At 42.9% G+C, this 70,583-nt stretch overlaps 5 protein-coding genes across 14 annotated transcripts in view; 3 read left to right on the top strand and 2 right to left on the bottom strand.

Annotated features, from left to right (window-relative positions):
- Positions 1-4,976, top strand: part of slc16a2 (solute carrier family 16 member 2) — a 19,030-nt gene extending 14,054 nt beyond the window's left edge. The window contains exons 5-7 of the mRNA XM_012833909.3: positions 123-351; positions 2,287-2,533; positions 3,024-4,976. Of these exons, the coding sequence (XP_012689363.1) occupies positions 123-351; positions 2,287-2,510 (453 nt within the window). The 3' untranslated portion in view covers positions 2,511-2,533; positions 3,024-4,976. The remainder of the gene's footprint in view (positions 1-122; positions 352-2,286; positions 2,534-3,023) is intronic.
- A 7,028-nt stretch (positions 4,977-12,004) lies between these two features.
- On the bottom strand, positions 12,005-27,462 carry f8 (coagulation factor VIII, procoagulant component). Its single transcript, XM_031587190.2, has 25 exons — positions 27,183-27,462; positions 26,533-26,621; positions 26,083-26,205; positions 25,540-25,752; positions 25,103-25,279; positions 24,635-24,859; positions 23,887-24,136; positions 23,504-23,675; positions 23,318-23,399; positions 22,862-23,079; positions 22,518-22,668; positions 22,186-22,395; positions 20,611-21,760; positions 20,330-20,495; positions 19,757-20,002; positions 19,082-19,310; positions 17,950-18,132; positions 17,512-17,628; positions 17,281-17,352; positions 16,607-16,692; positions 16,083-16,244; positions 15,794-15,935; positions 14,683-14,828; positions 12,964-13,146; positions 12,005-12,525 (listed from the first exon to the last, which is right to left on the bottom strand). Exons 1-25 carry the CDS (start codon positions 27,440-27,442, stop codon positions 12,370-12,372), a joined length of 5,208 nt encoding a protein of 1,735 aa, XP_031443050.1. The 5' UTR covers positions 27,443-27,462; the 3' UTR covers positions 12,005-12,369.
- Positions 27,463-28,625: 1,163 nt separating this feature from the next.
- Positions 28,626-40,767, top strand: slc30a9 (solute carrier family 30 member 9). 2 transcript variants are annotated; one of them, XM_012833926.3, is made up of 20 exons: positions 28,626-28,914; positions 29,956-30,102; positions 30,325-30,531; positions 30,623-30,646; positions 30,729-30,776; positions 30,926-31,025; positions 31,264-31,356; positions 31,530-31,612; positions 31,909-31,967; positions 32,418-32,485; positions 36,026-36,128; positions 36,279-36,334; positions 36,663-36,798; positions 36,913-36,952; positions 37,080-37,151; positions 37,353-37,460; positions 37,785-37,950; positions 38,416-38,545; positions 39,112-39,225; positions 40,318-40,767. In XM_012833926.3, exons 2-20 carry the CDS (start codon positions 29,994-29,996, stop codon positions 40,360-40,362), a joined length of 1,761 nt encoding a protein of 586 aa, XP_012689380.2. In that variant the 5' UTR covers positions 28,626-28,914; positions 29,956-29,993; the 3' UTR covers positions 40,363-40,767. The 2 variants fall into 2 exon arrangements, with proteins under 2 accessions (XP_012689380.2, XP_012689378.2); XM_012833924.3 differs by having other exon boundaries at positions 28,627-28,914; positions 29,953-30,102.
- Positions 40,768-44,716: 3,949 nt separating this feature from the next.
- grxcr1a (glutaredoxin and cysteine rich domain containing 1 a) lies at positions 44,717-49,233 on the bottom strand. Its single transcript, XM_012833892.2, has 4 exons — positions 48,829-49,233; positions 47,016-47,255; positions 46,867-46,932; positions 44,717-45,665 (listed from the first exon to the last, which is right to left on the bottom strand). Exons 1-4 carry the CDS (start codon positions 49,231-49,233, stop codon positions 45,486-45,488), a joined length of 891 nt encoding a protein of 296 aa, XP_012689346.2. The 3' UTR covers positions 44,717-45,485.
- Positions 49,234-55,379: 6,146 nt separating this feature from the next.
- Positions 55,380-70,583, top strand: part of atp8a1 (ATPase phospholipid transporting 8A1) — a 137,013-nt gene continuing 121,809 nt past the window's right edge. For 8 of the 9 annotated variants that reach the window (XM_031587284.2, XM_031587287.1, XM_031587282.1 and 5 more), the window contains exon 1: positions 68,376-68,525. In XM_031587284.2, coding sequence (XP_031443144.1) covers positions 68,468-68,525 — 58 coding nt within the window. In that variant the 5' untranslated portion in view covers positions 68,376-68,467. Of the gene's footprint in view, positions 55,724-68,375; positions 68,526-70,583 lie in introns of those variants that run through there. The other variant, XM_012833919.3, reaches the window with a different exon arrangement.

Genomic DNA, 70,583 nt, shown 5'->3' with positions numbered 1-70,583 from the left:
ATTTTTCAAATGATGTGTTTGTAGAATTGAATTTGCTAGGATAGCTGCTAATAGCTGTAGGTGTTGACATGTCAATAAGCCTAAATCATTTACCTATTTCATTCATATCATGTGGCCTCTAGGTGGCGTCCTTCATGGTGCTGGGCCTGATGTCCATGATGATCCCTCAGTGCCGTGTGTTCGAGGGGCTGGTGGTCGTGTGTGTTTTCCTGGGGCTCTGCGACGGATGCTTCATCACAATCATGGCGCCCATCGCCTTCGAGCTGGTCGGCCCCATGCAGGCCTCGCAGGCCATTGGCTATCTGCTTGGTCTCATGGCCCTGCCTATGACTGCTGGTCCTCCCATAGCTGGTGAGTACTGACTAGCGACATGAATAGTGCTGTTTGGGATACATAAGTGTAATTTTCCCCCAGGTAGCTACTTTCCATTGCAGTTGCTGGAGCAGTATAAAAAATAGGCCAGTTGGTGATGGCAGGTGTATTATTCAATTGAAATATTCCAATGCAACCCATTTTAGAAGTACCGAGCAGTAACTCAGCTGCCTACTTAAACTGATGTTAGAGTCTTTTGATACAGTCATTTTTCTTCAGTCGTGCAAACATCTGGGCCCTATATGTCTCGATTCTTTAAACCAGGGCACACACACACACACACACACACACACACCCACACACACACCCACACCCACACCCACACCCACACCCACACCCACACCCACACCCACACACACACACACACACACACACACACACACACACACACACACACACACACACACACACACACACACACACACACACACACACACACCCACACCCACAGCCGTCTCCCAGCAAATAGTTTCACATGCGGATTGTTGACACTATAGAAGCCACTCAAGTCTATCCCCTTTGCCATGCAACGCGTTCAAGGACACCACTAATAACACCATAGCCCATTGCACAAAGGAGCTTTTCACTCGGCCTCTTGTCGCTGGCCTAATTTGTGCAATGAACTACCTTGTCGTGACTGAAAAGATGTTAATGTTCGAAATGGAGACCTTTGTGAAGTCATAGGGGTCTGTTGAACAGCTGAGCTTCTCATAATAATAAAAAAGGCCGATCAGGGCCTTAATAGCTATGTCTATAGCATTTTGGGAGCTTTGGAGATCAGTAAAAAGTCAGCGACAGATCTGAGTTAGGCAGTGGGATTGGCACAAATGGCAGTAGATTAGGGGTTACCCACATTTCACTGCTCTCTTTCACAATACCTGCACAAAGACCTGTATAGAGATAGATGCAATATCATTCTCCTGCCAGTGTGGTGCATGCATAACCATAATTGTAATTAGGGCTGTCAATCGATTAAAAAAAATGAACTAATTAATCGCACATTTTGAAATGAATTAATCGCGATTAATCGCGATTAAAAGTTTTTTTTTTCTTCTTAAGACTAAATCTTATAAATAAACAAGTAATCACTTCCGACAGCGTGTATTTTAGACACTGTTGTTTAATTGTATTTTTTTTTACACAATGGTGCCCCTCGCCGGTAAATCGTAAGAATTTCCCCTGAAGCAATTTGAATCACTTCAATCAGCCCACTGTCCTCAACTATGTTGATGGGCCGACAGTCACCCCAAATGGTAACCTTTTCATGGACTGGTCGTGGAGTATAGGTTGGCGATCATCTAACCTGGGACTGCTTTCTGTCGGGTGCTTTGCATTAAGGTGATAACTAAATTCAGCTTGACAAATGCTACATACAACTTTAATTTTGTCGATTGTTCCGTCATTTTGGCTCTTAAACAGAGACTTTCCGCCCAACAATCCCTCAGCTCTCTCCATCTTCAACTACCGTGGTTCTCAAACTTTTTCTGTCATTCCCCACTTTGAACAAGGGGGGCTATTCAAGCCCCACCTGTCCCTCATCGCTCCCATAAAATGGTAGGCCAAGCCCCCTACTTACGGGCTACATTGCCCGAGGGGACACAGGTTCAAGTCTGGCCTGATGTAATTTCCCAATGCTCTCCCCACCTCTTCTCCGCCTCGCTTCCTGTCATAACTTCATGTCCTATCCAAATAAAGGCAATGGCAAAATGTTTTTTTTTTTTTTAAAATTGCGTTAAAATATTTTATCGCGTTAATCGCGGCCGCATTAATCGCATAGATTAACGCGTTAACGCTGACAGCCCTAATTGTAATACATCTTGTCTGTTAGGTGAACGTGGGTCAGTGCCTCCAGCATTTACCCAACCAGCCTCTCGGAAAGTATTGCATACCAACAAATCTCCACCTCTTGTTCAGGTCTCCTGCATGATTATTTCGGCAACTACCAAGTGGCATTCTACCTGGCCGGCGTGCCGCCCATCGTGGGCGGACTGGTGCTGTTCTGCGTGCCCATAGTGCACTGGCGCATGGCGAGGGACCAGAAGAGGGAGGCAGTGGACCCCAGCACTGACAAGATGCTGAAGAACAGCTCCAACGGAGACATGCTGCCCGGCTTCACGGACATGGAGACTCACATCTGAGTGCGCCTACCTGCCATGCAAAGGTACACACCTTCACTGTAGCATCTGCTTGTCTTTATGTCTCTAGATCTAGGGGGAAAAGCCTTCTATACAACATCTTTCATGTTGGTTGTGGTCACACGCAGGGACGTGATTTGTTCAGAAGCACTCTTTGGCAGTACACCCACACTTTGCTCCCTGCCCAGCCTGGCATGGTGCATGGACTGCTGGGCCTGAGACCCCTTGCATACTGAGAACCAGGGGTTGGGAGGTTTTGGGGACTTAATCTGTAGTAGTTCAAGTCAGGGGCAGTGCATCCTCGTGTCTTAGTGGCAATAGTCTATGTTAGGAAAAAAATGAAAAGAAAAATATTGAATATTTCACTGCTGAGTTGATTACTGAAGATTTAACTATGAACTGATATTCAATATTGTTATGTATTGTATTATGCGTTATGCTTTGTTTTTGGTTGTTGCCCATTACCATAACCATAACCATGATGCCCTTCCTCTGTTTGACTTTTGTCCCTTTCAGTCCAGAGGGATTCTGTCCACCAGCACTTACTCAACTATGACTTGTGAGAGTCTCGGAACCAAGGCAACTATGCTTTCATCAATTCATCTTCATCACAGAACTGTCAGCCAAGTTACTACGATCAAAGGCCATATTCATAGGAGAGGACACCCTCTCCCTTCAGACCTTGAGTATGCCTCCACACACCACACTTGAACCCCTGTGTTCCATACGGTGTGACATATTAACTCAAAGAGGAAGTTATAGGCAGAATATATGGGCAGGAATTCAGGAGGAGTCGGCAAATGCTGCCATGGCGGTGCTCAGCCACACCTGGACCTGTGTTTTTTTTTTTTTTTTTTTTTTTTTTTTTTTATAACTCGTAGCATAGAATCTCCCCAGTCAATGAACAAATGGTTGTCTGTTGAAATACTGAGGGGATAGTCAGAGTTGTCTAGAGTGGACCGGAGTAGATACCTTTAAACAGGAACTGGGTTGTGTTTCAGCATATAGGCTAGCTCTGCAGGTATTTCCTTTTGTTATATGCAAGGGGATTTGTCGTGGGTAACATTTAGCTGACATTTGTTGAAAAAGGACTATTCCAGAACCAATTACTTCCTTTAAAAAAAAGGAAGGCTTTAAAATGGTGTTTTCACTTTAAGGTTATTTTTTATCTGTTATCTACCAAGTTAAATTTGTAAAATGCATGACATTTATTTTGTATAACAACAATATTTTGGTGACAAATCAAGAAAAGCAACACATATGTTTTTATATATGCTTATGTTAGTTTTAATACATATTTAATTACTTACCGGTCTCAAATCTTACGTATGTATCTATGCATACACCAATATGCAGCAGTCTGTGCCATTGGCTACATGACCATTGGACTACTATGTTGGAGAAAATACATAGTGTCAGTGGCATATGTAGAGCCTTAATCCCCTCTTTGTAAGTACTACATTGCCACGCTCACTATACTGTATGCATTTGGCAGTGTCTGATGTAAAGCATCTCACCTCATATCATTTTCATAACGATTCTGGCTTCCGATTTTTATTATATGCCTGATAGACATAGGGCACTGACTCGTAGAAATGTGATTTTTATGATTTTATTTTCCTCATTCTGTGTGAAAAAACAGCCCCAAGGTCTTGTGTGTGAATCATGGCAGGTAATGCTAATGAGATGGACTGAGAGCAGATTTGTCTGCTAGTCAGATAGTGGGTGGTTGTGTGAAGATATCCCTTTTAAAACAGTTAGTTAGTTAGGTAGTTTGTCTGTTTTATTTGGTTGTATTTTCTTCATTTGGCAAGACAATCAGTGCACTGCTTGTTATCTTATGGTTGAAGAAAGATGGTTGACCATCAGTTATTGAACACTAATCATTGGCTTGACTTAAAATGACAAACAGTGTAGCTTTTGAAGGATAATGGTAAATATGCATAACACTGGCCTTGTCAGCACTATAATATATTATGTAGCCAATGGATATTTTGTGTTTTAAATGGGAAACCCTTTTGAAATCTGCATTTCAGTTATTTCTCTTTTGTTTGGTTTATTTTTATTTTTGCTTGCAATTTGCGATTTCTGTAGCTGTGGTGTTTATTTTTTCACTTAATTTTTGAGCTGAAAGTCATCTTAGGATCGTCACTGTATTTCTGTCATTTCCGTCAGTGAAAACAACAGCATAGCAACACTTTGGCTAGTTCCCGAAAACTAAGCTCGTGCCAGTGAGCTGTGAACAAATTTCTTCTATACATCTTCATGACATTGGGCATGCTTTTTCTTCGGAATCAAGTTACAGCCTAAACAACATGGCCTCACATGAGCCTGTGCCCTAGGAATTCCAGAGATGCAGTACTGTTCTCTTTCCGTGTGGGCCAGTTACCTCTCCTAATAACTGGTTTCATTTACTGTCAGTCTTTTGTGATGGCACCTTGAATAGGCTGGAAGGAGTGAGTTCAGAAATTCCAGGTCAGGACATACCTCAATTGCCCCGTTCTCCAGGTGAAGATAACGTTTAATTTTTCCCCCCCTTTTTTTTTGTATCAAATCCTTTGGGGCAGGATGCAAGTTTAAGTCAGACTCATACTTTTAAGAGGAGTGCATTTGAAATTCAGATTATTGTTCGTCTCACCGTTTAGAATGTCTCAAGAACTCAGGGACTGCTTGTTGGATAGTTCCCCATGCTCAGTTACCTCTCTTAAGTCACGTACCGCAGTATTTTCCTCTCTTCTCTGGAGTCACAGAACAAGTACACGTTGTGAAGCAGAGCACACTGCTATCTTGCGGTTTTGCTGTAGAAAGACTATACAATCCAGAACCCCAAAGTGAACTGTATGCTACTTTATCTGTGCTTTTTAGACGGGCTTATTGAAAACAGCATACATGTGCCATTAATTGAGTTCAGCTGTCCACATTCTTGGCTTTGTTTAGCTTGAGCATATTTCTTCCGCAAGTTGGTGGTGGACGGTCTTCCATGACATGGTTTATGTTTTAACCAAATGTAACTCTTCAAGCTCTGTCTGTGTGTGTGTGTGTGTGTGTGTGTGTGTGTGTGTGTGTGTGTGTGTGTGTGTGTGTGTGTGTGTGTGTGTGTGTGTGTGTGTGTGTCTCTGTGTGTCTCTGTGTGTGTCTGTGTGTGTCTGTGTCTGTGTGTGTGTGCGTGTGCACTGTAAAGTGTAAAGAGGGAGGAGGGGGGAGAGAACAGGAAGAGAGCATTTCTGAGCCCTGTTGAGTTTATGTTCCAGTTCCCCAGAAGCCTTTCTAGGCCTCTGTCTGTTTTTGCAGTTTTTACCGTCTGCAACTCAAAAATGTGTATGACAAGACTGGGATTTTTGTCACTGTTACTGTCAGTTTATATGGATAACACAAAGTCATCTCACAGCTATTACCTCAGAAACTGTTGAAATTCCTCTCTATATCTGTGGGGAGTTGCCATGGCATTACCTTGGAATAGAACCCAATGCATAAATGACTCAGCAGTTTAATTCCACATAATGCATATATTATATCTGATTGACTGACTGGCAGTAGCATACAGTTTAATGATGTTCTGTGTGCAGTTTTTTCTTTTTGTTTTACCTCACTTACATGTTAAATCTGTCGAATTAGGAAATTCTTTTATTTTTTATTTTTTTTATCACTGTCAGATTTTATTCTGACTAATTTGTACACTTTTTTTTTAACTACTGTCAAGAAATTAACCCTTTCATGACATTGCAGTGCCTGCATATAAATATATGCTGTGTCAATTCTACAGAGGATATATGTTTTTTGTTACATTCAAACTATCATATAACCGTTTACATAACCCCTATAAAATCCTTGTTGGAGTACAGCTCATGTATGCATCATATATAAATCTAATGCTTTCTTTAAATATGTACATTGTAACCACCTCCCAGAGGCTGTTGCTGTAAGTCTCGGATAAAAAAAAAATTTACATGCAGATGTAAAATGACGTGTTTTTTACCAAGCCTATCTCGATAGTCTGAGTTTTGACTAAGATGAGCTGTGTTGGGGGGGGGGGGGGGGGGTCTCTCTGTGAACCTCAATGATGAAGTTTCATTTTGTTAGGTGTTTCTTTCTGACCCGATGCTACCGTTGTGTATTGTCTTTGTGCAACTTGGGCACCTCCTCTTCAAACCTCAAACTTTTGATATAATTTCTGTGTTACTGTACCCCCCCCCCCCCCTACATTCAAAACAAGGCTGGATTATAGACTAGGCCAAAAGGGCGCCCAGAAAAAGTCTATCTATCTTGACTGATTACAACACTTAAGGCTGAGTGCACCGTGAACAGCATATTGAATTATCTGTAAAACCTCTGGCTGCCCCCCGTCCCCATGGTCTAGTGGCTTACTGACTCTGTGTAAATCTTGGATTGAAAGGGGGAGGTAATCTCTCACCATACAGGCTATGTTTGCATGTTTTTGTCCGTTACTAGTGGTTACACATGACAACACAACTTTTCACCATTCTTGCAAAAGCTGAAGTGCTATGTAGCTGTGCTAATGTTATGCTACTATCCCACTGTGTTCACCAAACACTGACACAAACCGCTGCAAAAGATCATTACAGTAGACCAAAATGATTTAATATGGCCCACATTGGATAGTTCATGTGAAAACGATAAAAGCCAAGATGAAAAGCACTCACAAAAATGGTCAATCTTTAATGCAAGTCTATTGGTGGTTTGGGGGGGGGAGTGCGGCAATTTCTGCTGTTCTGTTGTTGTGGTTATGTTACAAAGGTGGACTGCAATCTGGTGCCCCTGGGCCTCACCTGACTGTAATCTGGCTCTGATTCAATGACATTATGCTGCTAGGTATGAGTAATTTGTGTTCATGTGAATTGTTTTTGATCCTCTGTAGTATGCTTCCTTTTCTAATAAACCTACAATAAGCATCTAATGTTGTGTGGCTTAACATTACTTATTTTGTTTGTTTTAAAGGTAAGTATCTGCACGGGGCACTGCATGCAAAACATGAAGTACAGCACATGAGAAAAGCACACCACATGAAACGTGCAAAAGTCACCTTTTTCACCGTTCACGAAAGACACTTACAAATCATTTTTGATGTACAGTACCGTGCACTTGTGAAAAAATGCTGTAGGATGAGGATGTGAGGATGCTTTCAAAAATAATGACTTGAATAGTTTTTCCTTTAATCAAATAACAACAAACAAAGTGCAGTAAACTAGAAAAAAGGCAAACTAGAAAACCGAAGCAATGTTTGGTACACTTGTTTGGTTTTTTTAAGGTATTTGGCAGGTAGGTCTAAGCATTTCAGAGAACACAGGTCTTCAGTGGATTTAGACGGCCTTGATTCTCTGTCTCTTCATGTAATGTCAAGTTAGACTGGTTTCTGCCCGTGCTGAGCTGATGGCCTTTGGTTTTTCAATCTGCACTGTGGTCTATTGCTTTGTTACTTTCTTTCTTTTACTGGCATATAAATGGAATACTTCACTTCCAAAAGTGTTTTAAAATGTAAAATATGATATTTCCTATTGACACACTAATACTGATAAGGATGGAAAATAACTGTCTGAGAGAAATGTTTTGTGGGAAAACTAAAGTGCATAAAACAACACAGTAGGTACATATTCTTCTAAAGGCAAACGCCAGCCACGTAGGAACAAAGCTGTGTCTTCAAAAGGACACAGAATCATCTTGTTGTCCACATGCTTGCCTGCTCCCAACACACTGCACACAAATGTGTGCGTGGTGAACGCATGCTTCTCCCTGGCCGTCGGACAGACGGTTTGCAGCCGAGACCTCAGTCACCAGCTGTGGAGGCTGTCAGGTCAGTTTAGCCCTTGGTGCACTGAGTGTGATTACGTCGTTTGACCTACTTCTTACGGCGCACAAACCCAATGTATGCTTAGAGAGGAGTGACCCAGAAAAAGAGAGAAAAAAAAAATGAAATGCCATATTGTAAAACAACACTGTTCTGTCAGCACGCCGCTTTCCGTACTGTACCACATCTTCGTCTGGAGGTTTGTTCTCCCTCCTAGCAGGGCAGTGGGGCTATGAGCATGTTGTGTTGGCATAGACAGCACTTTAATATCACAAATTGGAACCATTTCAGCATGTTTGTATGTTGGTTTGTATTTTTTCTAGCACTCTTGAGACCTATTACACTGGCAAAATCAAGACCATTGTTAAAGAGCTCATTGTATGGTTAAACTTAAGTTATGTCTCTCTCTCTCTCCTTTCTCTCTCTCCTTTCTCTCTCTCTCTCGCCCCTCCTCTCTCCCCAACCCACCCCTCTTGCACACATAAAATAGCCACACATGCACCTATACACACAGAGGGCACAGTATATGCAACATGAAAATCAATGATATCTGGGTCCTAAGCAATGAATCATGAGCTTGGCGACTTTCACTAACAATGGCACGTGCCGTGTATGGAGAAGTCCGTAGGAAACAGGAAATGGAGACTTTCTCCAAGATTTATGGAGGGTTTCTGTCAGTTCTTTTTTTTGCTCTTTTCCAAAAGGCCAGCCCTGGCTTGAGACAGAAGCATAAAAAAGACTTCATAATGACAAGACGATGCTAATGTATATTGGCAACCCGCCAAACCATCCCATTGTTTTCCCCAAAGTTGACATCACAATGAGGCCACTGCCCAGTGTGCTGTGAAAGTGCATTCGACTAAGCCAGGGGGTTGTGTAGGGGCAGGGCACGTTCAATAGATGGAGCCAGATCTCCAGCTCTAGTTCTCCCTCTACCCCTCCCTTGCTCAGATGGCCAGGAGTTATATAAACTGTCTGTCTGGGTCTGATGACACGGCCACAACACAGCCACGAGAGCCAATCAGAGCCTGGCATTGGGTTTTTGCCATTTGTCCGCCAAGGGCTCAGACCTTGGTCTCTTGGCATGTTGTACATGTCAGTAACTGAGAAAAAACGTATCATGCATAATAACTCCCCTGAGTTGAACAGGTTTAAATCCCCTAACACCTGCCATGAAAGCATGCTTTAGGCAAACTACATTTTGTATGAAATCGCCCTATGCATTCTTTATGAGATTAGGAGATGGTGATATTGAGAGATGTCTTGCATGTAGCACTGGTCACATGCCACTTGTAGAAGAGAAGGACTGGTTCTCTCCTTGTCATGATACTATGTGATCATGTACGGTGTGGTGAAGTCTGTTTGGGTCAAAAAATGCAACACTTACACTGACCTTTGCCATGTAAAACCAGTGGCTTGCAGTGCCTTGAACAGAATCACTTGGGAACAGGCAGATCTGATTCATGCACTACCCCCATTACCACACACATACACACACAGCCTGTGGTTAGACGTGAGTGGGTGAAATTGGTCTGAGCTTGGAAATGTTCTGTGGAACCGCGCTGAATCACAGTCCGCAGGAAGGGCTCCCGTGAATGATCTTATGTGAAGCCTGAGTCATCACCATAAGGGTTTTTACAGACTTTGGGAGGTAAGGCCAGTTAATGCTTGCAGAATAGTCAGCTTGTTGGAATTATTACCAAACCGCTAGATTTGCATTCCTAAAATAGACACAGGTTTAAGAGGCTTGTTCTGACAGGTTTTTCCAATTGCATATCCAGAATTCCTAAGTTTCCTTAGTCAGCCCTGATGCCTTTGAGTTTTATTTGTCGTCTCATGTACTGCGTGACTTTTCCCCCCCTCAAGACCCTATCACACGTGTTTTTCACAAAGTCCACGGTTAGTCACTGTAGACATTCCAGTCTCAGGTGTGCCTGTTAGGTGCATGAACAGTGAAGCCTGGGATGGAAAGTACAAGAAACGTACACATTTGAGTAACGCAGTCCATGAATCAGTGTAGGAATCAGTTAGGAATCATGCATCATTTTCCTCTATAACGACAGAGTCATTGACCTGCACACATTTTTAAACGCTTGCTTCTTTTTTAGCAACCTTTTTCCTACTTTCCAGAATGCAGTATGTTTAAGCGACAGTGCCGTGCCAATGCTTTTGTAGGCACATGTTGTGGCACATGTGTTTATGACCAAACCGTTTCATTCTATCCATCTAAGCTAAGCTAATCTAAACAACCCACACCCCCTCCAGTGTCCAGTCATAATGCTGCGGTCCCATTGTTTGCGTGTCCACAATCCTGGCCGTTCTCCTGAAAGTGATGCAATGCCGTGATAAGACTGGACAGCAGAGACGCCTGTTATGGGGAGGTTACACCTATTTCCTTCCTTTGAGGACTCCTCCAGCAATAATACCACTGGGTCTTTGGACCTGTGATGAGAGCCATCCATACAGCAGCTGTCACCCTGAAGCCAATCGCCTCTCCTGCGATAGCCCGTCTAAACAAATGTCAAATGTTCACTTCACATCAACGTCATAGTCGAAAGGACGATCGAACTTCCCTGAAAGGCTCACTCAATTGTGACACTGATGTATGTGCATGTTGGGCATGAGTCAGTTACAGGAAAAGTCGACGCAGTGCGAAAAAACCTAAATGAAGACACACAAAAATCCACCATACATTGATGTCTTCACTGGAAATGTCTCAAGAAGCTTGAGAAATATGAATTATGAATGAATAAGCAGTAAAGTCATACGTGGATGGAACTCATCACACACTGATCACACTCAAATCATCTACTGTGTGTGTCCCTGTATGTCGTACACAAACATGTGAAATGTTAAGACATGAAAGAGTAAAAACTGCTTAAAAGTTATGTGTTTACAAGAATCTTGTTGTGAGCCTGGCCTGCTTTTCGCCAGTGTTTTTCTCAGGGTGAGATACCACGGTTCAAATCCAAGTTAAACAGCTCCGAGGGAAACTTCCTCTGCAAGCGGAACTGATAGTTCAGTTCCCTTTCGATCTCAAGAACATGTAAACGTTATCATCCGTCTCCCCTTTCCTTTCCGTTTCCACACACATCCTCTTTCACACCATTTTATAAACGTCTTCATGTGTGTCTTTTACATTTATCTTGCTCTCTCTCTCTCTCTCTCTCTCTCTCTCTCTCTTCCCCTCTCTCTCTTTCTCTTTCTCTCTGTATGTTCCCTACTGTGATAACAGTATTTGTTCAATTCATTCTAACCACAGCCGTATTTCAAACCATCAGTTTGCACCAGTCATTTCTTTCACACATTTTTCCATGGTAGCCTAACACAGAGCATACCCTGCTGATATGACGTTCGAACAAACACGGCAAGACTGAGAGCACTGACGCTGGCCAGATAAAGGGCCCCTGGTGTGTGGATACTGGCGAAGGTGCTCGCCTTCTCAGAGGAAAGTGTGGAGAAAAAGCAACAGAAATAAAGAGAGAGGAATAACAACTGGATAGCACTGCCTCCGCTACAGTGTCTCTTGGGGATGGCAAACAAATGGCGAGGAAACAAACGCCATTCTTCCCACGTCCAGTGGAAAAGATCCAGACCCTTGAACTGGGTGTGAGTCTGTTTGGACCACTAGAGCAGAGGTCAGTGACAAGGGAAGAGGACAGTTTCTGGTTTACTGACGAGACAGGACATTTGATATTTAAAATATAAGTTTAATTTTCCCCCATAAAATCCCCCAGGTAAAATAGTCTTTCTTCTCTCTTCACAGTGCAAACACAATATATCACACAAGTGTGACATACCAATACTTTTGATATACAAAATAAATACAGCATGATTTACATGATATTTACAGAGATTTCAAATTAAACAGAGGTTGTGTGGATATATTAGTGGAATGTGGAATCTAACCTTCTTCACCATGTGACTTTTGTGTGTATCAATGTGTAACACCCAGCACTGACAGAAAAAACATGGATAGTCATGAGTTATACAAAAGAGTCTTTCAGAAGCAAGCGCTCAATATTATTTTTCGGCTTCCATCCTCCTCATGTGGCGCATTTAGATCCTCTGTTGTGTTTCGCACCCGAGGAACTCCATTCGAAGCGCGATGTCATTAATCCAGCCTTTGGGATGTACGCGGATGTAGCGGGTAAAGATAGGAGGATCAAAGAGGTTCATCTTCTCTTCATGGTGTTCCATGTTTCCTTCAAAGATCTGAAATTAAAGAATACACAGGCTCTGTGAATTTCAACCTCTAGTTCTGTAGCTTATAAAAATAATTGTCCTCAAAGCCTCTTTGGCATCAGTCATGTAGTATGAAGATAGTAATTGACAGCTTATTACAGATCTATCCAGTAGCCGCATACACTTTAGCAGACTTACAAACCTCCGCAAGACAATCAGTAATAGACCATCTGTGGTTCTTTTGATTGCTCCATTGTGAAACTAGTGCTTGGTATTAAGAACAACCTGACTGTGTGTGTGTGTGTGTGTGTGTGTGTGTGTGTGTGTGTGAGTGTGAGTGTGAGTGTGAGTGTGAGTGTGTGTGTGTGTGTGTGTGTGTGTGTGTGTGTGTGTGTGTGTGTGTGTGTGTGTGTGTGTGTGTGTGTGTGAGTGAGTGTGTGAGGTCCCTGTGTGATAAACAACACGCACCTTCACACTCTGTGTCCTGTCCTCCATCACCATGGTCCAGGAGTGGCCGTTGTCGCTGGTGGACACTGCAAACTCGGTGACCATCATGGGCTGGAGCATGGCCCGTGCCCCCTGCGTGATGATGCCCGTCACTCTCTTCTGCTTGCCGAAGTCCACCTGGATCCACTGGTGGGGGTCATTGCTCTGGAAAGAGAGTGCCAGTGGCAAAGCTAGAGTCAAATCTGTGGTAATATAGCCGTGTTGTTTGCAATGGGGGATGGTTTGATGGATAGTTGTTTCCACTTAGACAGGCGGATAGCCTGCCTCCACCATAGACACTGTAAGTTCACTCAGTTGAGGTGAGAGAAGACGTCGTTTCGCTGGTTTTTAGAGGTGGTTGCTTTCTTTATGTGTTTATGTTTAGGTCATTTTCGGGTGTTTTTCTTGGAGGGTTAAATGACATGGATGGACACAACTGACAAAGTCACGATTTCCTGAAGACACCGAAGTCTGAGATGAAGCAACATTTCTCACGGATCTGCCTCAGGGTGTCATTTTTCAAAAACTAAACACAATGCGTCCACTACAAAAACAGCACTAAATCCATGTCAGCATGTTCTAGAGTGAGTCCACTAAAAATAACAAAAGGTCTTGAACCCCCTTATCACAGACAAAGACGCATTCAGTGTGGTGGCAGAGGGAAGTCGTCAGAAGCTGACATAAGTGGTCAATTTTTCAACCCGGGTAAATACATGAAGAGAGACAATGGTGTTGAACTTGGGCGTTTCCTTGGCTTCACTTTATTCCTACTGCCTGGGAGCAATGTGGCAGCACTGCTGGAACATTCTATGCTTAATCACCCACCCACCTAGAAAGACACTCCTTCCAGGGAGATTGATTTCCTTTAATAGTGGGATATTTACCCATGGCTGAAGCCTTGGCCTAGATGGAGAAAAGGTAGCTGGGGCAATTTTTAGCCCTAATTTTAAAGTCATTTTAAAAACCCTACCGAAAAAGCTTAAATAAACATTTTGTGTATATACGTAGGTATTCAGTATGGCTCTCATGCCTTTTGAATGACTGTGATTCTCTCTTCACTAAAACATTTGATCTCTTGTCATTGAAGGAAAATGTGTTCCCCCCTCTCCAGAATGAAGATATTCATGTGTATTGTTATTATTTTAATATCAAGAAACTTCCCCTCTTTGGGGTGTTAATTCATGTATTTATTTATTATAATAAATTGTTAATTCATTAATTAATTTATAAATTAATTAATTCCAGGCAACACGCTTTACAAAAAAAGTACATTAAATGCAGAATCTTGCTATTCCAGGGGCAACTAGAAATGCAACATTAAAGAGTCTTTTTGTTGGTCATTACCATGGACTTTTGAATCAGTGCCTATGAGAGCCCATGAGCCTGTATCAGCTAGCCGTTCAAATCAGTTCCATTCTGGTGATGTCACTCTTGTCTTCTGCCTTGACAGACCCTCATATCACCACAGGGCCAGGACGGTACTCCTGAAGCCCAACTCGTAGAGGAACTAGAGGAGCAAGGTACTAAAAACACCAAGCTCATGGATAACCCAGGGATGAGAAGCTGTATAACTGTACTATAAGTATAGTCGTTTTGTTTTTTCTTTGTGTATATATTGTTTTTAAATAAAAGCCTCTGCTAAATGAATATATGTTAAAGAGTGCGATGACTCAGTCCCTCAGGACCTCTCGGAGCCCTTACCTTCGGCCTCCAGGCGTTGGCCCGGCCCTCCTTATGGAGCCTTGCCAGGGCAGGGGCCCAAGCCAGCAGCCACTTGTGCAGGTAGGTGGAGGCTGTGATGCTGTTGTCAGGAATGGCCTTCTGCATTCCCAGAGGCATCAAACAGCCTGGTGTCAAAGACAGAACAGCGTCACAGAGACAGATTACTCACAGTGTTGGTTTATGAATCAAGGAAGAAAGGGGAATAGAGAGGCAAGCGTTTTTTAATGCTTATCTCGGTGGGATTAAACAACCCAAGGACATACAGGCTGTTAAACCTTTGAAGCTGTGAGGTTTGGTTTTGAAGCTGACGGACATAACTTTAAAACAGTCAACACTTAAAGAGCTTGGAGAAAGATAGTAACTCTTTCACCGTGCACACAAAGATAACTCTTAGTTCATCCTTAGTTCTCGGTGTCTTAGTGTCTCTGTGTCTCAGTGTGCATGCTAACATATTCCTCCAAGTATGAAAAGGCATTTTAACATCTGACAGACATATATGACTTCAATACAGCCAAGCAAAGCATTGATCAACACTCTCCCATTCTACCGTTGAGGATGATGTTTTGCCAAGATAAAAGAGAATTGAACAAGAAAGAGAACTCTCAGATTACAAAACATGAAACGGGAAGCTGGAAGTAAGGAGAAACAAAAAAGAAGAAAAAAGAAAATAAATTGAGGGGCTTTTCCACATTATATTTACATAAGCGCCCATTACTGATATGTATGGCTAACTGTGTGACAGGGCCTCACAGTGAAGCCAGTCTTGTGGGAGGCATTGTCAGTCAGTGAAGCTCACAAACACACCATGGAGCTCACAGCCAAGATATTTTTCCCCTTTCATGTTAAGTGTGGTGCTGTTGTCAACATGCTACTTTAAAAAAAAAGTCAAATGAAAAAAGCTTTGATTTAAACTATTATTCACTTCTTTTGAAACGCTCATTAAGCTGAATACAGAGAATGCACACATGTATTGTTCAATACCCTCTGGCTCTTCACTGAAGAGAAGATCACAGCGAGCAATAGAAATGTTCAAAAGCAGCGCATGTCCTTGCAGAGGTGAATTGCATTTCGGCAAACAAAAGACACTCACTATTTACATCACACCCCAGCAGCTCCAAGCGAAAAGTGGGACGGCCCTTAAATTCGGTTGGATTCACTCTGATGTACTGGCCAAGGACGGGTGGGGACAGGAGATTCTCCTTTATGCTCGAGCCATCCTGGTTGCCTCGAAACTGTTCAACAAAACCACATTTTCAACCAAAAAAATAGTAATGACATCCGACTTCATCATGCAAATATAATACAATGATGTAAACATTAACTATAAAATGTAAACTATAAAACCCCATTCGAAGCCCAAACACATGAGAGATACTCACTCTGGATGGATCGGAGCTATTCCCTCGGTAGATATTCCAATGCTCGTTGTCCATGCTGTACGATAGGGTGTAGAACATGGTGAAAGTCTCTGAGAGGCCCATAGTGGTTCGCGCTCCCTGGGTCTGGATTCCGTGTATTAGCATAGGCTTCCGTAGGTCCACCTGTTTACAGAGGCAACATAGCTGTCTGCATACATTGTAATGGGTTCCGGCCGCTCTAATGTAACACTTTATGCTTTTTACATTGTTGAGAGCAGTTAACAGAAACGGCTGCGCGTCATGGTTCGTCCTGTTCGTCCCTATACATTATCCCTTATATAAAGGGACACCTTGGCGGCCGTTATGCCATACCTAACATTTAGTGTGTCACGAGGTAGGCCTATACTCAAGATGTAACAAGATGTAGGTAAAATGAAGTGTTTGTTGCCTTGACAAGTTTAACTAATGAACAATACATGTGATTATGATACTGTTGCAATGAAGTGAGATCTTGTAGGTGTGCTATGTCTATCTATCTACCTTACCTGTAGCCATGATATTTTTGTGTTGCCAATCCAGGCGTTAACTGACCCAGATAGTTCCAACCTGGCCAAGCTTGGATCCCAGTTGCCTGGTCAAAGGAACAGAGAGAGAAAAAAGGCAACCTATTAATTACTGTCAAAGCTACTTTAAAAAAAAAGTGTGCTTTATGCAGCACTGGAAGGAGAATAATGGAATGGATATATGCACTGTGCATTTTCCAATCACAGGTCAGGTAGATTGAAATGGTTCTGTCACATTCATTTAGTTGTGGCAGTTCCAATCAGCTCTTGAAGCCTTAGCTGGGCTGAAATGACCCTGCAGAATTCCGGGAACATGAATGCACAGAAAGGATGCTTATATAGCTGCATAGGCAAAAGCTTAGGAACGATGAGTCTCTTTTTGTTTGCGTCTTCTATGACTGGAACACATTTTGTGTTATTTTCTCTGCATTCGATCCCCCACCACTTTTGTATTCGTGTTTAGAGGACCATTTGGGAGGTGTCCATAGGAATCTCTAACTCAATTATTTAAAAGTATCTAAAGTCTCCTCATCGGTGCTCTCTCAGAACCCCAATCCATACTCACATGAACGCAATGAATAATGAAATAAAACACATTGAAACACTGTGCAAGAACCTTAAACTGACAGCAAGTTCTTTACTGCTTGAGAAATTACCATAGTAGTCCGAAGCTGAGATTTGCTCATCGTCAATCATTCCTGACTGCATCCCAAGTGGCTGAATGCACTCTGTAAAAAAAAAAAAAAAAAAAGGGCAAAGACAATGATTGTTCACATACTTATGGTGGATTGCTAGCCTCTGATAATGTCAAATTCCAAAACATGAACCTTAATCTAAAATTCAAATTCAGAATTTGACGATGGGTGCGAGACTGACTGGGCACCTACTTGGGTTATAGACCAGCAGCTTGGCTCTCATGCCGGAGAGCTGGTGCTCCCCTATGGTGCACTCCACCAACCAGGTACCCAGCATAGGCGGCCACATCTCCACCGTACCAAACACACCTGCAGACACAGCCAGAGGGACTAACTGTCAGAAACAGATGTTTGGAGAGAGTTGTGTACATATACCCCATTGGGGGGGGGGGGAACTCCCAGGGGACTCCCAGGCAAGCCATATAAACTCGCAAAGTAAACTTGCAATATGCTAGTTTAAAAATCTGTAAGATCTGATAATAACAAAGTATTTTTATTATGTTAAATATTTCATTAAAGTACTCATTCATTAAATTCCTATATTCATTCAAATATGTTAACTCAGTGCTATGAATGGACACGTGAAAGTGTGGGTGGATGACTTGACCAGTAGGTGAGCTGCATGCGTACCTGGATAGAGGTTGAACACACCCATCCTGTGCTCCTCGCCGTTCTTGACGCTGAATGGGAGTCCGTGGAAGTGGACAGCATGGAACTCGCCCCCGCTCCCCACGTTCATGAGGTGCCAGCGGGCCTGCTGGTACTGCTCAATAGCCAGCCCAGGAAGGGTCTCCGCCACAAATCCATTGATGGCTGGAGAGGATTTCTGAAGTTAGAAAGTTTCTCTCTCTCTCTCTCTCTCTCTCTCTCTCTCTCTCTCTCTCTCTCTCTCTCTCTCTGTCTCTCTCTTTCTCTCTCTCTCTGTCTCTCTCTTTTTCTTTCTTTCTCTCTCTCTCTCTCTCTCTCTCTCTCTCTCTCTGTCTCTCTCTCTCTCTCTCTGTGTCTCTCTCTTTCTCTCTCTCTCTGTCTCTCTCTCTCTCTCTCTCTCTCGCACTCTCTCTCTCTCTCTTTGTCACACATACACAAACACGCAATTATTTTCGTCATTACATGAACCGAAGCACCATCCCTAACGATCCAATGTGCCAACTTACACACAGTACACTGAGTGCTGTAATTATGTATTTTTCTTCCCGCTTTTATCCTCTTCAGATCTCAACATAACAACACCTGCCTCTACAGCCGTGTGTTGCTCGGGTGGATAGGTTTGTTATGGTCAGTGCTCCTTTTCAGCACTATGTTATGCCTCTGATAATGAGGCCTCATGTTCTAGAACTATAATGTTCAGTGAGGTGTCTAAAGTAGAGTGCAATGCAGTCCAAGTAACACTACACAGTATATGATGATATATCCGCCATCAGTGTATGAATGGGTAGATGTCTGATTAATGTGCACAGCACTCTGTGAGTAGAAAAGCGCTATATAAATGCAGTCTATTTACCATTTACCATTTATCATTATGCTATTTCATTCGAGAACACAGCGGTGGAAGTGCTGTGGCATGCATCATCACCCCACCCGGAATGGGTGCCTGTGGGGACCTGTGTGTGACTCTGACTTGTGGTCAATTCTTATTTCCCACTCTCATATCCTGTCTTGCTATACTGTTGCATAAAGGCTAGAAAAAGGACCAAAAATAAACTTAAAGAACACTGTGACATGTGAGGCCATCTATAAACAGTGGAGGACTGTTTTCAGTTACCTGAAAATTTGTTGCTCATCTCAAACCAGGGGTCATTCTTATTGGCTTTGCAAGGGGGAGTGCAGAATGTATTGATATTGTCCTCCATGTACCAGCTCTTCCTCTCATCGAAGATGGTGAAGAGGAGGAAGAGATCCCGTACCCCTGGTTGCTGAAGTGTGGGGGGTTTGAGAGTCCCTGGCTTACAGATCAACAGGGGGCCAATCAGTCCAGAGTTTATGTCCTTCTCCTGGTGAAGAAACATACCAGAGAAAAAAGGAAATCATTTCTCAGTTCATAGCGGCATTAAACTAGGAATTTGGATTCAAAATGCAGGTAGACTATTAGCATATAAAATGTGATTGGGGGGGGGTTGGGGTTGGATGGATGGGTAGTGTATAGCACAGTGGCGTAAGGTAGTTACGACAGGCCCTGGTGCATGCTATTATCAAGGGCCCTAGTTCACGTTTAACTATAATGTAATTCATCCGACGAGGCAAAATCCCGGACGATTTTGGAATCCCTGACGGACACATTTTTTAGGTCTCAAAAAGAGGACATGTCCGGGCAAAAGAGGACGTCTGGTCACCCTACCTTTGTAGATGTGTAGACGGTTGGGATCAGGGGATAGGGTTTGGGGGCCCATGCTAAGACTTTGAACCCTAATGTAGATAAGAAAAAAATAGAAAGCCTTGCCTTGTTAACGTTGGAGTAATAGGCGCCAGTCTTGCAGTCAAAATCTTTGGCGGCAGGTCCCTGACGTTTAGAGATTCTCCAGTTGTAGACCCTCTCCTCCCCAGGAGGCACAGGCTCTCCGGGGGCCTCATCTGGCCTGAAGTCCTGCCCAGGGATCCCGCTGGGAGACGTCTGCCCCTGGAACTTGTCATAAACCCCCTGAAGGTGCAGAGAGTAGGGCCTGGAGGCTTTGTTCCTGAAGACCACCTGATTGGAGGTTAGGAGCAAACCAGGAAAAAGCATTAATACGTTCAGTACCTTTGACCTGTTGTGGGATTCATCTACATGTAAGCACTGGTCGATGTAAATGGAGAGTAAAGTTATGGTTTTTAACTACTGAAAAGAAGTTAAAATGTTGAAAAAGTTCATTTCTGGCAAGAGCTTAAGAAGGAACCAACATGCTATGATAAATTGAAACTGAAATCTCCAAAATCTCTGTGTTTGAAGATAAGGCATTAGCATGCTAAATCATGGCCCGCTGTACAGGTCTATACCCCAGCAACATTACAACCCCTCAGCATGAAACAAACTCACTGTCAGCACATCATTGACTTCTGCTTTCAGCACTGGTCCCATTATTCCAAGGTGTTTATCAAGTTCTCCTTGATTGACAGGCACCTGGAAGTCTCGATTCTGGTAAGCACGGAAAACTACTTTCTTGTACTCTGGGAAGTACTTCCTGTATCCACGTCGCATTTCTCTGTGGGGTGACAAAACACATTATTGTGAAAAGTGACATTTTTACTTTTTTCTCTTTACCACTGTTTAGTCATGCAGTAGGTGTATTTGTGTGCAATGAAAGAAAACAACTCTACTTTGGCTTAATGAGTTGATGGGGTTTCTTGATTCCGTAATCCCACATGATTTCCTCAGCTGCAATGTAATAGCTGCGGAAGTTTACTTTGACAGCTCTTGCATTCAAAAGCTCCTCATGAGGGATATCATTCATGGAGAAGTTCTTTTCATCACTGTAGTCGTCATATTCAAATGAAAATGTCTGTCTTGTGTCTGTCGTATTGTCTGTGGAGTTGGACAAATCCTCCAGGACGCCAAGGTCTACCATTAACTTATCTGGGTCTTTGTCAGCAAAGTACAGTGAGTTTAGACTGTCCAATGTGTTATCTTCAATCAGAGCTGGTTCTCTAAGGATGTCGTTACCGCTATGCAGGTCCATCAAACTATCCTCCTCTGTGTGCTTTATAAGGTCAAGTGCTTGTCGTCTCTGTAGCTTGCTCCTGTTTTGTCGGTCAGAATCATTCTCCACGCTATTGTTCACCTCCTCCCAGGTCTCGTTCAGTGTCTGGATAGGGTCATTCAAAGAATGTTGGACCAGTCTTCGGAGGATGTTTCCAAAGAAGTCATTTAAGGTTTTGTTCTTCTCTGAAGAGCTTTCATCAACATCTACCTCAGTGGTGTTCTCCACTGTCGTCAGCTGGGCTTCTCCCAGACCTACCAAATCAATATGGTCTGGAAAATCAGGCAAAGCTCCACCACTGACCTCCAGGTCTTCTTCCGCTGATGTGTCTCCCTCAGTGTTTTCCACTATTAGTGACCTCTTCTGTCGCTTTTCTAGGTCCCCTTTCAACTCTTTATCCAGTTCCTCCAGAATGTCCTCGGGTATCCCACCATTTGAGAGAACATCATTGTCCGCCTCGTCCTCCACACTGATGTACTTCACCTCACACACCATCTTTCTCTTGCTTTCCGTTCCTTCCATGGGGAGAGTGTTTTCCAGCTGTGTGTCATTTCCTTGCGACTTCCGGCACACTTGGATGGCTACGGTCCGGTTTCCCTGGCCTCCTCTGGCACCCCTCACCATGGGTAGTGGGAAATAATCTTCAAAATCATCATAATCATCCTCAGTGTCCACCAGGGGTAACCCCTTTTCACAGTGGAACACTGAATACTGGGCACTCATCCCTTTGGCTTTCAGGTTAGGGTCAAAAGCACTGATCTCCCACTCACCTGTAAAGACAAAGTGGAAGATTCTCACATAATTGAGTTATACTGGTTGGTTCTGAAATCCTGGTTGTTTAACGGGTACTGAAATTGTTCTAGAGAGTTATGTACTTGTATTGAAAACCTTCAGATATTTGATTTTCTTTGGAACGGAAACCCTAGGTTGTTGAAGGGTAACAGTTCTTGAGAAAGAGTCGTGTAGTTGTTGTAAAATCCTTCAAATGTTTAAAAAAGAGGGTGATGAAATGCAGGACTCATCACACCTGTCCTGTTTGTGCATACCCACCTTTCCTCTTCCACCATGGCATTCAGCCTATGGCATGCACACTTAAATAGATCAATCACTTAAGTGTATTTCTACATGTATTTTATGTACCACAGTCTTTTTGCACATAGCACATCAGAAAAACTCTCTTATCCCTGATGCTTACCAAGTGTCTCCATCTCTGTTGCAACTGTTTCCCCGCTCATGGGGAAGAGTGTGAGGACTGTGTCGTACACTTTGTCTTTCTCAAAAGGATTTCCAGTGAAGTAAATTGACAGAAAGTCGCTCTGTGTCCCCACGTTTGCCAGATGCCAGAAGGTGACGTCGCCCAGGCAACTCTTAAATTGGAGGTTGCTGTACATCAGTCCATTTACAGCTGTGAAGACAGAGCACGGGTGGTCTAAGTCATCAAGACATCTGATGTCTAAAACTAGAACAGCAGGCTAACAGAAAGCAGTAAGTATGGACAAAATAGACAACATGGACAAGTATACTTACTATTCATAACATTAGAGTTGTAGAAATCTGGATCCTGAGTATTTATTGCAGAAGGGTCGTCACTGTACTTATTAATGTTTTCTTTGAGGTACCAGCTTTTGTTTTCATCAAATATGGCAAACATCAAATGCTTCTCCTTATCTGAAGTTACCTGCAAACATTATAGCATACCACACCAACGCACTTTCATCAGAAAGTCATATTATATTGTGACGTCCAAATAGAAGTTGGACTATACTGTCCATGCATGCATACATTACAAGCTAGTTTAAAACTAATATACGTACATGGTCAATCATACATTTCACAAAGTGTCCTTAGAAAACGTTTAGAGTTGTGCTCACCACTCTGCCTGACCGGTCCAGTGAGCCTTGTTTACAGATGATGAAGGGTCCCACTAGCCCAGAGGCTAAGTCCATCTCAGGGTTGAGAGTGCTCTGGTACAGGCGGGTGAGGCATCGTGGGTCGGCGTCCGTGGGACCGTCCTCAGATGTCAGTTTCCAGAGGTATGTAAAGGACTCGCCTGGTTGTATTGCAAGTGTGCTCATGTCCTTATGGGTTGCTGGCAAAAAGTGGAAAAGTTGAAATGTATTTAAGTTAATCAATTTATGTACTGTACGATTTATAAATTTACATCCAAATTTACAAATATGTATCCTTTTGATTTGAGTTTTCAAAACATATGTATGCAACTAAGGTTTTATTTAGCAAGTCTATAAATTCATTACACTTCTCTCTCTCTCCCTCTTTCTCTCTCACTGTGTGTGTGTGTGCATTTGAAAAAAATAAATTGGTCTTACCTTGTCGATGTAGTGACAAAATGCTTGTCAAGCCATTGGGATAGATGTTGTATGGCCGATTAGCCAGATTCTTGAGAACAATCTGTGAAGAGATTTTAAAAAGGTCATACATTTTGTGATCAACATGGCAACAAAATCATCTACATGTGTTTGACGTTAACAATAGATCCCACATGGTGCGTTTACCTGGAATTTGTCTCCAACCTCTCCCGTCAGGACGGGCCCCATCAGTCCCTTGCCTGGGCTTCTCTCCTTTCTCTTAGTGAAACTCTTGTCCGTGTACTCCACATACATCACCTTCTTATACTCCTTCCCCAAGCGCTGCGGATCACGTCTCAAGTTCTCAGAGGAAAAAAGCCTTAAATAACCACAGCAATAGGACAAGATAGCATAAGATTACCAAGTGATGGATAAAAACGAATAAATGTAGTTTTCGTGCTGAGTTCCCAAAATAATGGAAGTAACTGATGTTCTATTTATGAATGAACTAACGACAAAATAATGACGGATCCATCTGAAGTTCTCTCTCTCTCACGCTCTCTCTTTTCCCCCTCTCTCTTGTCTCTTACCTGTCACCCTCGTTAACATTTGGAGCATAGTCCCAGGTCACTTCCTCTGTGGCGATGTAGTGGACCCACACTTTGGGTCGTCCCTTACTCCCCGACCTCAGGACGGACGCAATGCCTCCACGCTGAAAGACAACAGTGGACATGAGGTCCTCGAGCGAGAACCCGAAGTCCTCCTCATCATTGGCATTGCGCCTGTCTGGGCCCGTGGCATCTGCGCATGTCTCCACCGAGAAGATGGCACTCATGCCGGCTACAGGAAGAGACAGTGCAAACTATTTAGAGTATATGGAATAGCTTAGGCAAGACAAGGCCAGGGAAGTTACTTTATATAGCAGAATTCATACAAATTGGTAATTCAAAGTGCTTTTAAATGAGCAATGAACAAAACAACACGAACACAAAAAAGGCACAGTGCATTATTGAAAGAACATAGAAAAATAAGAGATGAAAAAGGTAAATTGCAGTATAACAGTTAAAAGAGCATAGAAAAATAAAAGATTAAAAGGAAGCTTAAAGAACGTAGAAAACAAAAGTAAATCAATAAAAAGTAGAGTGCATTTGATCAGTTAACAAAAAGCATCTGAGAACAGTTGGGTCTTAAGGTTTGCGGAGGTTGAAGTGTAACCCTACCTTGCTTGTGGGAAAACGCATATTACACATTTCAAGAATGAAATGCCATGACATGGTGATAATTAGACTGACTGACACTGAAAAGATCTGAGGTGTGATATCTGATCTCTCCCCCTACCTTGCTTATGGGAGTGGATCCGGCAGGAGATCTGGAACCTCCCCTCCGAGAGCGGCTTCATCAGTGCCGTAGTGAAGGTCATGGGGGTCATCTCCAAGGACACCTTTCTGTGTTTCATGACCACCAGCGAGTACTCCTGAAACTGGATGGAGTGGATCTCAGGAGAGGTGCCCACACCGATCAGGTGCCAGGATACATCCTCATAGCCCTGACACAGAGTCAGACCTGCAAAACAGCACACAATTGTCCCGTCAATCAACAGCTATGAGAGGGGGAAATTCTTTCAAGTGAAAAGTGTGAATTCATTACATGTTCAGGATTTTTTTTTTCTACCATCGTTTTTTTCTCTTTTTTCCCATTTCCATAGTAACTATTCTGTATTATTTTCTCTCTGTAAAGAGGACTCTATTTTTTCTGTCTCATAGTCACACCACCATGTCTCTGAAGCACACTCCACGTCCAACATACCAGGTAAAGATGAGTTGAAATGTCCGTTGATGGTATGGTATTCTCTGGCCATTTCAGGCTTTTTGAATTTGTCCAGGGACCTTTCCAGGTTCCTGTACCAGCTCTTGTTTTCATCAAACACAGCAAAAAGCAAGATGAACTCTGGAACCTTCTGCCTGCCCTCATCTGTCAGAACACCTGTGGGGTGACAGGGTGATGATGAATGCATGAATTCAGAAAAAGAAAGCCGTCTTCTAAATAACACCCAATGACTACATCACTCCAGAGAGTCATCTGGAGTGATGTAGTCATTGTGTGTTATTAAGAAGATGGCCTTATTTTTCTGAAATCATGCAGTTGCCTTTCACAGTAATAGAAATTCAAACTGCCATTAACAAGGTCAGTTGAGGTGGATTTTAGTTAGACATTGATGGAAGCATGGTAATGTTTTTCCAAACCTGCTTTGCAGATTAATAATGGTCCGATGAGCCCCGAGTTGAAGTCCCTGACTATGTCGACTCGGGAAGAGTAGGAATACGTGAGGCAGTCTGGGTCTGTGGACGTCGGGGCGCTCTGGGTGTGAATGTCCCACACGTATGTGTAGTAGCCGCCAGGAGCAACAGCGTCATCCTCCTGCTCCTGAGCGGTGGTTGAATCTTCATATCCCGCACCTAGAGGGAATCAGAAACATCGGTTAGGATCATCTTTACAGTAAGTATCGAGAAGAGCATTTGTTATTGTGCATTTTAAATGTCCAGGTGGATGAGTTGGTCTCTGAAAATCCTGATACAGAATTTATATATATAAAAAAATCCAATATATATTTTTTTATTCATCTAATTAATATTTTCATCCAGTCAGTGAGATTGTTTTTATGTATCTCAATTTTTCAGAAAGGTAGTATTTTAACACAATATATTTTACAAACAATTCAGCACCTATATAGTATACTGAAATAAAGTAATGAATAATTCAGATTCCATAGAGTGAGAGGGGCTAACCTTCTGATTGTTTCCAGTAGGGAATCCCAATGGGAGAAATACTAAAATGTTGTGACGCAAAGTTTTTGAAATGGACCACAACTTTATCGGTCACCTGGGCTCGGATGGTTGGACCTTGGATACCTGGCACACAAAACAACATCCATGAGAGTGTGGAAACAATGCCCATGTCACGGTGAACCCGTGTTATTATGTGGTCTTCTAGAAAAAAAGTATAATGATCTAGGTTTAATTGTCTAAGTCATTACATACTAAGACTACAACATACTTCACACATTAGTACAAATTTCAAGCAACTAAACAAAGCACTAACACCACTTTAATCTTATGAAGGCATGCTTAAAAATAAAACTCAATTAGGGTTATTTAAGAAAAAACAAGCGTGTACTATTTTTGGCTACTTGACATCAACTAATCAGTCGGTACAGTTTTATGTAATGTCATACTGACCGGCCCATGGCGGCTTTGATTTCTGGGTTGTAAATGTGGAGTCTTTGTATTCAACATAAATGGCCTTGGTATATTTTGGGATGTCAGGTCTGGAAGAAGAAAACATGATAAGAGATTAAAACGAGAGGGAAACCACTCATTATTTCTCTGTGACTGGCACAGAATGACTCTTACCTGGCATTTTTCTGAATGATGACATAATTATAGATGCAGAATTTAGGTTCAAATATAGACAAATCTTTAATGAAAACCATTATGTGCCCTTCACACATACATACATACATACATACATACATATATACATGCACTACTGTGCAAAAGTTTTAGGCATTTGTCTTAACACAGCTATTTTCAGTCCTTTGAATTAGTGTGTTAATCTGAAATATCATATTTAGATTTCCAAACATTCTTGCTGCCCTTTGTTCGTTGTTTATTGACAAGAGAAAACACATTTTAAGATTATTGCTGTATTACTTACGTCCCAAAACAAACCACATGCTCTAGTCAGTGGGAGAGACATACATAGGTATACCACATGTATATACCAACATTAACAAACTAAATTATAAAAACTGCCATGAGTAACACCCCATTTTTGTATGGGATGAAAGGCTACTGACACATAAGAACACATCCCTTGCTGCTGTTACCTTTGACTGGAGGCCAAGTCTATGTCCCCTGAATCAAGGTAGTTCCAGGTCGTCTCCACGGCGCCGATGTAGTACTCCAAAGTCCTGGTTTTGGCCCAGGACTGTCTCACTGCTCCTAGGAAGAGTATGACAGACACCAGCAGCAGCATCTTCTTCTTCTTCTTCTTCTTCACAGCTCTTTGATCAGTCTCCTCAGACTCACTCTGTCTGCTCTGAGCTGAGGTCACTGAGGCAGGAATATAAAGGCTTTGCCACCACATGGCAAAGGGTGGGCGGGGTAGTGGGTGTTCATCGCGAGTCGGAGGTGGTGGTGTTGGATGATAATGAGTGAGAGAGAGAGAGAGAGAGAGAGAGAGAGAGAGAGAAGAACAGAGAAAGAAGTTACAAGAGAGAGAAAGCAGAACAGACAGGGGGAGCTGACGTGAGGAAGGAGGGACAAATCAAGTGAGAAATGGAACGAAAGTAAAGGGAGGAGGGCAGGCAGCGATGATGAATTGGGTAAGCGAGTTTGGGCCAAGAAAGTAAGAGGAAGGAAGAGGGGGATGAAGGGAGGATATAGTTTTATCAGCACACACATTCCACAATTGTAGAAGTTTTACCCCAGAGAGTACTTTCCAAGATGTAAACACATCCGGTTCCCCTTGTAGTTCTCAGAAACGCTAAATTCAAGAGAATTGAACGGAAATGCAAAATCCACTCAGAATCAATTACTAATGGGACTGATCGCTGCATATTTAGGCAACATACACCCTAGGACAATATCCCTATATTATCCCCATTCCTGTTTGCTCACAATGTTGTGTCTCCACACTTGTGTTTTTCTGCTCCCCTGTGGAAGTAGTAAGCAATTACACATATCCGCAGTCCTTCTCTATTGATGTCTGTCTATGAAGAAATCGTAGACTTCTTTTCACGAAGCAAACAATAAGTTAAAATGAGTTAAGCCATTGCATGATTCATTTAGTACTGTGAATGTAAATGTGTCATTACACTTAGAAATGAACAATATGCATGAGGATCACACTGAATGATTCGATACAAATCATTGGAGTCTAGCAGTGAAAATAACAGCGGTCCTGTTCACTGGCTCACTGTGCAACACAACAAGAATATGTATCAACCTGTCACATTGTGAACGGCAAAAAATAATAACGTGACAACACAAAAGACGCTATTCTGTAAACTGCCAGGTAATAAAGTTTATTAGACTTTCTCATTATTAAGATAATGATGAATTACTTCAAATTGCTCCATACAGCTGGCTTGAATCCAGCACTAAACTGTGTGGTGCATGAAACTGTGACAAAGGGACGTACTGAAATGGGGTTCCTGCTTCTGAACTTCACTAGAAGTGTATTTAACTCTTTGGTTTGGTTGTTTCCCATTTACAGAGCCAAATCACCAGCGATTTTTGAGCGCAGACACAGAACGCTCAGCTAGAGGACCGTAAGGAGCACTTCGCTGAATTTGACTGGACTAGAACCGCTGACTGCTTTGATAGCCTACATCCCAAATACGAACGACTGGGAGATATACAACGGCGCAAACTCCACGTTCTTGAACACACCCTAAAGTGGACATTTTCTCGCGAGATTTTCGTCGTTGTTATACTTTCAATGTTTTTGTATGGCTGATGCTGATATGGCTGCAGTGGTTAGCTAGTTAGCGGTTAGCATGGTGTCAAAAAGTAGAAATGGACTGAGATATGCCGAATAAAAATCAACACAAAAAGGTAAGTCTGTCATATCGGGTGGTTGTTTATACCTATATGTAAACTTGCAACAATCCTATACGTATATATAAATTAATGTCAATGTATCTATTCCGGGAGTTTCAGTTATGCAGCTAGCTAGCTACCAAGCTGGCTAACTTCGCTAAAGTCAGTAGCATCTTATAACCTGATTATTTTATTCTTGAACACCAGCTAAACTCTAGATTCCGAGCTTTTTACCTACCCTTGCCAACATTAACAACTTAAACGATGTAGGTATCTTACGCATGCTATGGGGTTTTGTAAGGACTACTGTAAGCTAATGTTACATGTGGACTAAATACCGATTAAGAAATTCCTTGAAGTACCAGTGTAGCTACATAAGTGGACGAACTCGCTACTTTAGGTCCAGTGAGTCTTAAAGCTCGAGGTGGCGTTTGCTAACCATCCAAAAGTACTAGCCAACGTGATTTAAAATGCGTTGTCATTTGTAAAGACTGCCTTGTGATTTGCCGGTAAGGTAATGTCAGTCAACTCATTTCCTGTAGTCATGGATTGCATTGCAGTTTGCTGAGTAAGTCCTTGTAATAATCAAAACTTTGCTAGCTAAATAACCACATAGTTTGTACTAGCGAACGCTTATATCCATAATTTCACAAAATAAACAGCACACCGCTTGGAAAGACTAATAGGACATATGTACACCATCTTGTTTCCACTAACGTTATGACCTCAAACGGCTTGTATGTAGATAAAAGATGAGTGCAGGCCTGTTGAGGTAGCTAGCATATCCCAATGAAAGACATTAGCCTAGCCTAGCATTGCTATCAAGAAGAATTCCTCTGTTAAGGATGTGCACATGACATGCAGGCATGACATGCATGATGCTTTCACTGTCGCTTCTCATATTGTAGTTCCCTGGTTATGTCTGTAGCAGGATAGTTGATAGTTCCATTGTTTTAGCGTTTACATTAGGCCTTCGTTTGGAACAAATGCATGGATATTTATTCGGTCGCGAATAGACGCAGTTATCTTCACTACTGTTGTGTGCTAACGCAGCAGGTTCCAACGTTGCTTTCCCGCGCCTTGCCAAAGCCAGGATGTTTCCCGGCCTAGCCCATAGACCATGGCAGGTCTTCTGCAGGGTTTACCTGCACCAACGAGCCCCCCTGTCACAATGGCCCCCTAGAGTGGCCCGTCCTTGCTATGGTGAGCATATTTTGGATTCATTGTGTTATTTTCATAACCAATATTGCATGACTTAGATCCATATCATGTTTTATCTTAGTTATTGTGTTATGAGTAATAAGGGTTGGCTGTGTTTGCACTTAACCTGCATATTTAGCTTCTTAAATTTTAGGCCTATTCAGGTAGTGTTCAAGAATTCAGATAAAAAACGAAACGGTGGTGTCTGACTTTCACTGGGTCCAGGTTGGCAGAATGGCGCCAGGGTGCAAAACGTGTGGCTCAGCTTCCCCGACTGTCGAGTGCCGTCGTTTGCCTGGGCGCAGGTTCAGTACTACTCGACCTCAGGTGGTAGTAAAGATGGGCCTCCTGCATCATCAACTGACCCCCCTGTCACCGCAGAAAAGGTGTTGGCAGCAGCAGCAGCAGGAGCAGCTCAGCCTTCCCCTGAAGGTAATGCGTTTGCTTGTGTTATTGCTATATGCATGTAGCTAGCAAAGTGCGTGTGTGTGCGTAAATGTTTACCTGTTTATGTTTTCCTCAGGTACATCTGTAAAAGATGGTGCTGGTAAGTTTTGTCTATTTATTCCTTTGTCACCGTTTGTTCACATTGTTCAAAACCATAATCATTAACCCACTCATCTTTTCAGACCCTAAGCCCCAAGGACTGACCAAAACAGAGGCTATCCAAGTAAAAGGTAAAACAGAGGTCATACTCTATAACGTGTGTCTGTGTGAGAGATTACTTGCGCATTCTAGTGTATGTAGATGGGTTAATGAGTGTGCATATTTTAAATGTGGACCTGTAGAGACTAAAAAAAGTGATATGACCCTGATGTGCCCTCAGTGCGAGCCGTCCTAAAGAAGAGAGAATATGGGATAAAGTACACCCAGAACAACTTCATCACTGCTGTCAGAGCCATGAATGAGTTCTGTCTGAAGCCCAGGTAAATGCAGAACATCTAATGGAGGCAATGATTCATATGCTCATTTGGCTCTGGAAATATGTGTTTATTTAGTCACGAACGGTGATGTGTATTTGTAATGTCAACAGTGTGTTTGTTATGTGACTGGAGTAATTTAGTTCTGTAGTAGAAGTTCTCTGTGCTGTGTCCTGACTAGAGGTTTATTACTCTGTAATGTCTGGCTGTGAACTCAAGACTGTGACCTCTTGTGCTTCTCTAGTGACCTGGAACAGCTACGGAAGATCCGTCGCCGGAGTCCACACGATGACACAGAGGCTTTTACCGTCTTTTTGCGGTCTGACGTCGAAGCCAAGTACATACTTTATACCGCTTTAATTTGCTAATGCAGACCAGTAATGTCTTTAAGTCTTACAAAGGAGCCGCCTACAGCGGTCTGCTTCCTCATCATCTCACAAGTAGCATCTACATATAATATGTATGTGAATGTCCTGATCTCTGAACAGTGTTTTGTGTCCATTCTGTCAGAGCTCTGGATGTGTGGGGCAGTCACGAAGCTCTTGCTAGAGAGAGAACTCTTCGAAAGGTGGTCGAACAAGAGTATGAAGAGAGTATGTACCTGAACTACCTCTCCTTTCCACCTTCATTTTAGTTTAATAAGCTGAATCCATTTAATGAGTATCTACCTTTAATGTATGGAGCACAGTAACTATGCTGAATCCATTTAATTATTATCTCCCTTTAATGTATGGCGCATAGTAACTATACTGAATCCAAACAATGGACCTTAACCCAAGAAGCAGGATTGAAGTCATCAGTTTCTTGTTATCAGTGTTAATAACTGACCCTTGTCACTTGTCACTAAAAGCCTTGGATTTTATCGCTCATTTTGTCACACTTGTTCCAGATATCTTCAGAAATCAACAGCTATTAAAAGAATATAAGGACTTCTGGGGAAACACTAAGGTATGTCTGTGACTAATATAAAGACATGTGATGATGGTGACAGGTGATTTTGTATAAGATTGCATATGTACAGGATTTCATTGATGACCTTCTGATGGCCAGGTATTTTTTCATGCAGAGGTGCATTATAATATGTGAGATGATAAAGGTTGTCACAAAATTACAAGTTATGCATTAGTCTTATTTTAATTGCTGTATAGTTATTCTACTGTATTAGAATGCATTGCATGCAATATAGTTAAGTTGTCTACAGAACATTATTGAGCAGGTTATTTTGTGTTTGTGAGTGACATTAACATCGTTATCATGATGAGCCTCAATATAATATAAATAAACTATAGGGACATCTTGACAGGTTTGCTTGACAAACAGAAAAAAAGATCATATAATGGAATGCATTCATGTTTTCTTTTCACATAATATTTGCCTGAAATCGCTTTTCTTTTCTAGCCTCGATCAGGCAAGAGGGCCACATTTTCACAAGGGCCGGGGAAGGTGGTAATGGTAGCTATATGCATGTAAGTCTCTAATTCAATTTCTGGATTCACTGGTTGACTGGGCTAGATTCTGTTTTCCTTCATGTGTCTTCAATATGTTTTTCTATTGTGTATATCAGTTAGCCAGACTAGAGTCACGTCCCTAAAATATGAACCAGACACACACCTCACGGTGCGTGTGTGTGTGTGTGTGTGTGTGTGTGTGTGTGTGTGTGTGTGTGTGTGTGTGTGTGTGTGTGCCGGTGTGCCGGTGTGCCGGTGTGAAGTCAGCCAGTGAGTGGTTTGTGGTGGCACGGGACGTCATGCCTATGGGGGCCTACTGGCTATTAGATTAAAGTGATTGAGTTTAGTAGGCATGTGTGCGGTCACATGAGGGACAGCCTGTCCTCCGCATCATGTCCATTCACACTTGGCTGCTAATGGGCCACAAGGGAGTTAAAACGTTACAGACAGACAGAGAGACTTAGTGTATATAATATTCTCATTGCATTTATAGGATGGATCCATTCTGCATGCTGTCGTGATGTACTAACATAGCATACTTACATGAATGTAATATGCTGGGTGATGCCATACTACCACTAACTAGTACTGTTAGTAGCAAAACCGAGCTCAGCGCATAGTACTGGTGCAGCAGCCATGCCTGTATCGCTACAGATTTTATTCCCCTTGTTGAGGATCTTTCTTAAGCCTTTAACATTATGTGATCTCGGGTCACATGCTTGTACTGATCATGGCCTCCTGTTGAGGCCACGGCTATCCTATGGCTGCTATGGCCACTGTTAATGGCGTGCACCTTTCATCGTGACCTCTGAAATGTATGATTACCTGCTGGAACCTTCTGTTTTGTTCCCTGCCTTTGTTATCCAGCATAGAGAAGGAGAGTGCACAGAAATTTCACATCTTCTGGGTGCACTGGTTGACCAAGCTAGATTCTATTTTCCATCATGTGCTTATATGGACCAAACACACGTCTACTTATGCAGTTTGCTCTGGTGTGAAATAGTTACGACATCAAATGTTTTCCTCTTGATGTGATTTTATTTATTTATTTATTTGAGACTTGGTGCACTTGTTAGCCAAACTAGAGAGTGGTAGGTTTACTAGACATGCTTCAGAGTGCCGAGTGTTACTTTGTGGTCTCTCCCTTCTATCTTGGCAATGTCTTGCGATGTGACCCTCTTCTCCACATGCATAGCAAACAAAGTCTTCATACCTTCCCCCACTACCTGGGCAGTGTCTCGCAATGTGCCCATCCTCTCCACATGTATAGCATATGATAACGGCCACTGGATTGCTTCTCCTGAAGCTTTTCCATCTTTTGCTAATAAGAACTAGAGGATTTCTACCCTCTTTGTTTCCTGTTTTTTGGAAAAGCTTACTCACTATAGCTGCAGCTGGGTGGGACTCCTTAAAAGAGGTCTGATTTCTTTTTAGCATTTTAGTCATTTTAGCAATAATTTCCTCATTGTCACAAGCACAGATGAGTCACAAGCATTTCTATGGTAGAGCGAGTCAGGGGATAACTTTCGTTGATCAAATCAAACTTCCAACATTGCCAACATCCTGTCACAATGTCAGGGGATCCACTGTATGTCTTAAAAGCTTCCAGTAGCTTATCTGCAAAGGCTGTTAATCTATATACGTTCACGCAGGTCTCCAGACTGGTGAGGATATCTAGAGGGTCGTGTTTACCAGGTTCAAACATTCCCACACTCTTTACCACTGCTTCTAACTCTGTGGGGGTAAGGCATTTGATGGTGTGTGACATCACCTCATCTCCGTTAGCTCCATTACGCACGGTGGTGGAGTGAATCCGTGCCATTGGGTGTTTAACCGTGGCACTTGAACTTTGGCGACTATCCTGTGAATCTGAGTGTTTAACCCAACAATCCTCATTTCCGGCGTTACTGCTACCAATGTCAGAATATTCAGTTGGAGACCTGGGTATCCATATATAAGCTGTTTTTCATCAAGTAATTATATACAGACCTGGCCTCTTCTAACTCGCTCGACAACACTTCCACTGTTGACATGTTGATATTAGCCTTGACAATTCCCATTTCTTTCTGCAACTGCACTTTCTCAATTTTCAAAATTGTGTCATTGACCTGAAAGCTTTTCACGTGTACCGCTCTGTCATTAAGAGTTAACTACCTGTACCTCGTCTAATCTTTTCTTGGTCACTTTATATGTGGCAAGAAGTCCTTAAAGGGCATTGGCAACTTTCCCTCCCTTGTTTTTTTGTCATGTTGGAATAATTCTCAAACAGGGACCCGGCCCACTCGGAGGGCTTATCCTTGGTGTTCTCTATTCCGTCGAACATCCCCTAGGAACCGTGTTTTGTGATGTATTTAACAATCCAATCTTTCATTCTAATGTTCTAAAAACACCACCAACAACAAGCTGGCTTTATTTGTCAGTCTGGCTTGATGTTAGTCCACTTACGCAACTCACTAGAAAGCTATGCTCTAACTGTCTTTCAGCAATGAAATGTCCACTTCTAATAGCCAACCACATCCACAACCTAAATTTAAATTGTAACTTCATCACGTCATGTCGGATCAAATCACAACCTATGGATTTGTGTTATAAAATGTTAAGTTATGTCTATAAAACTCTGTTCAGGCTACTACCCAGCTAACTTAGTTGAATACTTTGCCACAGTTTGTCAGGGCCGACCACACTTCTTCGGGTCGTATTAAACACAATGTTACACACGCCTATACGCCGGCTTAAAATATAACGGAGTTTAAAAAATTCTGCCACTGTCTGTTATCGTTAACAAAATTGCACAGAGCTGACCCATAGCCCGGCACCTCCTTATTATGGAACAAAGACGAGACGCAGATGATCCCTGTCCTTCAACTTCCTTTCTATGTTGTTTTAAATGTGCAGATATCCAGAAATAGATTTCAGAAATTGCATGATGGGTGGCTCACTAATTTGTCGGAAAAGGATGTTTATTTTGTGGGTGATGCAGCAGTCAGTCTTTATTTCCAGTAAAGTACAGTAACGAAACACGTAGAGCATACTCCGGATTCAGCTGTGCAGATCTGAACCACTCCAACTCAAGCCATTTACGGTGTCTAAGATGCCTCCGTGGCTTTTACTGTAAATGAGCTAGGCTTCTATGATAATCAGTTTTCTCTGACCTGCTGTCTGAGATGGTTTCCAGTGGCCTACCACCATTCCCATACTATGATTAATTGCAGTCTCTCACACCTCAGTTTGCTTCCTGGCCCCAGGTGCCAGGTGAGCAATACCAGTGTGGGTACCTTTCCTTTGTTACCATGATAAGATTACCATTTTGGAGATTATACTTGCCAATGTTTGGTGGTCCCAGCAGCTGCTTTATCGCGAATCTCATGTTCTCACAGAGAATCTACTGTAACTTCTTCCAAGGGTGTTTGGATCACAATATTGACATTTCTCATTTCTTCTTGTTCCAAAGTGGGCCTGGGGCCTTTAATGATCTGCCATTGTTATGGTTACCATACTGATAGTGGGTGCGTCGAGTCATGTGTGCTGTTGATTATTTTTTTCTCTTCTTTTTCACAGAAATGGACTGAACTTTTTCTTCAAGCTACTGGCTTGGGTGTATACTGGATCAGCCAGTATGTTCTCTGAAGCCATACACTCATTGGCTGACACAGCAAATCAGGTCAGTCTTGTCCGCCCTTACCAGGAATGTGTTTTCTGAATACTAAGGAAGGGTACTGTCATTCATAGCCTTTTCACTTACCATGTTGATTGCTCTCTCTACTTCTCTCTCTCTTTTCTTCTGTCCTCCTCTCCTGTCTTCCTTGCACAGGCTCTCTTAGCGATCGGCATCAGTCAATCTGTGAGGAATCCCGATGCTGTACACCCGTAAGAGCCGTGCCCCCCCCCCCCAAAGTGCTAGATCAGCTGAATGATGATGCACCCCATTTCTTCAGAAGTAGTTATTCACAACAAGGTTGTGCTGACCATATGTAGCTGATGGCCAGTTTCAGTTCAGCTTTGATTTGAATGAAATTCAATTAGATTTATTTATGAAGACCCATTACCATTGCCTCAGTGCTTTGATTTGCGATCCCTGACACCATTTTAAGAACTCGAAGTCTGATACTGATATTGTATAAGTATATATTTGTATGTGTTTCTTATATAAGTGTTTCTGAATATTTGCCCCCCCCCCCCACACACACACACACAGGTACGGGTTCTCCAACATGCGCTACATCGCCTCCCTCATCAGTGGCGTGGGCATCTTCATGATGGGCGCTGGCCTGTCCTGGTACCACGGCATCATGGGCCTGCTGCATCCACAGCCAATGGAGTCCCTCCTTTGGGTAAGCCACCACATGCTTCGCTCCGCACCACACAGCCTCCCGCTGGGCGTCAAGATCACAAGCGTGCCACTGCCGACCGCATCATGTTTCCTTGTCTTCCTCTCTGTCCCTTAGGCGTACTGCATTTTGGCAGGATCACTCGTTTCTGAAGGAGGTAGGTTGACGATTTGTCCTTTGGCACGTTTGATCTCACTGCAGTTTTCTGCAGAGAGCTTTTTTTTTATTTCAGTGAGCTTCGCGTGGCAGCGTAATTGCATCTTTTTAGTCTCTTCTGCCCTCAGCTACGCTTCTGGTTGCCATCAACGAGATCAAAAAGAGCGCTCAGCAGCAGGAAGTCTCCTTCTACGAGTACGGTAGGTGTCGGCGATCAGCCAAGTCCTTGATTGAATTTGTCACACTAGTTGTGCTTGTGTGTGCAGGAAAAAGTTTGAAATCAGAAGGACTTAACAATATGTATGCAGTAGCTTAGAAAGGACAGAAGGAAATGTGTGCGTGTGGTGAATGGGTAAAATTCATGCGTTTGTTCTGTTTTCTTGTTGTGTTTCTTTCCCCAGTGATGCAGAGTCGTGACCCCAGCACGAATGTGGTCCTATTAGAGGATGCAGCTGCTGTTATTGGAGTGACCATGGCTGCTGCATGCATGGGTCTGACTTCCCTCACAGGTAGAAAAACAAAGTGTTTTCTTTGCATGCAAAGCTCAAGCAAGAAAAATGTCTCTGTTAGTAGTGCGAGGGAGCTGTTAGTAGTTATGCAGTCCTATTCTTGAAAGGCTGGATCAACAACTCAACAAATGTCTGAAATCAGTGTCAATCAGTGTTTCAACCAGCAGAGGGTGCTAAGCACTCAGTCTCCACTTGCTGAACGGGATTAAATTTTTTTTTAAAATGTCCTTCAAGTCTTGTGGCACTGATTTGTTAGAATGTTCCCATAGCTGTGTATATCAGAAATCGTATTCATCTACTCCGTCTATCTCCCACACTCCTCAGGTAATCCGGTCTATGACAGCCTGGGTTCTTTGGGGGTTGGCACCTTGCTGGGCACCGTGTCGGCCTTCCTCATCTACACCAACACTGAGGCCCTACTGGGGCGCTCCATCCAAGCTAAGGACGTGGCAAAGCTCACAGAGTTCTTAGAAAATGACCCTGCCGTTAGGTTAGTCCCACAGTGTGTGTGTGTGTGTGTGTGTGCGCGCACTACTGCGTGTCTGTGTGTTGACATTTGATACACTTAGGCTCTGTGTGTTTGTGCATGTACCCTTTGTGTGTGTGTGTGTGTGTGTGTGTGTGTGTGTGTGAGTGAATTGTACAGGCACTTCTGTGTTTCTCAATTTTGTCACAGTTTGTCCTCTCAAATTTCTAGGGGTGTTGTATGTTTGGATAAACAATGATGTTTCTAATCGAATCTAATCCACACTTCAAATCCAGCTCAGAAATAAAGTACTTTATCCCCCAGAATTTTAATTTGGTGGTTACACTGAGTAACATGACCATAAGAGAAATATCTGCTGAAACCTCTGTCAAGTCAAGGTTGTGACATTTTGAATCGTGTTCGTCCTGTTCACCATCCTCCGCTCACGTTGACGGTCTCTGTTCTCCTCTTGCTCTGCTTGGTTTCCAGGGCGATTCACGACGTGAAGGCCACAGACCTGGGCCTAAGCAAAGTGCGCTTCAAAGCCGAGGTGGACTTTGATGGGCGGGTGGTGACGCGCTCCTACCTGGAGAAGCAGGACATCGACCAGATCCTCAATGTAAGGAAGAAAACAAATAAACCCTCAGAGAGAAAATACTTTCGTCATGCATTGGTGTTTATTTGCAGAAGCTCCTGCAGTAAGAAACACTATATTCTGTTTATGATGTACTATAGAGTTTGGCTGCGGTTACATCCAAGATCAATTATTCTGTTTGTGGTATAGTTTCTTTCATTACAGTGCATGTAGTGTCCCTTGCTTTCAGTGGAGTGAGTTAGCGGTTAGCTTAGCACTTAGTACTGAGTTCTCTCCACACACACTCTTTTCTCCCAGCAGCTTCTAGGAGGAGCACAGCAGTGAGAGGCTGCATAATAATGTAGAGATAAAGATATGAAACAGGTGTTACCAGAGCACAGTGTAGTTTCACAAACACAAAGACAAAAACATTTTCTGTTGTGCATGTCAGATAAACTGTATTAAGTCTGCATTTCTTTACTTGCCAGAGAAATTATAATGCTCTCAAACATATATGCATATAACATATATTTATATAAGAAAATGTGCTCTTGTTGTTTGGAATTGGAGTGACATACTGTCTGTCTGTGTGTGTGTGTGTGTGTGTGTAGGAAATTCAGCTGGTGAAGACACCTGAGGAGTTGGAGAACTTCATGCTGAAGCATGGGGAGAATATCATCGACACGCTCGGAGCTGAAGTGGACCGCCTGGAGAAGGAACTTAAGGTGGAGGCTCACAAACTCTCAGTCCCTCACATTCCCCGCACTCACCGCGATCCCTCGCAATCTCATTTTCTCATTCACATTCACTCTCTCCTCTTTTTCTCTCACACTCACTCAGTTCCTCCCGCCCTCCCAATGAGAGAGAGAGAGAGAGAGAGAGAGAGAGAGAGAGAGAGAGAGAGAGAGAGAGAGAGAGAGAGAGAGAGAGAGAGAGAGAGAGAGAGAGAGAGAGAGAGAGAGAGAGAGAGAGAGAGAGAGAGAGAGAGAGAGAGAGAGAGAGAGAGAGAGAGAGAGAGAGAGAGAGAGAGAGAGAGAGACTTTACTGTGGCAGTTTGTCAGAGCAATTTCTTGGACATTGAACAGAGGCACCCGCACCGCTATGTGATTATAGACAGAGGAAATACTCCATGTAATTCTTGATCAGCCTGCGTGATGAAAGGGTTGATGTTTTCTCTCTGGTGCTTATGCGTTGCAGTCTTGAGGAGCTGCAGAGGGTGGTGTGTAAGAGTTTGGCTTTTATTGATCCTGCTGCAATAGAGACAAACAGAGGGCATTGCTTTCTTTGTGTGCTTCAACAGGATGATGTTACTGATTCGTTTGCATGTGTGTGGTCTTTTTTTTTTTTATGTTGGAAGCAAAAGTCTGCCAGATTTAGCTATTGTAGGAATCCGCTTCAGTTTGCAATGCCCATTTCAAAGTAATCGCCAAGCAAGGATGTCCATCTTTCTGTATGTTTACTGATTGCTGGTTAAAAGAGGTGGGATATGTTTCATTTTGTTTGCTGATGGAGCTCAGAAGCCCAGGCTCATTTTAAGACATCCAGTTTTAGTGATGGTTATTAGAATATGTCATTAACTGGAGGATGTCTGGAACAATCTCCCAAACACATCTGTAACGGTATTGTTATGCACATAGTTAGGTGTATATGTGCACGGACCCTATATATCAGTCCCATTTGCATTTAGTTGCATGTTTATTTATATGACCTGGAGTGTTCTGTGTATCCTGTCTCTCATTGGCTGGCATTTCTGAGAATATGGGATGAATAAGGGCCAGTGATCTTATGGTGTTCCTTTTTCCTGAAATTCCCCACAGAAACGGAACCCAGAGGTGCGGCACGTGGATTTGGAGATCCTATAACGCTCTCTTTGGCAGGAGGAGAACGATGTATAGTCAACAGGAAACCAGAGAGAAGGAAAGGCCTGAGCGAAGGAGTCCGAGGAAGAGGAGTCAGCGTGTGCTCCCTCTCTCCCAACCACCTCACCTAAGATGAAGTCTTACTGTGCTCGATCACACAACATATTCCCTTACAAGTTCTTACAACAAGCTTCAGGAGAAGGTTCATTTTAATTTTATTTTTTATTTATTTTTTTCCCCCTCATTTTATTTTCTGCCATAGTCAAGCTAAATCAAGGGGTCATGTGACCATCAGCCCAAAATTTTGAGTGTGCATCCTCAGACCACCTCTTGAGTCTATGGTCTTGTGTGTTGGTGCGTGCGTGTGTTGGTGCGTGTGTGTGGGTGTGGGTGTGGGTGGGTGTGTGTGTGTTGGTGCGTGCGTGCGTGCGTGCGTGTGTGTGTGCGTGCGTGCGTGCGTGCGTGCGTGCGTGCGTGTGTGTGTGTGTGTGTGTGTGTGTGTGTGTGTGTGTGGCTGGCTGTCAGCTTGTGGTTGTGCAAGCCTACTATACTTGAGTGTATCCCACAGAGTGAGGGATATAGGCTCATTCCACCAGCCAGTCTGCTGCAGATGAAGTTTCTCTAAATGCACTTGTGTTCTGGTTTGGGTTCTGCCTTGGCCGTTACTGTGAACCCGACAGGTCCACACTGGAATCATGTACTCTGACTGCTCGAGAGCCCCCGTCGAGCACCCGAACCAAACACAAACAACCACAGCACTTTCTGCAGCAGACACTCGCTGACCTCGCTTCAATGGACAAGTGTTCTCTTTTCCACTACAGTGTATGAATGCGGTGTGCTTTGCATATAGCAGAAATGCAGCCAGTTTATAAGGAACATAATCACTGCTCTCTAAAAAAAAAACTAAAACAGAGAAGAGTTGTAGAAATGTTATATACTTCCGTCATAATGGATGAGTTTGATGCAAATTGGCCTCACCAGATTATTGTGAAGAAAGGACGGGGCTTTTCAGGAATCACGAATGATGACAGCTGTAGGTACCAGTGTTACCACCGAATATGGTCATGTTAATATTTTCCATAAAGAAGAAGGATTTTAAATGTAGATTGAGTTTTCATGGTGTGTTTTTGCTGGAAAAGAGAAGAGTAGCCGCTCTTGGAAAAAAAGACACTGTGTATGACATTTCACTGAGTCTTGCAGTGTCAGACGTCAGACATCAATCACAGCAAATACTCATGTGTACACAAAATGTAAAAATCCAAAGATTGCAACTAAAAAAATAAATAATTCTAAGATCATTATTGTCTCAGACCTAACATTGGGGTACTACTGATATAAACCCAGTGGTTACCCTTCTAGCATAATAATTATGAATTAGTTAATGAATGGGGGCATTTTCAGACTACTGAAAGTTCCTCTAGAAATACTTGAGTGAACTCATATATAGGCTACCTCCTAATAATATCCTTATACACTTTCCATTTTACACGGTCCATTCACTATAGTTATTTCGTTTTAAGCTACCTTATGTAAGGCCTCCAGTACTTGCTAACGGTACTAACTCAAAGGTTCGTTACAGTGACGCTGTGGCATAGGTTAAGTTATTTGTCAGCATGTACCTGTGCTTAATGGTGGTGTCTTCGTGGGGAGTCTGAGAGGCTGCTGACTGCGGTGTAGGTTGCCTGCCGCTTGAACTCCTGTCTCCAAATCAAAGTGTTTCTCTGGCCGTTTCTGCCGGGTTCGTAGGCTTCATGGTCTCAATCTTACGCTCATCTTGTTGAATATCAAGTGTCATATACAGTAACACAATTTTGGTCAAAAGAAAATAACTCCTTCTGTATTCTAAGGCAGTGAACACCCTAGCTGCATTCTGTATATTGATCATTATATGGTCTGTGAATTCAAAATAGACATCCTTGGTCAACCCATTGTAGACTATGCTAACCGTGTAAACCAACAACCCCCTCTGTGACCGTCAAATACAGTATGCATTCACTGTTGGTTTTTGTATATAAGCCCAGACTTACAAGTATCTCGTATGACCCTTGGTCTGCAGTGATGTAGAAATCAAACATGATTGTGAGCAGATAGACCTGAGCGTGAGTGGACATCCTGAACTGAATGATGCAAACCCTTCCTGCCTTAGTGGTGGGCTGGAATTTTGTTTAAGGAGGTCACAAACTATAGTACATATATTTTTAAAAATGTTTATCAGCATTGTTAAAGATTTCTCTTGGTTTGATCAGTGTAACTGTTGCAGAAGGTGATTGAATAAATTGCAATTAATTTATTAAACTGCATTCGAGCTTTTCTCCATTTCTTTAATGTTATCACATCTTGTTTATTTAAACTGGAAGACAATTTCAAATTGGGTCTTTGGTACAGTGACGCTGTATTATTTATTATTATTAAATCCAGTGGACGTATTCGTAGGTGCAAATGGACCTTTCAGCATTGATCTTTCTTATAACGCATAAACACCAATGTAAATATAGCCTAAATGTCACTTTTCAATGGCGAAATCAGCCGTTGTCGGTGGAAAAAAAAAATCCCCAGGTCCGCCTGCAAAACAGAGTAGCCTCCATTGGTCAGCGAAGTCATCAATAGAGCTGACTTCCATTTGGATTGGCTCAGATTGCTTTCAGTAAAAAAAATAGTCTAACCTAGAATTTCACAATCCCCCCCTTTGACTAACGAATGGGGTGCTGTGCGTTTCGTATTATAAACGAAGAGCCTGCCTTTGACATTTTGCAAACACAAAATCTGCAGCGGAATGAAGAAGGTAAGGTAATCTGAAACGGCGATGAGATGTTTCTGAGTTTCTGTTGGATCGACCCCAAAGGGATTACTCGATGTTCAGTAAAATAGGAAGAAAATATTCATAGGCGCCAGAAAATTATCGGGGAATCATTCACCGAATAATGGTCAGTGAGCGTTTGAGTGTGTTTAACAGAAAGAGTGGCGATAGGAGAACAGCAAACGCTGTCAATCTTTGACTGTTCAGGGCACTGAAATCATGACTACGAGCTGTCAGGTTTTGCACCATTGCGTTTTGTGCTATAATTGTACGTAATGTTCGGTAGAAATATCGACGATTTCTCGTTGTCAACAGCTGCCCACACAGTTTGGTACAGAACAGTTGGCTTAATCAGTATTTTAACAGATTTACTGAATTTTGCATGGAGGTTGATATGCATTAGTCAACTGATAGTCCAATTCTAAAAAAAAAAGCTGTAATGGTTAATGTTAACACTTAAAGAGGTGATCTTGTAGCCGTGTCAAATTATTAATTAGCTTCAATCTAATAATCATGTGTGTTTATTTCATTTTATAGAAGCAATAGAAATCCGTGTGTTTACACATGATCTTGCAGACTAACGTTGACACCTGATATTCGTGTGAACATGACTATTGTGTGGATTTTTTCCCTCCTCTTCATCTCCCCATCTCCCAATCTCTCGTCTCTCTCTGCTCAGCTGTCCAGTGGGGGCGCTGTTGTCTGTCATTTGAGCGTCGCTCTGCCCATCACAAAAGAATTTTTCCAGAATCTGTGGAACAGTTTTCGTATTGTGCTACGTTTGTGTTTGCTTGTTTTGGTTACTTGATAGACGTCATGGACTTGAATGTTTTTTTCGAAATGCACACCGAAAGGTTAGGATCGATGTATTACCATCTTGGTCACTGCTCTTTGCCTTTAGCCTCTTTACAATGCTGCCTTGTGGAATCCAGATCAAGCAGCATTGTACAGGGCTATGATAGCGCAGAGCTCCTCTTCACCTTCAAGATTTCGCGAACATGGCTCCCATATTGTCAAATTTGTTGTTATTGCCAATTAACATTCACAACCATTGAGTTTCCTGTGTGCATCTACAAATAAAAGAGCTTTTAACATTTGCAGTTTTAAAGCCCTCGTTTTTTATATAAAAAAACCCCAACTGTATTTAGGTTATCTACCAGTTGTCTGCTTTCTCTGCTCTCTTATGCCACTTTAACCCTCACCCTCCTGCTTTCATCATTCTACCCTTCTCCTGGACTGCCTTCAAGCCGGTGGGTCCCCCTTCTGTACTGGGTTCTGCTTAAGGGTTAGTTGCCTGTTGAAAAGGATTCCCCCTTTTGCCGTTATAGCCTTGTCCATATAGGCCTGGGGTTCTGTGAAAGCACTTTGATACAATGCTCATTCTTTGTAGCGCTAATTCAAAAATAATGCTGAAGCAAAACTGAAAGACTAAGCTTATGTTAACTCGCGATAGATCTCGATAGCTCTTTGACACAGTTTGAAGTGTCAGTGAGTTGCTGACGCTCTTCAAGTCGCAGCTGTGTTAGTGAAAGGGAAACTGTGGCTACTGTATAGGCCACAGAGTAGTGATCCCTATACCCTAGTCCTTCCTCTGGCCTGAATAATTCAATGTAAACCCGCAGCAAGAGTAAAATCCGTGGGTGGCTGATTAATTATGAAACATTGTCAGCGTCCAGTGTGGTGGCGGCTGGATCGCTGTGCCCTCAGGTCACAGTGAAAAGGCAACCGTTTCAAAAACCTGATATTTGGTCATATTGGTCCAAAATACAGAGACATTTTCACCAAACCAACAAAGTTCCCTACTGAGTCTAGAGTGCTGCTATGAAAGTCTGCTATGAAAATATTTGAAAGATCACACCACAGCATCGTTCTTATACAGCAAATATATACAGTACATGGCTGTGGTGAGAGGCTGTGAAGAGGACGTATCGTTAAGGCATTTCGTGAAGGTGAAGTTATGAATGCTTACATCGTACTTAGTTGTGGGAAAAATGCTTATAAAACAACTTTCATGCTATCGGATACCTTTCACTCATAACGTAAAGCTTCAGTATGGACCCTATACTGATAATATTGGCACCAAAACTACCAATCGTAATGCAAAAAACAAAGAGAATTGGCCTCAAAATTTCATGTTAGTGCCTTCAAAGGTATTATAAACAGGGATAAGCATAGACCTAGACAAAGATGTGTGGCTTGTCTATTAAAAAATGCCAAATAATTTGTCCTCTGGGAAGTCGACGCTGTGCCTGGCTCCTTCCTTCCATGTTGGTCTGTCCAAGTCTGTGTTAAGTTCAGGTCAACGGGAAGAGTGTACTGGAGGAAGTTGTCAGAGCGAGCAGATCGGACAGGGCTGCAGACCGTTCTCATTGCAAGCTGTGCACTTAAGGGCCTTGAAGTTGTCCGTGAAGCAGTTGCGGAAGACGGACATTTTGCTGCCATGGCACATCGGGCATGGGACGAAGGCAAATCCCCCACAAGCCTGGCACGTGTGTGGGTGCTGCACCCGCTGTGAAGAGACAACAGGAATGCACGGGCACGATGTCCTGGGTGAGTGATCACTCATGTGCAGGTCATGAATAAAATATCTCAACTGTTGGCACATGCTTTGAGAACTAATGGAACCTTCCATGTTATAACTTAATATTCATGTCACAGCCAAGAACTGTGTCCAGGTGTGAAGTCACTTATTGCCCCCCCCCCTTTAAAGTGTAGGTTCACCCCCAGCTCTGAGCCTAACTCTACCCACTGCATCATTTTATAGAAAGCTAAAAGGTGGGCAAGGGGTGGACTATAGCTGAAGGGGAAGGGGGGGGGGGGGTGATGAGTCAATCAGCAAATGAAAATGAGACTCACATTCACAGGTGAAGTTCACATTTCTGTAAGAGGTGACCCTTGCAGATTTCCTGCGTCACAGAATCAATATCTGAGCCTTTTATTATTTATGGCCATTTATTGATGCCTATTCATAATTAATGTCAGCTCACTGATCTATAATTCATATGACATGGCTAGTATTTACACTCTCCAGTAGATGTATTTGGGTGGTATGAAAGCTCGGCAAAAATCCCAAAAGTGAAGTGAAATCTACCTCAGCAGTTCTGCAAGTAGGGTAGTTTTTTCTTACTTGTTTTAGTAGCCTTCTATCAAGCTATTCACTGATATAATATCTGGTATAATGACGTGAGTGTTTTCTACTTCACAAACTAGACCTATAATATCACAAATACACGAAGCAGATTTAAATGTATAGTGCACACATCAAACCCAATAGATACGGCTCTTTTACGGTTAATGACAGGATGTTTTGCTACAGTATATACTGGATTTATCCTACATGTTTGGTCACAAAGGAATAAGAACTCAAGACAACATTTCGTGACTATATGTTATTGTTCAACATGAGTCATTTAGCCTCCTGTCAAAAGTGATGTCATATGTTTTCCTGCACTGTGTTGAGGTCACTGATAAGTTGGCATTATGGGGTCATCGGCACATTCCTTTCAGTGGCTCAGGATGCTTGTGGTTCTCCTGATGATTGTACCATATCAGTAGCAGCCCCAAGAAAGACTATAGCTTCGGTTGTATATCTCCGTGTGTGTGGAATATCTCTACATGTAACACCGCCTACTAATGACTGAATGCAAAAGTGCTGGCATGCACTTCTATTGGTAGAGTAACAAGCATATAGTGTGGGTGGTGTGATTTACCTCAATTTTTGTAAGAAGATCCTGAAGTTCCCCTGATTCATTCATGGACAATATCTTTTCAGCCCCCTGAAAAATGATGAAAGAGCAGAGATGTTATAGGTGTGATTGGTAAGTACTCACTGAGAACTTCACTAAGGCTTGGAACCTACCCCTAGGTAGTGACCATCAATGAAGACCACAGGAAGTGATGGCGGCTCTCCAACCCTTTTACACCTCTCCTCCAGCTCCTTCCCATAGTCGCTATCCAGAGCAATGTTTTTGTCCATAAATTTGACCCTGTGGTTCTGGAATATTTTCCGCACAAGCTCACAGCGCTCAAAGGTTGTCCTGACCACACGGAAGCTCGTGGTGTAGATGACAATCCGCCCGAATTCCACCGCCATGTCCGGCTAAATGGTGCATAAAAGGAAGAACAGTTCATGTGTTGATGATCTAATGAACATTCTGAATTAATCTTTTGCAGTTGTGCTTGCAGGAAAATCAGCCATACGAGGATGTAAGACAGAGAGGCCGATGGGCTTTTTTATCTTGTTTTGTGAACGTGCCACACCACCGTAAATGGACAGTTGTTTCTAATTGTTATTCTTTGTAATTGTGCCAGATTTTAAATTAGGACTCCACGCCTCCAGCAAAACTTTTGCTGCATGCAAAACAAACAGAGCCAAAAAGAATATCTTGGCACTGCATGCATTAAATTAAATCATCACAATGAAAATTGTTCTTTGTTACTATATTACTCAAAGTAAAGAAAGATTGTATATATTTAATGTATGCATATTTTATACGCTCTCACACACTCAGCTATATTACAGAAACCTCGGAGAAGCTTGTGAAATGAAACAAGAAGAAAAATGAGCTGAGCTCATGGGATGTGGGTACGCAGGTAGAAAAATTGTCTTTCTCTCTCTGTGTGTGTGTGTGTGTGCTTTCATTGAAGAGTCGTGTGATTTATTAAAGAGGGGTATACATAGGTTATGTCTTTTCCTCTTGTGGATTTTGCATTCACAGAGGCTGTATTTGTTTGTTCTTTATTGGTAAAATGATCAATCTGGCACTTGTCACTCAAACTCTAACTATGCTATTATCTTTTTCTTCTGACAGAACCCGACCTTGAAAATGTCTTTCACCATATCAAACATTGGATGCTGTGGGCTATTCTTGTTTATGACTCCTGAACTGCAAACAAATATTCACTCATATGGATGTGGCAGCAAACTGGCCCACTGGCACTAGGTAACCAACAGATCCACAGGGTTCCCACCTCTCCCGTGTTCTGGTAGGTGTTTTCACACTTCCTTCATTTACTTTCTCTGATCCCTTCAGAATCGCCCACCGCTGTGCTTTGAGATACCAAATGCGTCACTGCCTGTCTCTCACCAATTGTGTTATTATTTTCAACTGCTTCAGCTTGAGTGCTTTTGAGTGAATGCAAAGCGACAGCTCTGAATTCCTCTTTTGAAAGAGGGGAAACACTTTGTGATACGTTTCGCTGGCCTTACTGTTACCCTCCTGTACGCAGAGAACCGGAGTCACTAGAAAGTAGAAGTCACGATGAGAATTCATTAACCTGATTAGCCCGCCTGAAACACTTAAAGAAATGCATCATGAATCTTTAATTGTACAGTGACCTTGTCCTCTTTAAGGGCTCATTTGTCCTGGTTGTGCCTGCGAGAGGTGGAGACAATCCCTGTAACCAATCGCCAACTCAAGCCATTATGAAAGGGAGAGATCGTTCCCTACAAAAGCCGTAATCTCAAAGAGAAGGGAGAGTGAGATGGAGACAGATATGCACCATATTGTTCTCCCAAGTCTCTGGAGGTTGCGTGATGAATTACAAAGAAAATTAATACCCTACCATTCACCTTATGTCAAGTCAAGTTAGCAAAGCAACAGGTAGAATAGGCCTATAGATTTCCTAATGTCAAACAATAAGAGAAGGGTGGCTTCTGTATAGCGACTTACCCCGCTAACTTTGGTGAGGTTATTAAAGAGCAATTGACCAGCACTGACTTTGTGCTTGACACCCCGTACGGTCCCATTTTTACTGAGGATGTTGACCCGTTTGGTGTTGAACGCGCGGTCCTTGGCTCCCCCAGCGATCATGAGCAGGTCGTCCGGCTCACTCTCGCTGTCATCCAGCTCTGAGCCCAGGTACCCAAACAGGTGCCCATTGGCCTCGCCGCTGGTCGAAGGGGTGCTGGCCCGATCCGGATCTGTGCTGCTGGTGCAGTCGGAGTCCAGCGAGTCAGAGGGCCCCTCATCCTTGAACATCTCCTTGAGGACCCGGCCGCTGTTCCCCGACGCCACCCGAAACCTCACCCGCTTTCGCGGCTTCTCCTCCCCCGGTGTCAGCATTGTCCCCTCCATCGGAGTACACGAGACTGGTTACATGGTCCAGCTTGCCTTGCCTTTCTGTATCCCTCACCCTCAAATTAGGCAGAACATGTCCCCCTCTCTTAGACCCCCATGTTCCCCTTCAAAACGCGTGTGTGTTCTTGAAGGCAACACAGTTCTGAGAACAACTAGAAGCCTCGCTGCCAGTGTCGCCCAACCAGTTAATAATGCATACTCGTCTACCATGGTTACTGAGAAAGCCAACCAAGAGGAAATTGATAGTCCTCCTGAATAATTCATAACATTTCGCAAAGTTTTTCTCTCTGTACTCTACAGCTTTGAGGTAGACTTTTATTTTGTGTAATTCTAGTGAAACAGATAAAGCAAACAGAACAATTGGGCCACAATGCAAATTGTGTACTTTTATTTGAGGTTGTAAGAAATGTATTTGCATCCTTTTACTTCCCTATAAGTTCAGTAGACAAATTAATCTAAAATTTTAGGTTGGTAGCTGTAAGAGTAACGCAGACAAGCAAGGCCTCATATAGCATTGCCGCCAAATGCACACACCTTATGACTGTAAATACAAGAGCCTACATATGAATGGCATATGGGGGAGCAGCATTTTCACTGATTTACTGATGTCCCCTCCCTTTGCATTGTGGGAAAGCAGAGTAGTGTCTGCAGTTGAGACTGGGCCGAGGGCAGCTGTTGTCTGGGAGAGAAAGCGAGCACAGCAGAAGTAGAGCAGGGAACCCCAGTGCTGTATTGTGTGTCTGCGGAGCCCGTTGATACGTCCAGTGCAGAGAGACGTTACACCTTGTCATTGTCACAAGTGATGAAAATGGCTCTCAAGAAACGCAATACTTTTACGACAGCTGTGACTGTGAGTGGACCGTGCGTATCAGGAGGCTGTTTGTAAGCCAGAGGACAATGTCTTTTTTTTTTGCCACGTGAGACGAGAGGACAGAAGACAGGGGGAAATGTCAAATGCCAGTCACCCAATGCTCTTAGGTGCGTTTTCATGTGTGAGTGGATTAAAAAGTAGATTTCTTTTGTGTGATAATGTAACAGCTCTTTATGGGGAATAAAAGTGGACTTTATGAATTGTGTATGACTTGAAAGTGAACGCCTAAACGACCAATTGCAGTCATTCCAGGATTTTGCGATCTTGCGTTTTCATAAATTCACGCGAATTCAAGGACATCCCATAATTGCAATTGTGGGTTCGCAATTTTCCTTTATTACAGCAGTATTTCTGTAACCAAAACGCAGTCATGGAATTACTGCATTATTTGTGATTGATTATATTTCACTCAAAATAACTGCAATTTCAACAGCAAATTTTGAAGGATTTTTAGGATTTCCTGCAGGAAATTGAACACAGAAAAATGTGTTCAATTTTTGAAGACTCCCAAGACAAATTCAGTCACTTTTGGCTGCAATAATCTCAACAAACCCTGGAGGGACTACAATTATAACCCCCGCTTCTGTCAAGCCACTCCTCTCTTCCATATCAGCTGCCAATGGCCTACATAACTGACTTATCTGATTGCAACAGTTATCAGCGGATACCAGGCACCCTTACCTTCCTTGTCACTGTTTACCAATGAAATATATTTAACTGCTTTGTTCTTGGGGCAGACTAACTGGTAGAGCAAGGTAGAGCAACACCACCAACAACAACATCAAGGCTTTGATTCCCAGGGAGCACACACACAGATGAAAATATATGTCTGTACTGTAAGTAACATTGGCTAGAAGCTAGCTGACGATTATTGCATTTTGCGATAATAGAACGCGATTTCTAACCGCACGTTCGCGATTAAAAAACGTGTCTAAAAAATAAAAAAATTTAATTTTTTTTTTTTTTTTTAAGATGTACATTTGCACACAGTGTTTGCAAAGGCATGCTAGTGTTTATCTTAAAATTACTTTTTTAAAATACTTAAATGCACAGTGGCAAAGCACCGATTTGTTGTTCTTGTTTCTGTATGAGCAGTTAAATAAAAATGTAAAATGTGGAAAGAATATTTACACTAAATGTATCTAACCGCAAACGTTCGCGATTTAAAAACGTGGTCTAAAAAAATAAAAAAAATTTAATTTTTTTTTTTTTTTTTTTTAAGATGGTACATTTTGCACACAGTGTTTGCAAAGGGCATGCTTAGTGTTTATACTTAAAATTACTTTTTTAAAATTACTTAAATGCACAGTGGCAAAGCCACCGATTTGTTGTTCTTGTTTCTGTAATGAGCAGTTAAATAAAAATGTAAATGTGGAAAGAATATTTACACTAAATGTATCTAATATTGTGTTGGTCATATTTAAATCATTCATTACGTTTTGTTGGGAGGATAAAAAGAGGATAAAAAAAAAAATCGCATATTAAATCGCAATCGCAATATTTTGGTAAAAAATCGCAATTAGATTATTTTCCCAAATCGTTCAGCCCTACTAGAAGCATCTAATAAATGACTAAATGAATAAATGTGACTCTATCTCCTAGTTGGTGTTTGGGCCTTTCACAACCTAAACCTCTGTGAGTGTATTGTAGGACACTGCTCTCTAGTCCATAGGTATCATGTTACCAGCAGTGTGTCCTGTGCATGACTCACTGTCATTAACTCGTTACTGAAAATCAACTGGAGTGGACTATGTGACCAACTGTGACCCACTGTGACCCACTGTGACCCACTGCGTAAGTGTATTTGCAACATGAAAAAAATGTGTTTTTGCAGTACTTATATACAGTACATATATATTTCTGTTTAGAAACACTGAATTGATGTTTAGTCTTTCAGTGAGAGTGACTGGATTGTGACGGTATGAATTAATACACAGTGTGTTAGAGCGGTGCATATATTCAGATACAGCATGTGGTCGGTGTGCACTTGGTTTCTCATTCTTTGCTTGTGTTGTTATGATGTGAGTTCAATACATTTAATTTTGTACGCTGAACCCTGTTATTTAAAAAAGAATCATATTAAACAGTGCAAGAGATTGTACAGGAACAATATATTGACACGTGGAAGAACTGGAACATTACTCTAATTTGAAAAAGCTATTTTAGGTATTCAAACCGTATAGACAATTAAGGTAAACATGTGTTCTGTAAAGCTTAAATTTGATACCTGTCAAGAAATATGTGTATAATATTTGTATGATACTATTTTAGAATTTTGCAACCATTTTTATTCTTTGCAAGGAAAAAGAGCCAGATTGAATTGCATACCAGCTAATTAGGCCTGCATATGAAATTATTTCAATGTTCAAAGTGATAACTGAGCACAAACATGGAATCATTTAATCAGATAAAGATGTTTGAAGTTTGTACATTCTCTAATTAATTCTACAGCCAAGGCCTTCCAGTAATCACCAAGCACAAATGCAATGCTGTACAGATATTTCCTCCCTGTATCATCCAAATCCATGACAGTCCCATCTGAGAGCACACAGAGGAATACAACCTTTGGGAGAATGTATGGTGTTCGCATTAAGTGAACACAATAACAGCAGTATGCACACTCACTCCCACGTTGTACAATCTCCAAGGACACCCGGGCATATGGGAGGTTTGCTATTCCACCAGAGGGCAGACTGTAAATGGGAGATCCTAGTCTGTGTCAAACTCGTGGAGGATGAGGAGCCAGATGGAAGTCTAATGTGAGGGTAGTCAGCCCATAGGAGATCAGGCTGCTGCAGCTGACTAAACAACGTTTAAAATGGGGTAAAATGTTTGCCAGATTGCCAAATTGAAAATGTGCATATATTCATGGGGCAATATTAGGCAATGGTGTATGAGGGGGCTCTGTATATCTGACTATTGTATTGGCTCAGGTCACTTAACCTAAACTCTTAACCTCAGTCATGTGAATGGGAGATATTCGTAATTTAGTGAGACAAAGTATACTTCTCAAGAATACTGTGTTGAGAAATAGCACCTCTATTCATCATGCTTCTGATTGGTGGATATGTCTCTGAAGTTAAATGACATCCCTATGACAAGACAAACTATTTGTCATGGTGTCACTTTTATTGACTCATAAATATCATACTGTGTCTTAGCTCTCGTGGCCAGTTAGAATGTTGTTTCCAAATTATATTGCCTGTAATTGCTCTCGTTGTGTATAACAAGGAAATGGCTGTTTTTATGTCCCATCTGGGGTGAATCCGACATAACATATGCATATATTTTTATATATTTTTTTATTTCACATTCTAGTCTTAGCAAGCATACAGCCAAGTAATGCAGCAAATTAACATATTTGGTGAAGTAAAGAAAATGCTGTTGAGAGAACATGCCTGTCTTATATAGGCTTATGGCTGGTTGAGCTGTCAATGCTGGTTTGCTTTTCAGACGGTGTCAAAAATCATTGTTACAATGCTTCCAAGGCAACAGTGGTGTTATTGAGAAAAGAAAAAATGAATGCAGTGCACTGCTACCAATTTCTCCTTGTTTTTCCACCATATGTACATTATACAATATAACGTAACCTAGCATTTGACAGTTATGTCCTGACAAATCAGACGCATTCATACAATGGGTTTAACAACAAATAGGTGTGTAAGGTGCATGTGTTTTTGTTAGTGTCATTTTCAGACTTATGTTCTGTGATTCTGAATTGTGTTTTTATATACCGTATATGTGCATGTTTATGTGCATGGGGTAGGGTGGGAAGGGGTGGTTGGGTCAGGGGAGCAACTGAATGGTTGAGTCATTATTTAGACTGATATGCACCCAAACATAAAACCACCGCATACACAATCAGGGAGGCAGGCTTCTTGTCGTTGTTGCTAGGCAACCTCCGGAGCCGTAGACCCAAATCCCTGTGGTGGCGTACTGATGCTGAATTAGGTGGAGGGAAAAAGAGAAAGAAAATCTTGGGAAATGATCCATCCCTTCTGGCTTTACTGAGTTGCATTTTCAAGCAATTTGTGTTTAACATTTAGACAGTTGTGTGGGGAGTTTGCTCAGGGCAGTGCTTGTAGTCAGCTTTGCTTACAATACAGTTAAAACCTTTTGTCATATATTCCAGTAATAAAGAAATAAATGAATAACAACATGATGCTACTTCCTGATATCAGGCCTCTCTTTTAATATTTAATTGGTCTATGGCAGAGATGTTATGTGTGTGCAGCTGGATGTCAATCAACAAGTGAATACACAAAGGGACTGAGTAACTGGAGCAATTGCTTTGCAGAATCAGACATAATACAAATAGTCGACACACTTAGAGGTGCGGTTAGCCGTTTCTCTTTGAAAAATGAAAAGGCTTCTAGTCTTTTCCAAAAAATATGTAATTCTGAACAAACAGTGAAAAGATAATGTTTCCCAATGTTTCTTTGCCTCCTATCTTTTTTTTCAGGTAATGCCTATTTTTACTTATTTTCTTGCCTCAAAAACAGAGAGACGGGATGCAGAAATATAGAACAGGAATTATGGATAACTGCCTTTTTGTCTTGTCTTCAGAATGACATCATCAAAAGGAGGGTCACTTTTATTTATTTTTTCGCCCTCAAATTGAATAAGAAAAAAACACATTTTGTGAAGCAGCACTGGAGAGTTTACAATATACTTTTACAATAGAGTATAAGAATGTCAAGGACCAGCACCTTGATCAGATGTCAAGGAACGGCACCTCGATCTGTTGGAATCCTGGAATGATGTCTTGAACAGCAACAGTTTGAATGGGTTCAAATCAAGTTATGGGAGAAGTGGTTGCATCACCTGACATTTTAACATCGAGAAACATACAATGATAATCACGCCTTAATAGTTAACCAAGAAAGGAAAGGACACCGTCGTGACTGCTCCAGGCCTAGAAATAAAGAAATAGCGGGCTGTCATTGCACCCCCACCCCGCCTCCGCCCCCGCCCCGCATTTCCCTTCTCTACACAATGACCGTAACTGCAGCAGGGAATCTCCACTGGAGCTTTACATGTGGTTCCTCAATAAGGGGACTTCGCTAATACTTTATTTTCAAACCTCAATAACAACAGAATAAATATCATACTATTTGCAGCATAAGGGAAATACACTTGAATGTGATCTCATATGCTGTAATTCTGTGTATTATTTTTAAAGGCAGCAGATGTGTTCTAGCTCGATGGGCATTACACTCCACCCCCTGAAGCTCTGTAATGGAATAGTCCAAATTGAGAAGCGGCACCACTCTCTCTCCTTTCAGTTTGTCAAGCTCTTATCGATCCTTGCAAGTGTTCGCCATCCACGCGCTTCATATAGGGTAAACATACAGACCCCGTGAAACAGGACTGGACTTTTTCGTGTAAGAGATGGTGTACATTTGCTCAGATTAAATGTATTTGCAGCAGACACGCACCACTATTCAATGTTGACGAGGACTGCCTCTGAAATTCCTAGACGGGAGAATAAGAGACACAGAGCAAGGAGCGCAAGCCGCTTTTGACAGGTGCCATCGTTCGGCTCTGTGGGCTACGGTGTTGGGGAGATGCCGCCTGTTCAAAGAACTGTGTCCGACCTCCGGTCCCGTGCGGAAGGTAAAGAAACAGTGCCCTTTATTTTTTAGTTACATTAATGCTCCTGTTTCCTCTCAATGCAGCTAGTTAGTTGTTAACCAGTTTCAACTCCTCATTCACGCCCGCCCGATATTGTCAGTGTTGTTGAGAGGAGCAAGGATTAGCTGCTGTTAGGGGAGATAACAGAAGATGGCTTGTATAGGGTTATGTTAGCTATATAGCTAGGCAGTAGTGTGAGTTAAGTTACTGGTCCTCGGTCACACGGTTGAGAAGGAAAGTATTGTTAAGCATGTCGAAATTTCGTGTCAGCATTAAATCATTATCTCTATATCTAGTAACTTGTATTGCTAACCAGGGTAGTGTCTACAGCCAAGCCAGCTCGCTAACATCGGTTAAGATGTTTTAACGTTCATGAAGTTCATGAGACAAGTTTATGTTAAGATAACGTTTCGTTGTGAAACTGACCAGCTAACCTTAAACAGTTCGCTGCAGTGATAACTGCATAAATGAGATTTGTCAGTTGTTGTGTTTAAGTGAAATTTAGAGTTAAAGCAATAGGGAGAAAGATATAAAGGATTGATAACGTTTAAGGTCTGTTTTCTCTTAGACAGACTGTCTAATAAATGTGAGGCAGCAAGATAAGAGTTTAATTCGAACAACGCCTTATTTGATAGTTTACCAGCTAGCCACGCCAAGTTAGCTATTGTTAATTGTTATTCTTGTCAGAATGTTATTCTGACAGTTGGCACGGTTCCATTCGTGTAGGGAGGCAGTAGGGGAATGCACGTTGGGAGATTGAAACACTTCCGTATAACGTTAAATGACAACAGTTGCTTAAGTTTCATTAGTTGTAATGATAATATTAACTTTAACTGTTATATATATATATATATATATATATATACATATATGGAAAGCAGGGCAATGGTACTTTTGCATGTGTCGCACAACCATTGTCTAGGCGTTGAAGTGAGATGGCGATTTGGCTTGACACCTCATTTGAAGTGTGTTGACCAGAGGCCGGGTATTGCATGACAGTACGAGGAAATAAGGACCACAGAAATCCCGTGTAGCCTATGCTAGGTAGCATCGTTACATCCTCGCCCCTCCCCCTTATTTCACAGTGGTCTCTTTCCGCAGAGCAAGAGAGCAGTCTTTTTTTTGCGGTGGTACAGAAGCTGTTCAGTGCTGGCGAATCTACAGGTTGTCTGGAATTGGCGTAATTGTCTCAGGGGATTTTAAGCAACACCCTAATTCGTCTGTGCAGTGATGATGGGAGATGTAAAAGCCGTGCATTTATTGACTTAAATCTATACCACATATAGAAGGTAAAACACTGATGGACGATATTGGTTAGATGATGATGTGGCGTGGAAGTTAAGAGGTGTGCCTCCGGGCTCAGTACAAATCGATCCTTACTTAGATTTATCCTGCACTACAAAGAAAACAGCCCAAATGTCAGCCTCATTCTGCAGTCATCGTCACCTGAAAAAGCATTGTAAAATATGTGACAGAATTCCCCTGTAACACACCTTACGGACTAGCTAGAGAGTTTTCTGTCTGCTCTCTCATTTTATTCTTATAACATTTATATATTTATTCTGATGCGTATGCGTATTCATCCCAGTGGTCTAGGCTGTTTACAAAAATCCACAAGGACAGTCTCTTAGATGCCTGTAACATTTTGCAGAAGTCAGCTTTCATTGCCCTGAAAGATATGAACGGTTTATGGTATCAGGTTTCTCCCACAATGAAAAGGGAAAGGTATAAACTGCAGCCCCCGTAGCAGCAAGGGCCAAAGTAATCAATCTTTATGCCCTTGTGTCTAATAAGAAACAAACAAGATCATGCATATGCCCGTACATTTTGTACGTTAGAGTCATGAAATGAATTATTCAACGAAGCTGTAGATTGAACGGAGAAATTGTGTTGACCGGTGCTGCAGTGACAGGCATCAGAGCTCCTTCAATAATGCAGCATGCCATGCCATCACCCTAACCACTAGCCGCGACCCTAGCTCATTCCATTTTTTCCCCCTTACCCTTTCCAAAGAGCAAGCGTTTCATTTTCCACTGGGTTATGGCAAAGGCTATACCTCCCTCTACCTACTTGGGGAAAAAAAGTATCCAATTTGTCTGCGCCAGCACTTCTGAGAACAGTGGAATCAATAACGCTTCTGTGTTTGTCTCACAGCCCTGCATGTGGCCTGTCCTTCGAGAGAGAGAGAGAGAGAGAGAGAGAGAAAGCGAAAGAGAGAGAAAGAGAGAGAAAGAGAGGGAGAGAGAGGGAGAGAGAGAGAGGCCCTTTTCCTTTTTTCTGGTTGTGGAGTTCACTATAATTTCCCTTTGTTTTATCTAAACCAAACCAATCTACAGATCTCTCTAGGTCTGATTTCATCAGTGCAGGTCACACTCAGTATACAGGACCCTGGCAGCCTCACCATCTCACGAGCAGCATCCTCTACCCACCATATCTCATCCCTTGTCTGTGTCTGCTAATCAGCTGTACCTCCAAGCTCCTGTCCAACATGTGTTTTGCTACGGCTTGAAACTATGTACTGATAAACCATGTCCTGACCAGGGTAGAGTGGAAAAGGTGATCAACATGTTGGAGCTGTCTGTTGGGAATCAGTTCAAACTGGAGGTTTGCCTTTTGTGGAACTGCAGTCCCTTTTTTGTCATAGATGACAGAGTGAATGCGAGCATCCATACCATCCTGCTTTGTTTAAGGGAGTAGGGGTGGGCGATATGACCAAAATCTTCTATCACGGTATTTGTAATTTGATATCACGGTTACGGTATATATCACAGTTTATTATACGTAGGGTGACCAGATTTGGGTTTTTGAAAAAGAGGACACTTCAGTGGTGGCGAAATGTGTCCACAGACATTTATTTATTGACCCTTAAGAACACTTAAGGTGCAGAAACAATACTGCCTCAATAGGCTATTGGCCTAAGCAATAGTGGCCAGTATCCATTGAATCTTTAAATAGTAAAATTAAAGCAAAGTGTATGTAAAGAAAAATGAAAAATCTTTCTGTGGCATTTAGTCCAGTGCTTATGTTTCAGTGGTTCTTTAATGTACTTTCAGAAGATAACTCAAGTGTTAAAACTTCCTTTTCAATGTGTGTCCATATGTTAACGCAATAATGATGAGATATTTTCTTTATATGGCCACATATTAAAATAAGAAAATTAAGAAGTTGGCCATTACACGTAGACATATACATAGACGCTCCATTGACCACCTCAGCCCGTTGCTGCGACGTGCTAACGTGATGACGAGGTGATGACTGGTCTGTAAACAGACGCAAGTAAATGATGGAGCTGTGGTTTTTCTGGATAAAAAGCAATATAGCGTTTATATTTCTCAAACGATTTCACTGAGTCGTTTTTATATTCAAGGGTTTATGATCTACGTGGAGTACCAAAAAAAGTTTTGTCTCCATGTTACTTAGAATCTTGTTGGTTTGGCCGTAATCGCCGTTGACAAGCATACATGTATGTCTATGATAATCGCTGCTAGACGCTCACTGTTCTTGTGCTCTCACAGCTCATTCACTTTGAAATACTGAACAGAATCTGCCAAAAAAAATGCCTACACTAGACACTTTTCAGTCCATATTTTTCATTATATTGAATCTTTCCCAACAGTCGAGGATTACTCAACAAGTAGGCATGACAGTCCTTGCAGGGTATCGTGGGTATCGTATTATACGGCTCTTCAGAATGTTCAAAAAAGTTCTGTTGATTTGAATGGGCCACCTCAACGTTCGCAGGTCTGTAATTTCTTTATTTTCACTGCTGCGAAAATTTAATGACCGCTGACCATCTTTCATATCATTCCGCAAGTAGTCCGGTCATTTAACGTAACAGGAAGTAATGGGTTGCTACGCAACACCTGAAACTTTAGAGTGCCTGAAGAACTATTTTTTCTCAGCAGAAATCACAAAACGGCAACAAAATCGTTAAAGAGGTATTTTTGGAGGAATGTCTATCGTTTTGGCGAATTACTGTATAATAAGAGGGATGCTGTATAGTTCGGAGGTCATTATCTAAAAATAAATCGATTGGATTTCAAAATAAGAGTATACCGCGGTTGAAACGGTATGGCCAAATCTCTCCCGGTAGACACATTTCTACCGTTGCACGGTATATACCGTCATACCGCCCAGCCCTATAAGGGAGTCTGACGAATGTCTTTTTTTTGCCTTTCTCTCTTGCCTGTGTTGGTGGCAGACTAGCACCTTAAACATCTGGGACAGGGCTGTCTGTTATCTCCGGGTCAGTGAGCAGAATTGTGTCTCAGGTGTTGCACAGCTCTCCTGTGAAAACCCACCTGACCCTATCCGACTCCAGCCACCACTACACTGAATCATCCACTGCTTTACAAAATGTGTGTGTGTTTGTGTGAGTGTGTGTGTGTGGTTTTTGTCTGTGTGTGCACATGTATGCACATACATGGGTCATCTTGTACAGGTTTCTCCCGCTGTGACAACCGTAACCATAGCTACATGCTATTTGCAATTGTAAGATATGGTCACAGACCAAAATGAACTTAAAGGAACACTCCACTTACTCTGAGTTTCCTGTAAGCTGCCCATCTACCTCACCCTTCCTTATCCCTCAACTCAAGTCTCAGTGGACATGCATTATTGTTAATATCAAACAGTTCCATGTAGCTTGTGCATACAAGGACACATATGTGGATTCACACTTAGGATGCACATTATGAGTTAGTTCTTTCATCCCTGATTGTTAATCTCAATGACATAATCAGTTGAATTGCTCTTAGATGGTATGGCACATTATCAGTATAGACTGTGCATTGGTTAGCATTAAATCAGATGGTAAATGTCCTGCTAGGAATAAGTGGAAACTAAGAACTCTGTATTCTAGGCGGCTGACCTGCATGTTACTTCCTTCTTTGGTGACAGTCATGTGACATCAGAGCTTTAGGACGACCTGCTGTGTGTTATGAATACCAATCAGCTGAATGTTTTCATCTCTAACATCAACACATAAGTAGACTAAACACACACACACGCCCACACACACGCACGCCCACGCACGCAGACACACACGCACACGCACACGCACACGCACACGCACACGCACACGCACACACACACACACACACACACACACACACACACACACACACACACACACACACACACACACAATTGCACATACTATACTGACACACACTCCTAATGTGTAAAGATCAGCCTATTGATGCTTGGTGTAGTCATAATTATTGATTACTCGTCCACTCTGTTTTTTTTCCTTTTCTTTTTTTTTTTAAATCAACAATACTTTCTTTTTCCGTAGCCTTACAACTGCTGGAAATATGAGATAGAGATAGAGAATATCCTTATATCAGTAAGAGAATATCATACAGTTCCACACGGAACTGCTCGGAAGCCAGAACAGAAACAAAATACACCCAGATGAATGCCCACTTAAAACAAAACAAACAAAACCTGTCCCTGTAATCACGTAATGACACAGAAAACGGCTGGAGGGCTACTGAAACTCTGGTGTTAAGTCATCAGTGGCTATGGCTGTTGGCGAGGATTTAAAAGGGGGTGGAGGGGGGGAAAAAACGCTGAAATCTCTGCCTGCCCTGACTGATTAGTGAGCGGGTGAGCGAGTGACTCGTGCCGCTGCGCTGTCGCTGGAACCACACGTGCTGGGAGCCAGTCGATCACGATCACGATCATGTCACAGCAGGACTGCAAGGTCAGGGCAGGAAGCTACGGCTGGCACCTGGGCAGAAAGCAAAACCATCAATGGTAAAGAAGCTGAAACCACAGTTGCCCTTGGCCAGCCTCACACACACACAGCCCCAACATCCGCACACACACACACACACACACACACACACACACACACGCCCCCACAGACAGACACACACACAGTCTGACACACGTACTCTCTCTCTCTCTCACACACATTCACTCGCTCTCTCGCTCTCACTCTTTCTCACACACACACACACACACACACACACCTCCCTCCCACAGTGCCTCTCTTGCTACTCCCAATCTTTTTTTTTTGTCTGTTAGCGCAACTGTACTCTTTGCGTGACTCAAATGCTAATGCCGAAGGCACTCTCTGCACAAGAGCTGCGCAATTTCTCACACACGGTGCTGTTTTATTCATTTTGTAAGAACCATCCTGTGCCGCATGGTACCTTTTGAAATACCCCCCGAGGACACATGTTCAGGATTGTACCACGGTGTTTGCTGTGATATGCTACCTTTGTTTCAAGCATTTATTTTATGAATTTTGCTGACATGACCTGGCCAGTATGTGAGGGGTCAGGCATCTTGTTGTAGACAGCATTCTCTCGCTCTCTCTTCCTCATTATCGTTGTCTCTCTCACTTTTGCTATCTCTCTTTCCAGTGACCACTCTTATGTTCTGTCTCTCTAAGAGAAGAGGGAGCGTGAGCAAGAGGCAGTTCTTTTCTATTTTAGTCTCTTATTCTCTCACTCTCTCTCTCTCTCTCTCTCTCTCTTTCCTACTTCCATGTTCTGTCCCTCTCTATGAAGTGTCACATCAGTCCCAAGGCCACCTGAGATGTGCCATTGTCAAGTGCCAGTCTCTCACACCCTCCCCAGAAGTGATAGAAATTCTCCAGTGGGATTCATTTGAATGAATAGTGTTTTGTTCAAGTCTTTAATGTCACATGCTTTGAACTTTGAGCATTGAACATTACATTTTAACATTTTATAACTAGCTGTTTATGTTTATATGTATGTATGTTTGTTTGGAAAAAAAAGGAACTAGGAAATAAGGAACAAGGAACTGACCTAATGACGTGTGTGTGTGTGTGTGTGTGTGTGTGTGTGCGTATTTGGGGGCACAACAACGCAGCATGGAACTGACATTAATTCAGTACAGCATACAGTATTTAGCCAGACTGTGCCTCTCACACATCTAGCCTGCCACTGTTTTGTACATTAGATATGCACTACAAGCTTTCTCAGTGAATGGCCTCCATTATGCTCAAGGTTTCCTTGTACAATTAGGCCATCTCATTCATATATTCATGCTCTGAATGTACTGGCTTATAGAGTACATTTGGTCAGTTTTCAATGAACAGTGACACATGAAAAAGGGGAGGATGTGTAACCTTTTTTACAGTTGCCATGACAACAGCGAGAGAAGCTTGTGAAGTGAAGACTTGAGACAAGATGCGATAAGACAAGAGACCCTTTATGTACCAGCTAATCAGATCTATTGTGTCGGGGCATAGGGTCAGCAATAGATTTTGAAGGGATCCTTTGACTTGATACTGTGGATGTACGAGGGACTTGGACTTTCACACCTATTTCCAGCTTGTAAATGGTGCGGATGTTTCATGGTCACTTGTGTGAGGACACGTTCTCCAGTGATGCAGTGATTGCATGGCTTTTAGGACATGCGATAAAGAGACTTTGTGTTCTGCTTGGCTAGAAGTCTTGCACCAGCTCCTCCACCTATTGCAGCTATTCAATATGTGCATACAAGGACACACTGCAAAATGTGAGAGGAGGAAGTCATTCACACTTTAAGTCAATCTGGGGCAAAATGATTGAATTCTGTTTGTTAGTGCAAAAAGTGCCTGGTGCAGCACCATTGATGTCCGTATGATTGAGTGGAGTATAGTGCCTTAGAGGACTTTTACCTCTGAGGGAGTCTTCTCACCTTCCCAGCATTAGGTATAGATTAACGAAACAACATTTAAAATGAAGAAATTACCCATTATTCGCTCATTTAATTCATAAGTCGCTCATTTGATTCTTGGATTCCCCCTCTTTCTTTGCCTATAAGCCCTCTCTCTCTCTCTCTCTCTCTCTCTCTCTCTCTTTCTCTGCCTCCTTTTTATTGTCTTTGTCTTTTCTTCCGTACTCATCACATCTTTGCTTAATCTCATGAAGCCACCCACCATTGACAATCCATCCCGCCTTCCTTGTACCCACCCTTCACTGGCCAAAGCCTTTTCTAGTTCAGTCCAGTTTAGCTCCTCGAGGGTGGGGGAAGGGGGGTTCTAGTGCTTGACTCATAATTCCATGGCCTTCTTTGCTTCAGACGTAGGCAGCCTTCCATTTTTCTATTACTGGTTCCCCATGTGGTTATTCGTTGCCATCGGCCAGTCTGTATCAGTCACACCGCTCGCCGATATCCATAATCACAGACCAGCCTAAGCCCGGCGTCTGCTTTTTGAGAGACTTAAAGCCCCGTGAGGGCCTGTGTGCAGTCATGAATATATAGATCAGGCCCTTCACTGCTGAAATATTCATTTGCAGTATGAATGAATCATGTACATGGCAAAGCCTTCTTCTTCTTCTTCTTTTTTTCTTTCCTGATAAGTGCTAGCCCTGAATGTACAGGACAAACTGGTTTGGTTGTTTGCGCAGTGGGAGGGTCTTGACCTGGGCCTGTGGCCCTGAGGAGATCACGGCAGATTATAGGTCAGATCACAGCAGTGCATCCAAGAGAGGGGCAACACAAGTCTTTCCCATTTAGCTTGCAGCTACCAGCTACATCTCAATGCCACTCTATGCAAATCACAACGACAGAACGCTCTAAGAAAACGCAACCAATATGATCCTTTTTGTATCTTGTATCTTTCATTTGCATCTTCTGGGTTTTCTTGCATTTTATGTTGCCTTTGTTTTGTTGCTTTTTAAAAGAGGGCTTGCCATTAGGGCAAACATGCCTCTGTGACAAAATAGGAGCTCCATTCATTCACCTTTGAATATTTGTGGTTAATTGAAGATAACATTAACTAAAGTGTGGAATTTTTTGAATGTTTGTGGTTAACTATGCCATGGTATTTGGTTGAAATGACATTTGAGGGTTATGGTGCGATCAATAGTATTGCCGTGCTACCTCCCTCCCTTCCCCCCTCTGGCCCTGGGCTCCGTCAGCCCCTGATTTGTATTGAGCAGCTGGGTGTTGTTGAGTCCTTTGGCTCCAGTGGGACTGTAGGCCTCTCTTGTGGAGCTGCATCATCGACCTGCTCGAAAACCTTATAGCTTCATTAGCACTTGCTCGCTCCTCTCCTATTCCCTCCTCTCCTCCCATTCCCTCCATCTCCTCTGCTCCCCTCCCCTCCTCTCCTCCCCTCCTCTGTTCTCCTCCCTTCTCTCCTTTCCTCTCTTCTCCTTCCCTCCTCTCCCCACCTTTCGTCTCCTCTCTTCTCCGTGCCCCACCCTTGGCTGTGCCCAGCATCCAGACCCTGCAGCTGGATATAGCTCCTGATGTGTTGATTACAAGCAGCTCTCTCGCCACCTCCTTTTGGCTCGGTGACATTTGGAAGGCATTGTGTTTCCACGTTGTCATTCAGGTCAAGCTCGGGTTTCAGATTACAGCAATCATGGCTGCGGAGGCCGTCTCTTTTACTGGAAACCCCGTCAAAGGCACGTGGACAGCGGTCAAGGCCTCTCTCTGACGGTCTAATTTAAACAGGGATTTACAAGAAGCTGTTGTAGCTTATTGGTCCTTCTGAGGCATTTTTGAGGCAACATCCTTGTCTTGGAGATATGCTGCCATCAGAAGCATTGTTGATGATTTGTGATTTTTGTTCCCTCCTCCCCTTTGTGTGCCTGTCTGGCTGTGTGTAGGTCTTGGATTATCAGTTAGCGCCCCACCTTTCAGATCCAAACCCAACTTAACCTCTAAAACATTTTCTTTCCAGTTTTTTTGTGTGTTTTAACCATTAAGACCTAAGAAAAAAGTACACAAACATATGACATTTAACATATAAGGCATGTAGATGTAGAAACCTTTAAGATAGCCAGAGTACCTGTCCCCAGGTGAGATCTATCTGATGACCCCTGATTTAGGGCTTCAGCGAGTGTCCATTAGTGATCACTCGCTCGTCACGCGCTGCTTCCTGACCTGTCAGCTTCGTGACTCACTGCCATATTTCTTCCGCGGCCCACTCCGTGTTCTCTGATGTCAAGGCAGGTCTCGCACGCTAGCGTGCTTTACGGCCGTCTCTGTTGTTCCTGTCACATCGCCACAGCACCCGCTTCGTCTCACTGTGTTGACAGTTGCGCTGTAATAATCTTTCAAGCAAGAGCCCACCCTTTAACTGTCCACTCTCCTGCCCTCCCCCCTGCAGGGTAGCAGTAATGCATTACTCTTTCTGCACAAACCAGTCATAAATAATCTCTGGTGGTAAATGTGTTAGCCCTGCAGAGCTGGTGCAGCACATGTGGCATACAGCCATCACCAAACATTTCCACATGTGATGTTTATCTAATCCCCAGTCATGTCAAGTGAACAGACTCAAGGGTTTCATACCAGAGTCATCGCAGGTTGTTTTTTTCTTCACTTTGTCTATTGGTTGGTGCAAAGAGGAAAGGTTCTGTAAGTTGTGGGTATGTTGCAGAGGCGGTCTACCCATGTGCCTGGCTTACTTTTTTTTATGGTAAACACAGAGAAGAACCTCAGATTGATGCTAACTTCCAAAGCAACAGCTACATTTTAGCTTTCTGGGAACACTTACGCAATATTTCCTAGCCTACCTCTTCTCCCTTCTCCCTTCGTGCAAGAAGACGCATTATGGAACTGGACAAGTTCACTTCTGAGAATGCCATCCCTTGGGTGTTCTCTTCCCCAGAGAAGGACAAGGGAATGTCCCTTGCCATTGGTTGGTGGTGCTGGGCCAACTCATGGTTTACGCCCATTGGGCACCCCCTTGTGCCATTGTCCTGCCTGCTTGTCTGTTGGCTGACCCGGCAGTAATCCTTACATCTGGCCCTCGTCCAAACTCATTAAGCCACTCGGTCGCCATTGATCCCTTCTCCAGGGGCCTTCCTTCAAGTGGGAATGGCCTTTCCTCCTGCTCCTGTTCTCTCTTTCCCCCCTTCTCTCTCTCTCTCCTCTCATACTTTGTTCTTTCTGTCTCTCGTTCTTCCTCTTCCCATTCCTGAAGCTCCATATGGGTCTCCTTTGCCCTCTTCTCCCCTGCTATTCTCAGCTTTCCCATTGCCTGATTTCCTCGCTGACCTCTTGGCAAGGACATAGGCTAGGCAGGGGGTAGAGGGGGTTACATGCAGAAGCACCACGATGGCTGGCTTCAAAATAAAAGAAGCTGGAAATAGAATTTATGTTTGTTCCCCTGCACACACACACACACACACACACACACACACACAAAAGGCTGGTTTGTTGAAAATAGCTTTCCTCAGCCAACACCCCCAACCCCACCACATCCACACTCCAACCCCCTCTATCGATCCAAGTCCTTATTTCTCTCCCAACATCACCACCCACCTTCCTCCCAGTGTTTGGCTGATGGAGGTGTGAGCGTGTCTCTGGCTGCCGCTAATGAAATTAGCGCAGCTCCAATGAAAAAAGGTTTCCACAGGGGAGCACTGACAGCAGTAGCCCCTCAGATCCATGGAATGTGTGTCAGCCTAACTAGTCTGCCGTTATCTGCCAAGAGAATAAAATTCATAAAAACACGCTAAAAGCCTCTCTCTGTCCCTCAGTGCTTTGATGGGTGTGAGTGTGTGTGTGTGTGTGTGTGTGTGTGTGTGGTGGGGGGGGTCTGCTATTTTAATAATAGACATTTCTCCCCCAAATCCCTTGCTCTCAATCAATGTAAAATGTATTACTGTAGTGCTGCAAAAATAGGAGCTGATAGTGTTGACAGGGTCGGCACACAGCAGAAGCAGACAGTCTAATGATGTGAAATATATTCTATTCTATATCCCTATTTGCACAGATTTTCTTTTTTCTATTTTCCATCTGTTCTGTTGCGGATCACAAACTTTTTTTCTTGGCCGCTGTGGCTGTCGCTGTCATTGTCACTCCGTGTGACATGAGCGGTCGTCGGGTGAAGGAGCCAAAGTGGATATTCGCTAACACTGGCGACTGGTTGGAGTGTGCAGCAATGCATCAAATTAAGTTTCAGTGCATTTACTATCAACTCCTCCGCTCGCCTTTCCTTGCCTCAGTCTCTCTCCTCTCTGTCTAGCCGCTCTCTCTCTCTCTCTCTCTCTCTCTCTCTCTCTCTCTCTCTCTCTTTCTCCGACTGTCTATCTATCTGGCTCTCTCCCTCTCTCTCAATTTATCTTGCTCTCTCTCCCTCTGTCTCTCCCACTTTCTCTTTCTCTCCTTCATATCTTCTCTACGCTCATTAGCAGGAGGCTCTGCTATTGGCTTTGCCCCTTCGTCTGTGGGGTCGTTCAGCCGACAGGAACGCTCCATCAATCAGCAAGTGCTTGAGGAGAGCACTTGTGCCCTTCCGCTCTCTGTGGAGACTTTTCCTCTGCAGTAATTAATTATGCAAGCTTCTCGCTCTAATGTGTCAAGAAGGACTGGATTAGATGGACGGCTTTTCCCTAAACCCTCTCATTACTGTTTCCTCTTGTGCCTTGAAAGGGGTTTGATGCCAAACGTGTGCGTTGTTTGCGTTGGTCAGCAGCCTCGGAACTCTGAAATGCTTTCTCTAAAGGGGGGTCTTGTGGTGGCACGTGTCACTTTGTCGATTCCCGATTGCAGTTTGAGGGACCCGGTCCTGTCTCGATTCTCCCCTGTAGAGCCTGGTGGTTTGCCTCTCTCGCTTAATCCTCTTGGACAAGCCAGAGCTTGGATTCTGCTCCTCGCCAAGGCAATTATTAGCCCGTGATCCCATATTAGGCAGTGAAGCTTGTCTTTCACTCAGGGCAAGAGGACACTTAGAGGAGGACACTAGAAGAAAAACACACAAAAAAAAATTGTCTTGTTGGTCAATTTTGCTACGCTACGTCTTTGATGTCACATAACAGAGAAACTCCTGCCCAGGGATCTTACGGTGTAGTAAGCGAAGGAGGTAGGCCAGCTCAAGCTTGATCCCAGGAATAGTTCTGATGACTATGCAGTGGAGTCATCATAGCAACCTCAGCCTATCGGTAACAACTGAGCTATTTAATTTAAGTTGCGTTAGCTAGCTTTTGTCTAGGGGAATTTGATGTCGGTTAGTGTGCCAAGGGAATCATTTCACCCACATATTTCTGCAATGATGCAGAGGAGATTGTGCTGTAACTTTGATTTCAACCTTTCCGCATTCTTGTGCCCATGCTACGCTAACCAGTTTGAACTAAATTGTAATTATTCGTGTATGAGATGGTTTGCAACTTGCTTACTTTTAAGGTAGTAGTTACACTGAAGAAATATGGTTATTGCTAGCAAGGTGAAGATACTTACAGTGAAGATGAATCTTAACGTTACTAGGCGACTTTGGTTGGTAACCAAACATCAGACATGTATTTAAATTGTTGATAAATATATGGAATCCCTTCTGAATTTACAACAAGTGTACAGTTTAACTGCTACTGATCTTGAAACCAGTGGTATGCTTCTAGTTTATTTCAATGATGACACCCTTGTGGTAATGTATTGGCTAGTCAGTGGGCAATGTGCTGATTTGCTAGTCAGTAAGCAACATGCTGATTGGCTATTCAACTCGTAACTTGAGTGTTGTAAGCTTGTAACTTGAGTGACGCACAAAACTTTTTCACACAGGCACAAAATATTTCTACAGTTGCACAACTCAAGCTCAAACATTTTTTTTTGAGTCAAAATATTAATGATCCTTACAGATTCCGGATACTTCGGTGTCTACAGAACTACAGGAAGATCCTTGTGCGCCCTGGTCCCAAATCGCCACCTTGTTGTTGATCACAACATTAACTGTCACACACATCTTCTCCGGCATGTCGTGTTCATTGGTTCGGACAGCTGTTGTGTTACGGGGCGGGCCGCAGCTGTGTAGTGTTTGTCCTGCCAACTCCCGTGGTCCCCAAACGAAGGGCCCGCTCCGTGCTCCGTGCCCCTGCACTCCTTGTGGGATTATGGGCCGTATCATGGCAGATGAAGTGTAGATAACTTAGCAGGGCTCCTGCTGGGAACTCCTCTTAAGCCCTCCCTCATTGGAATTTTCCTCTTGACCCCAAATTAATCCAATAAGCCTCTCATCCTGCCTCGTCATCACGGGCGAAGAGCAGGGTGGAGGGCGGGGGTCGGGGGCAGTTGTGTAACCGGCCTGGGATAGCCAGCCAGCCAGCCAGCTCGCGTAACCCCAGCGGAAGCCCACGGTAACCGCCAGCATAAGAGCTTCAGGGGGCAAGGGCTATTTTTAGTAGCGGCTAGTGTCGACTGACTGAGTGACTGAGTGAAAGGAGGAAGGAGAGAGAGAGAGAAAGAGGGGAAAGGGACAGAGGGACAGAGACCAAGAGAGAGGGAGAGAGGGGGGGGTTGACAGTCCTTTTTTGTTAATGCCAAGACAAAAGACAAATGCGCAGATGGGATTGGTTCAGAAATAGAATGGAAATACCATGAGCTTCAGTAGACCCTCAGGACCTGTTTTTTGGGAGGTTAGGGGGCAAGGAGGGGTGGGGGGTGCTCTGCGTGTGCGTGTGCGTGTGCGCACATGTGTGTGTGTGTGTGTGTATGGTACGTGGGGGGAGTTGCCTTTGAGATCTGTGTCAGGCTTCCAGTCTATTTCCTCTCAAGCTGACACAGCCAACCGAAGGGGAGGAGGATGACCTGCATGCGTGTGTGTCTGTGTGTGTGTGTGTGTGTGTGTGTGTGTGAAGGGGGTGGGCTGCCAGGCCTGCATAGGGCAAAGTGGGGCATTTCTGGCCCCTGCTCGGGTTGCCTGCCTTCCTCCCCCCTGTGGCGCTGGCTGTGTTGTTGTTATTGTTGTTTTTAGCTGTCCAGTCACACAACGCTGTGTTTCCCTGTCAGGTCTCCTTCCTCTTTTTATACAGTGGTGCACCCTTTTGATCCCGTTTAATCCCTCACTATGCCATCCACTGCCCTGCATGGCCTGCCACAAACATCCCCACAATGGCACGTGGGCACCCGTCCACAAAGGAAATCCAATCCT

The sequence above is a fragment of the Clupea harengus genome, chromosome 20, assembly GCF_900700415.2.
Source record: "Clupea harengus chromosome 20, Ch_v2.0.2, whole genome shotgun sequence".
Taxonomy (NCBI): Eukaryota; Metazoa; Chordata; class Actinopteri; order Clupeiformes; family Clupeidae; genus Clupea; species Clupea harengus.
This window is presented reverse-complemented; position numbering and strand designations above follow the sequence as displayed.

What these genes read in the sequence shown, in the direction of transcription:
- grxcr1a (XM_012833892.2), bottom strand. Translation starts at nt 49,233, where the DNA reads ATGGAGGGGACAATGCTGACACCGGGGGAGGAGAAGCCGCGAAAGCGG. An exon ending in TTGATGGTCACTACCTAGGG is followed by an intron (nt 46,933 to 47,015) that starts GTAGGTTCCAAG and finishes ATCATTTTTCAG; the next exon opens with GGGGCTGAAAAGATATTGTC. An exon ending in ATCTTCTTACAAAAATTGAG is followed by an intron (nt 45,666 to 46,866) that starts GTAAATCACACC and finishes GTCTCTTCACAG; the next exon opens with CGGGTGCAGCACCCACACAC.
- slc30a9 (XM_012833926.3), top strand. Translation starts at nt 29,994, where the DNA reads ATGTTTCCCGGCCTAGCCCATAGACCATGGCAGGTCTTCTGCAGGGTT. An exon ending in CGGTCTGACGTCGAAGCCAA is followed by an intron (nt 31,357 to 31,529) that starts GTACATACTTTA and finishes CCATTCTGTCAG; the next exon opens with AGCTCTGGATGTGTGGGGCA. An exon ending in AATCCCGATGCTGTACACCC is followed by an intron (nt 36,335 to 36,662) that starts GTAAGAGCCGTG and finishes ACACACACACAG; the next exon opens with GTACGGGTTCTCCAACATGC.
- f8 (XM_031587190.2), bottom strand. Translation starts at nt 27,442, where the DNA reads ATGTGGTGGCAAAGCCTTTATATTCCTGCCTCAGTGACCTCAGCTCAG. An exon ending in GATGAGCAACAAATTTTCAG is followed by an intron (nt 18,133 to 19,081) that starts GTAACTGAAAAC and finishes AATCCTCTCCAG; the next exon opens with CCATCAATGGATTTGTGGCG. An exon ending in CAAAAATATCATGGCTACAG is followed by an intron (nt 16,245 to 16,606) that starts GTAAGGTAGATA and finishes CTCTGTAAACAG; the next exon opens with GTGGACCTACGGAAGCCTAT.